Below are 71383 nucleotides of genomic sequence, written 5' to 3' on the forward strand. Positions count from 1 at the left end.
GTTCTCCAAATTCGCAGCTATAAATTAAAGTCGATCAAGATTTTATAGAATAGTAATAAGAGTCTTATATTCTTTATATCATGAAGCATAGCACACTGAGTTTCAATAAGTTCATGTGGGTGGTGCTAATTGTGATGACTTTGTTGGCTCCAATGGGGAGCCTTGCTATCTGTCATCACGATGAGAAAACACTCGAAACAGCCGCAGCAACAGATCCGGCCGCCACCGCAGAATTGAAGATGCTGCAGGAAAGTGGAGTGGTGAACAAGAACAATGGCTGCCAGGGTTCTGCATGCACTTATACCAGCAACCCTTGCTGCTCTGGCTGCCATTGCCTTCCCGTTGGTATTGTCGTCGGCATCTGCTATAGCGGCTGCTGCCAAGATTAATTAGCTATTAGTTCGATTATTGCATATGGATCGTAGTCTCATATATAGCAACCTTAAATAAAGTCGACCCGTGCAATAAGCAATTCTGCAAGCCATTATCTCCTTCTCTCTTCTCTAGACGGCCACCTTCTCTCTTCTCTAGACGGCCACCTTCTCTCTATTCTCTCTCCCAATAATTAAGCTTACAACCTAATATTAGTTAATGATGTTTTTTGCTTCTCAGAATTGTATATAAACACACAAGCATCTACATCATAATTCTTATGGATGAGATTTCAGACCGAAGGAGTGGAGTGTTTTAAGTGTTTCGATCTGGTTTACCAGTAGACGAAGATATCGAGAATATAAACCCGAAGATGCATTCAAAAGTCGATCATCATTGAGAGGGTGACCGGACTTGCACCCGTTTCATGTGTCACCGATGATGGGCAGTGAACTGCATCTGCGATGGGTGTTATTTGGCGGCGGGATGACATACTTTGTGCCTCAACAGTTCCCAAATCCCTGCTGTTTTGTTTCCCAAATATTGATAATTACCTGTATACAAACTTTGATTTACTCATAATCCTAATACAAAATTCAAACTCACAAATTGTTACCGAATAAAATTCGAACCCAGATTGCAGAAACATCATAGTCTGCAGACTGCAGAATTCCATATCTTTCAAACACTTGCACTAATCCATGGACGTTCTAGCATACTTCACTCTTGGCAACCGTTTCTTCTTCCCGTCTCTCCGCTTGCAGAGGGAAAAGGTTGGGCAAACATTTAAACCGAAAATTCGCAATTTTACTGAAGTCCAACTACCATTGTCGCTAATGCAACGGTTCCTCACTGCTACTCTCATGAGGAACAAGCATTGCTTACATTACAGCTAAAAACCTAACAGATAGAACCCTTTTCTATTTACAGAGGCATCTCAGCATGGTAAAACAACTAAAGGTTTTAATCCTTGTTGGTCTAGTCCGCTGACACAAAAAGAGCACCGTTGCATATGTTACTACGGTGAAACTTCCGCTATGTCCAATTGTAAAAAATATCTGCATAGAGATTGATTCTTTGGCAACTTCAACAAAATCACCAAGTCGAAAGTATACAAGTTACCTGAAAAGACAAAAATTAAAACTGTCAGAGAATGCAATCAGCTCCAGGGTTGCTAAGACAAGCATGCTCACACGCACGCGCGCACACACACATGCAATTCAGCCGACTTCTACTTTGTGATGCATCTCTAGGTAATTAAGACATTGACCTGCCAAAATCAACATTATTGATACTTGAATCCATCACACCAACAGTGAGGTTTTAAATTTACGGCTCAGCACAAAACAAACTGGTTTAAAAACAACTTTGCAGTGTAAAGGCATGGCTGAAACCTTGAATTTACAAACATGAAGGGGTTTACGTATCCTATATAAATAAATGAAAAACAAATACGAGAACATTCAGAATCAACAATCTAAGCAGACTATGAAAACTGAGTTGTGTACCTCTGTAAGCAACAACTTTTTCTATTCAGAGTTGGATTCTACTGGTAGATAAACTCGTTGTCTCAAAGTCCTCGGCTGACGAGGAAAGGAGAAGGGTCCATCTGAAAATCTCCGTGACTTTACTTTGTTAGACCTAACCTCATCAGTTCTATCCTTAATTAAAGGAGTAGCTGCAAAGGATTCATATACGAAACATCAGCCTCAAACAAACATCAAAACGGGCAATGTTTATTTGAAGCATTATTACAATCACACATAATATAAATATTACCCACATTTCACCATTAAGTAAAATCTTGTTCAAACAATTACAAAGTTTAATAGACAAAAATTTTACCTTCATCTGATTCACATTCATTACTCAGTTGTACTTCATTTGTGGTTGCATGTCCAGCGCAGGAATTGGGAACACTTTCATCCACCCTGCCAAGTCGAAGAGAGATCCAGTCGTCCCCACTAATGCCGTTTGATTCTGGAGGAGGATGTCCAGAATCGGACTGTTCCAACAAAGGCGAGGGCTGAGTTGGAAGAAAATTTTGCAGTGAGGGGTCCTCACTAGCAAGGGGCAAGGTGTTTTCAATCAAGTCCAATCCAGCATCGGCATGGAACATAGAAGAGTTCATAACTTGGGTGCTCGAATTTAGATCCTCTGGAACCAATGTGTTATCAATGAAAGAAGCAGAGACATTACCGAAGAATTGGAACCCAGAATCTGTTCCACTTACTGGCAATGGATTGTACGGGGTTCCAGAAGAAACAAAGTTGGCATCTTCTTCTTCGGAGTCACTAAGAATGATGAAGTCAGTATTCCTAGCTTCAGCAGAATCACCATTCATATTTGAAAACGTTGGATCAGAATTATATGGTACAGAATTGATTTCATTGTCCTCATTTACAGAGAAATCCATGTGCCCGCTGCAGTCACTGCTGCTCATTGTTATTACATTGTGACTGCAGCCCTCATATAATTTCTCTAATGGGCCATGCTGATGCCCACGAACTTCAGCAACCCCATTATACATAACTCTATGATCTTCGTTTAAACCAGATTCCAGCTTCAACTTCCTCGAGGGTTCTAAATGACTATCACCGCATGGAGATCCATCTGGCAAATGCCACTGCGCAAGATCACCAAACTTGCCTTTGGTCTTTGCACTCCAAGAACCATCTGGCTTTACGTTGATCTCTGTTATGTCTTCTCCACAATTTCGCATCTGTCCACCAGATAAACAATGAAAAATGTCTTTGATTCCACAAGATTCAGAGACACTACATAAAATAAGATTAATCCTTACAGAAATTACCATAGCTGTAATGCGATTGAAATAACGGTCAATGATGACATCCTCTACAGAGTAGTTCTTCAGGCATACAGGACATTGCCACTGCAACCATAACACATCATTTACATATTTGTAGATTTTGTAAAAAATAAAAATAAAAATTTATAAGTTTATTGTATCACTTGCCTTCCTAGAGCGTTGGTTTAGCTCCACAAAAGTTTCAAGATCAAAGCAACCCATGTGGGCACAAGGTTTGAATCTGCCAGCTACCTTCATTCGACTACCACTCATCTGACGGTTACATGTAAACATTATGTCATAGACAGCATTAATTATGAGCTCTACACTACAAACAAGGCTTATATACACCGACTTTACTGATATTTTCAAAAATCAACTTAATTGCTATAAATAAGCCATAACAAAATGACCAAAGATGACATATCAGACTGCAAATTGCAGCTCATTGTCTGTGATCCGCTGCTCGTGGCTAAGGACTGTGAGCTGTACATTTTTCTTTGGGATCGACCAGCCTGTTGACTGCCCAATCGGCCAAGGCCGGTTTTGTGGTCTTATAATTAATTGGCCAGCAGGAAGGCAAGCATAGTCAGTATGGATCCTTGTCAGTAGGGATCTAACGACAGATAGTCTTACAAAACCAGTTTGAAGAAAGGCTGGTACAATCTATGCTGAGAAACAATGGGTCTATGGGCATGATAAAGGGATGACCACCAGGACATCCCTAGGACTTAACGGTTTTGGTGGACCGCACTCCTAAGATAGACACAAGGAAACCCGACCTAATGCCTCTAATACAGACTACTCTCCTAACATTTCTGAAGTTTTAAATAAAGATATAAGCCTTAGTTTGCCTCTAAGCTGCATATTATAAAAAATAAAAATAAAAATACCAAAAAGCTCAATATTTATGGGCAGCCTCAAGATGCAAAGCTTCATCCTAGCATTCTAATAATGTAAACATTACAAAACTTGATCGAAAACTACCACTCAAGTATGACTAGAAACAAGTAAAATAACATTAACATGGGCATGCAGTTAAAGGGTGTGAAAATATCAAAAGAAAACAACCATCACTTACAGGGCAGCGGAGATTTACTGATATTGAGTCTGAAATTACTTCCAGGTCACTATCACAATCTTCAGCTGCAACAGCAGGCCCACCGCCAATGCAACGACGAACTCGTGCTAGTGCATCTTCAAAAAGCTCACCATCTTCTTCTTTAGGAATCAAGTTGCGAACCTTGATAAAAAGTTGAATAAAGGAGAAAAGCAGCTGGTGAGATGACATGCTATCCAGATATGTTTAGCTTCCCTTCAACATCTTGAGGTATTTCTCAGAATTTAATACAGTGAACTAGAATGATATTCTCAAAATTTTCATATTTATTTCATGGATCAACAATGTTTCCTTGATTCTACGATGGTCCAATAAAAGATACTGCATATTCATGCTTATGGGAAGTTCTCATGCACATACTGAATTTTCTGTTTGGTGTCCTTAGAATCTAGTGCCAAGGACAGCAGATTACAGATATATAATTGCATCCATCCACGAGTACCATCCACATAACTTATTGAGTGAGCTAACCAGCTCTACTCACCAGCGTATATTCCATAACTTAGTTCTTCTCTTTCAAAAACACTTTAAATAAAGAATCTGGATGTACCTGCTGAACTGTTCGTCGCTGTACAAGTCTGACACCAAAACAGAAAGCACGATTATCACATGCTGATAGTGAAATCTTATTGATTCCCTCCCAAATGCATAATTTGATCTGACATGAAAGTAAAAAGTAAATCAAATTAAACCGAAGCACATTTTCTTAAAGCGCATGTATCTAATTATATAAAAGAAAAGTTTAATACTAAAATGTTTATAATATGAAAACTATAAAATAACCACCAGAAATGGCCACAAATGAAGTGCACAACAATTCAAGATGCATAAACTAAATAATTCTAGTACTTTGCAGCAAAATGGAAAATGCAATGCATGGTGCTCCAAAAATACATGTATACTTAATGGAATGACGAATGAGTCTTAATCTCTATCAAGAATGAGCAATGCAAGGATTACAAGTGAAATGCCTCTAATTATGAGATTGACAATCATTATAAACATATAAGACTCAGAAGTGAAATACTCACTAACGCTCCATCATCACGACCATTGGCACCTAACAATTGATGTGCAGGTCTATTAACTGTCCTAACATTAATACCTGCAAATAGGGAACAAATTGAAATGTAAGTTGAAATTCAGGAAGCATTTACCTTTCACAAATATAAACTGGAAAAACAATAGTAGGACTGTAGTACAAAATCTTTAATTCATGGGTCATCCAAGGTGGCCTAATATCGTACAAACTCAGTAAACAGCAATAGTTTATTTTTTGGCCACGAGTAGATGATAACTAGCCTAGCTACTTATATGTATTTCACATATACAGTTTTAGACATTTTGTGGATGCAGAACGTCAAATTTGTTACATCAAGAACAAACAATAGAGGTCACAACCATTGCAAGGCAAGCTTCATGTGGATTTTTAAAGGGTAATTTCGTTTTATCAATCTCAAAAGTCGGCCAATCAAGCTGACATACCGAATAATACAGTTTCTTAGGCACATCTCTTAAGGAAAGAGGGACAGGAGAAAAGACAGGTAAGGGGAAGAGAGAGAGAGAGGACAGAGAAATGCAGATAGCGTGGTCACATTTCGTTTTAATTTTTATAGAAAAAACTGTCCCGGTAAAATTTAAGCATAATCAATTGGTGGAATGGAAAAGGATGACCAAATTGCATACCATTGACCTGTAAATCTGCATACTGTGGCCATTGCATCCTAAATGAAACACTATCATTAAGAAGTATACACCAAGCCTGTATTAAAAAAAAAACACTTATAAATAACTAATTCTCAAAGTAAATCTTCAATAAATGACCACAACTGGTCAACAAATATAACCATCACTCATTGCATAACCAAAATGAAACAAACCTGAACATCATATTCATTATCCTTTAGTATATCACTATTGGCTCTAGAAAGTAGAAATGTCTTCTCTACTCTCTGAGTAGGATTTGTACTGAAAACATTGATGAACATGTTAAGACAAAATACAACAGAATGGATTACGAGAGAGAGAGAGAGAGAGAGAGAGAGAGAGAGAGAGAGAGAGAGAGAGAGAGAGAGAGAGAGAGAGAGAGAGAGAAAGAGAGAGAGAGACTTACCCATCTATTGGAATATTTGAAGTAACTAGTTTCACCGGAGATAGTAGATCTACCAGAGTCACCCAAAAACTGCATGTTGGAACAGATGCAAAAATATCAAGGACTCATTGGAGGGGAAATAAAATTAAAGCAAAATAGGATGAGCTAACCCAAAAAAATCGATAAATAAAAAACACCTTTATCACATTGAACCTAAGTTCCAGCATGAGTCAATAAAATTGAATAAGTGGTAGAGTTCATATTCAGTAACCTTCCTAACATAGTAAATAAGGAACTTAAGACATTTTAACACAAGTAACCTGTTTCAACCATCAATCATGTCTTTGAAAACCAATCATAAAGATTACCTTTCAAGTGGCAAAACCAAATATCATTTTGCCAATTGTAACTATAGTTCATTTCAGATTGAAGACTCAATTAAGTTAAAATTGAAAAATGCATGATACTTACGGATCTGCTCGTTTGAGACGACACAATTCACAGTAGAAAAGAGGCCGAACTGGTACATTGCAATCCCCTGTTTTCTCTGGGATAATAACACAACCAATATGTTGCTGCACTTGACAACTTGGGTCCACACACTGCAGATAACATATACCGGAATTAGGTATGGTCCAATACTTCCGAGTTGTTCTAAAAACCAATGAATTGAATATGAAATGGATGCTGGAATGTTCCTGACATTCATGCAAACCTGAAGAAATATCCAGCTAATACCGCATAAACTAAAAAGGATTTATATGAAGTTATGAACTAAAGCAAATGCTACCGAACCTGTATCGTCGACCCAGTAGGCAATGCACTTCCACAGGGGCAGCGAATCTTCACATCTGGATCATTAAAAATTTTGACTTCCTTTTTAGGTTTTACACTGCAGGTGTCTGAACCACTCTGTTCCTTTGAAGCAGAATCAACTGACGGTGCATTCGGCAATTTTCTGGGACAAGACAAGTAATATAACAATCAAAAGGTCATTAGATAGAGAGGAGAATGATTATAAAGATTTCCAAACACACAGAAAAATGATACAAGGAAATACAAAAGAAGGGGCGTCAAATCACAGATTTTCTTTTTGTAATCAGTAGTCGCAACACACATTTCATAGAATAGAGGATAAGCCCAAAAAAATGCACAACTTAAAAAGAGGAAAAGTAAAACCTTAAACGGAAAAAACATATACAAAAACACTAAAGTAAAGTAGCACCTGTAAGCTTCATCAATCAGTTCTGCTATTCCTTTCTTCTCAATGAATTTTTTCTTTGATGGATGGAGTGCATTGGATGCTGCTAAGAACCCTGTAAAAGAAAATTAATCTAATTTGATCAATTATCAAGAACCAGGTCAGCGGATAAATATTTCAGAGTAAAATTTCTAGACACCCTGGATGTACTAGACGCCTAACCAAAACCCGCCATAAGTGAAATTAGGATGCAATACTGCTTGGGTTGTACTTGTAGTCATAGTCGACTATTGCATTTTTTAAAGAGGGGCAATGACTATTGTATTTTTTAGACAGATTCTGAACTAATTGTAGGTACGACAAAGTTGTATGAAGAACTTACTTTGTTGATCTGAAACTTCTGCTAAGATTCTATCAATCAGATCCTGCACAGAAAAGTCAATGATTCTCAACATGCTGTTAAGCATGGATGCAAACATAAAGAATTAAATTGGGCTGCCTAAACATCTAATAACAATGCATGATTAAGTGGTTCAAAGACGTCTGATTGGGAGCTACAAGTGAAAACTAAGAAAATGTAAAACCGTATGTCGATGCAAGACTGGCAAAATATGATAAATAAACAAAATGATTGAGACAGCAGTGTGTAAAGAACTCAAAGAAACTATTATCAGTCATTTGGATTTTGTAAGTGAAAGATCACTACAAAGATCGCATGCTTAAAAGTAAACATAAATGGGCATCTACTGAATGCATACGAAGCCTCGGTTATTAAAGTCCTTTGTAGACAATAACTCCCTTTGAAGTGCACTCACACAAGTGAGTAAATTCATGAGCAGATAAGGATATAATGAAGAAAGAAGCTAAGAGCCACCAATTTTCAGCGACAAGAAACATCTAAGAACTATAGGCAAATGCAGACCAATCTTATATCAAATAGCATACCTGTTTCCGCCCTTGCTTTGACGTACCCAGCTGAGTCAGAACATTCTTAAGGTCTGTGACTCGAAAGGATGCCAATTTTCTCTGGAGGTCAAACATATATCAGAGAGGGAGGGAAAACAACATACACTCGCACATAAATGCATGTGAACTTTTGACTACGGACCACATATCAATACAAGAAACTAATGACTGAATCAAGTAATTTGATTTGACTCTACAGAACGGAAAGCATGAGACTTTGATCCCTGCCCTCTCTCTCTCTCCCCACACCCCACACCCCACCCCTCCTCACTCCCTCTCCGTCCCTCCCTGAACCCTCTCTCAATTATACAGAACAGCAAACATGACACTTTGATCCTCTCTCTCTCTCCCCTCTCAAATGCCAATTCAGAATGCAATTATAATGCCACATTGCATCAACAAACCACAAAATTTGAATTAAACCACTATAAATCAAACCATTTTACCTTGCACTCAGCCACCACATCCATTTCTCTTTGCCCACCAAACACCAATCACTGAAACAATTTCAGCTCCCAATTCGCAAATTCCACCGAAATCGAGCCCAACCTGAACCCGAAAACAATAAAAAATCTCAAACCAAAAATCAAAATTCCAACAAAATCAAAACCCAATTTTAATTCGTTCAAATCGACCTAGCCGAGAGTGTCAATTTACCCCAACAGGTTTCACTCAGCAGCTCAGTCCTGCTGCCATCACTCTGCCCTCCTCCTTTCAGAAAAATAAAAATAAAAACTCAGACTCGATCGACCGTTACGCGGCCGATTCGAATGGTTTACAAAATCGGTTTTGGGACTCGGCGTCGAATCCGGGTTGGGATTGGGTGATTCGACGCAGACTCTCTGATTGGACGGTGGGGACTTGAAGGTACACGACGAAACAGAGTCACTTGATGTTGTTGGAAGTGGTTTATATACGCAGCGATCTCTCGTCTTCCCTTTGTCTCACATGAGCTCAGCAGCTATGGAGTTTGGGCCATACGACTGGCGGCTTCTCTTTGACCTGCTTTCACTTGGTCAGTCTGATGTGGATCATAGATTTTGTTACCCTCGTTTTTCTATGGACTAAGATTTTGTTATAAATTGTTTTCTTATTAGAAATTGTTGGTATTAGATTTTGGTTTCATTATATTAGATTTCGGGTGGACGACTGATAGTTGTTGATTGTTACGAAATTTAAATGAATTTTGCACAAATTGTAACTAATTTTTAGATATTTAAAAAGTCGTTGCAAAGAAGCGCGCATATTTTTATTAACTTATAGTCGTTGATTGGTACAAATATTTAATAAATTTATAAATAATCGATACAAAGAGGCAGACGTACTGCTCTAGACTCCTAGTTGTTGGTTGGTATGCAATTTTAATAAAATTTGGCATGAAAGGTAACAAATCTCAAAATATTTACAAAAAAGCATGTATAGTCGTTAAATGGTATGAATCTTCAACACCAGAAATGGTAATAAATCTCAAAATGTTCAACAAATAATAACATAAAGGTCTTTTACATTACAAGTACCCGTTGATTGGTCTGAATCTTTAATAAATCTTGCACAAATAGTAACAAATCTCAAAAGTTTTAAATAGTACGCACATAGTATTGTGGTCAACAAAACTAATCCACATATATCACTAGGAATTCTCAACTTTTCCCTAATTAGCAAAAAAGGAAAAATTCTCAACTTTTTCCTAATTATAGAACAAAATATGTCGGAATTTGTGGTTTCATCCAAGCAATATTATGGAAACAGAAATCGAACACAAACGCTTAAAAAGTGTATGGATAAATATTTTTTACTCGCTTAAACAAACAACAAATTCTTGAGAACGTGTAATTGAATTTTTTAATACAACACATAAAAAACATTATTTGAGTGAAAATAAATAAATAAATATATATATACACACACATGAAAAAATCAAGGTTACTCAACCACAATTCTGATTATATTAGAACTATCATAAGATGTACATACGCTGTCGTAAGAATTAACGGATAATGATCGGGAGACCATTTATTTAGATCATATTTTGCAAACCATATGACGTGGTTGTTATTAACGTGCTTATTTCCTATTGATGATACATCATATGGTTTACAAATTTAATCTAAAAAATTGATCTACCTTGCATTATCTAAAACTTAAATGTGAGATGAAGCACTACGAATAAAACTTGGTCAAATGCGAAAAAATTAAGTTGCCAGAACCAAAACACTATAAAACTAAACTAAAAAGGACCTTAAGCACAACCTAATGTTCTCTCGCATGGCATCACATGATCAAGGAGATGGTTTTTTACTCTTTTTCTTGGCAGTTTTGACGATCCCGTCAGAAATCTCTCTTTTTCGGTTATTAGTAGCGTTTCTGATGTTTTTTGTTAGTTTTGTTGCCGCTGTTGTGGTTGTTAGCAGCGTTGTTGGTGTTGCCACCCATGCTTGCTGGACTCTTGCTTTTAACTTCTACAGCATCCTTCACAGTAAACTTCAACCTCCACTAGGTAGAATGAGTCTGCAAGAATATAGTATAAGAACTTGGAAGTATGAACAAACGAGAAGTTATATGAAAATCGTTACCTGAGCTTCGATGTCAAGGTCCACCCTCATCGATGATCAATTACTTTGCGCAATAATCTCCAACGCCTTGCGAAGATCCTCAGGCGACAATCTGATGATCAATTACCTGAGCTTCTCTTCAGTTGACATTTTTCTGAAACGATGTTCTCAAAATAAGATATGGTTGCTGGCACCCTTTCCCTCCACACACGCACAATGAGATGACCGAAGGACGCAGATAGAAGGTTAGTTTAACGGACCTCATTACTTAAATCTCTAGCCATTTTGGCACGAGTAGCCGGCTTCTGCCTCCTCCTCTTCTAGCCTTTTTTCCTGGAAGTATGTTGCTCTGGAGTTATAAATTATCAAGAAATTAACCAAGATGCTAAGATATTGTCAGTACCAAACCAACAAAACCGAACCCCAAATCATTATGTTGGGATATACCTCCTCCGTAACTTTAGGCAGAAACTGGAGACACTTCTCCTCAGATTTTGCCATCAAAGTTTTGGCCATAACATGAACATTGCTTCTGTCATCATTATACGTAATCGCGTTTTTAAAAACCAACCTCACATCAGCAATGAGGAATGAGAAAACCAACAAAAGCCTGTTAGAAGTTGGTGGATACTATCTTTAATAACAAAGTCATAATGTAAACAACAACAAAGCCTTCTCCAACTAAGTGGGGCGGCTGTATGAATCCTAAAACGTCAATGCACTCGGTTTTGCTCCAAATCTTCCGTTAGCTCCAAGCACTCCAACAAAATCATAACATGCAAGGCAACTATCCTACTTACTGTTATTGTCTTACAGAGTTACAGGCGTGTCAGAGAAGTAAATTTATAAACAGCTAAATATGCATTGTCATTGGATGAACCTCCCCCCGCCCTTCGTTTTCTTCACGTTGCATTCGACCCACAACAAAAGAAGTCAAATACCACAAAATCAATGCATGCAGTGCATGATTTCCAAGCGGAGGAGTTTCAAAATCTAACCTTTATCCTACGGATCACTTATGATGGCCCAGACTCCTGGGCCAAAAACACGATCGGTAGAAATATACATAAAAATGCATGGTAATTCCTGAAAAATTCATTTGGTAAAAATATTCATAAAAATGCATAAACTCTTTCCGTGAGTTACCATGCCAAACATAACAACACTGTATTCAGGCCTCATGCTCGTCATGTCACCGGGAAATACATAGTTTCAGTTGGAAAACAAATTTTTTTTTTCAACTGAACCGAAATTGAATCAACAATAAAAGCATCATAGACATCTTCACATGATAACACAAATTAGTTCTTATCACAAATAAACCTCACGATCAACCACACGGGACGCCAATTAAGTCAAATTCGGGTGGACTGAGCCTTTGAAACTACAATTCCTTTTGAAAGGGGTGAGCTATAAGAACTTAGTCATCACTAATATATGTCCTTAACAACTTGTAAAATTGCGTAATGTGTCACGTGAGGAGAAATATTTCTTTCTATGGATTAGATCGAAAATCATTATTTTATTTAATAGAAAAATAAGTTATTTATATCTTGACTTAACGAGTGAACATGCCTCAGTTAGTTAGTGAAGAAACCAGTGTTTCTATATTTACATAATTAAAATGAGGAAATTCATGACGCTAAAGGAAAGAAGAAACATAAATAGGATCAACTACTCTCCTCAATTGATTTGATCCCTATCTTCAAGAATCGGATCACAGATTATAATGTGAAACTTACCCTAGTTTCGATTCCACATGTGCTAATGTACGCATTGGAATTTGGAAATTAGAAAGTAAAAAATCATAATAAAATTGAGACGAAGAATGATTTTATTCACATACGTTTTTTTACTTCTGACATATTTCTTAATTTTCGATCATTGAATATAATAAATTAAACAACGGATATATTAAGATAAAAATAGTAACCCCAGAGAACTTATGGGCTCAAAAACTGAAAGTAGCCAAGTTGGACATGGGTGTGAGTTATGACCCATCAGAGCCAATTAAATGGTGGAAATAGTACCCGCGCGTTATTCACACCGTAGCGACACCATCGACTTCAGAATTGCCGCCACACTGAAACGATTGGAGAGTTTGACTTTCTTTTCTTGAAAGCCAGCTGCACCAATTGATTATCGATGGACACCAGCAGTTCCGCCCATGGAGCCGCCGCCTCTTCATCTTCCTTTCGGCGTGCAAACCGCTGGATGTACGAGGTGTTCTTGAGCTTTAGAGGGGACGACACCCGCACTACCTTCACAGACCACCTCTCCATTGCGTTACGCAATGCCGGAATCAACACGTTTATAGACTACCAGCTCAGAAGGGGGGAAAATATACAGAGCGAACTTGACCGACAAATCGAAGGGTCGAGGATCGCCGTCGTCGTCTTCTCCAAGAGGTACGCGGAGTCCCAGTGGTGCTTGAGGGAGCTGGCCAAGATCATGAGGTGCCGAGAAGATCAAGAGGGGAAGATTGTTTATCCAATTTTCTACGACGTCGACCCTTCTCAAGTGAGGAAACAGAGTGGTGGTTTTGGGGAAGCATTTCGGAAGCATCAAAGGGATGGAAATCCAAACGAGGTCAACCAGTGGAGAAAGGATCTTAAGGCTTCTGCAGATTTGGGTGGCCGGAATCTTAAAATCACAGCGGACGGGTATAATTTCTTCGTTACCTCCTTCAAAAATTTCTCCTTTTTATGTTGTTTTTTATTATTTTATTTTTACATCTGACTGTGCATCCTTAATTCCTTTTTACAAAATTTAATTCGAAGTATGACAAAATTAAGAAATTAGAATTTGATTTTATACGCAATTAAGAAAAAAAATGGAGCATTGTTGCCAAAAATTTGTGGCTGAATTAGATTTATGGCTCGTTTGGAAGTTTTTTTAAAATGTCTGAAAGTGTTTTTCGAAAAAATATTTTTGGGTTCCAGGAAGTGCTTCCTAAAAGAGTTATATGCTTCTTCTAGGAAGTACTTCAAATGTTTTTTCAAGATTCACTTGTGTCTTTTCTAAGGATTGGTATATATGAAATAGAAAAAATGTGGAGCATTGGCTTTTTCACGCCTGACTTGGTGAGATTTTGATGCTCAAGTTCACTCACCTTATAATTCAAGGTTAGAAATTTGGTCAAGTTTAGCTTACTTAATCACATGGATCAATCTAATTTACTCATATCTTCTTTGCTCTAAAAATATTTGGTCACGATGAATGAGGAATTTAGTTCATATGAATCTTGCAGTTGCATGATGAATCTTATTTTTGTACAATTTTGAATTTCAACGTTCAGGCGTGAAGGATTGTTTATAGAGAAAATTGTATGGGACATCAGAGAACTACTGAAAACAACAGACTTAAAACAAGCCAAGTGCTCAGTTGGAATGGCTTTTCGTGTGCAAGAATTCAGTACTGAATACTTGGATTTTGGAGGCTCGCTTGATGTTCAAATTATTGGAATTTGGGGTATGGGCGGTATAGGCAAAACAACACTTGCGAGAGCCATTTGTAGCGAATATCATCGTTGTTTTAGTGGTCTATGTTACCTTGAAGAGGTGAGGAGTAAAAAAAAAAATATGGTTGTTCTGCAAGAACAACTTCTTCGAGATATTTTGAAACGGCCTGACATTAATGTAAGCAGTGTTGTTGAAGGAACCAAGGAGATAGAAAAAAGACTTGGAAGCATGAAGGTGCTTGTCGTGGTTGATGACATAGATGATGCAGACCAATTAGATGAATTGGCTATAAAACATGAATCGTTTGGTCCAGGGAGTAGAATTATTATAACAACAAGAGATGAACAAGTGTTAAATATACATAAGGTGGATAAAAGATATAAGGCACAAGAAATGACTGATGAAGAAGCTCTTGAGCTCCTTAGTTGGCATGCCTTTGGAAGTCATTGTCCCGATAATGAATATATTGAACTCGCAAGAGATGTTGTTGATTATTGTGGAGGGTTGCCACTGGCTCTTAAAGTTGTAGGTCGTTTGTTGGCTACGAAAAAGAGTAAAAGCATATGGGAAAGTACATTGGATAAGTTGAGAAACATTCCATATGGAACTATTCATGAAACGCTTAAAATAAGCTACGATGGTTTAAGTGACGATCATGTGAAGGGTGTGTTCCTTGACATATCTTTTTTCTTTATTGGATGGCATAGAGCTACTGTCATGGCAATATTGGATAGTTGCAGTAGCTTTTCTGTAGAATCAGAAATCAACACTCTCCAAGATCGATGTCTTCTAGATATTGATAGAGGATTTTTTAGGATGCATGATTTGATTCGAGACATGGGAAGGGAAATTGTGCGGGCAGAATATGCTATGGAACCTGGAAAGCGTAGTCGATTGTGGCATCATGAAGAGGTAACAAGCGTGTTAAGTAACGACTCTGTAAGTACATCACAATCAGAAATGTTATGTTGAATGCATATAAAGAGAAGTATTTGCAAATCCCACATCTAATGCATTTTATTTCCTACATAGTTATGTTATATGAACAATCCTTTTCTTACTTAACTTGCACTTACATATCAAAACAGGGAACGGAAGCAATTAGAGGACTAACTTTGGATTTGCCAGAATATTCTAACGAGCATAGCTTCCATACAGATGCATTTAAGAAGATGTGGCGTCTGAAATTTCTCCTACCCAAATATGTAAAGCTGACTGGAAGCTACAAACATTTTTCCAAGGAGTTAAGATTGTTGTCTTGGCATGGATTTCCTCTTGAAGCCATACCCGCAGATTTTGATCTACGAAACCTAGTTTATCTTAACCTGAGCTACAGCAAGATCGTACGAGTTTGGGAGGATTCCGACCTGGTACGATATAATTATCAATCCTTTCCACAACTTCATTTTGTAGAAATCAACATCAATCATGCATTCTCTCTTTTATTTATTTGGATTTTGTTTTTTGTTTTCTCTTTTTGTAACAGTTACCCAAGAAGTTGAAGTTTCTTATTCTTAATCATTCCCATAACCTGACTGAATTACCAGACTTTTCAAAACTCCCACATCTCCATCGATTGATCCTCAAAGGCTGCAAGGGTTTGTGTGCGGGTTACCATTCGTTAACACAACTGAAGATGCTTGCTTATTTAGATCTTAGTGACTGCAATATAACGGATGATGCGGTTCTTGAAAATCTTGGGGCTCTATCTTCTCTAACCATTCTGGTTCTAGATGGGAATGGTTTTAATGGGCTACCCATCCTCAGTGGCCTTTCTCAGCTTCAGTTGTTATTTTTAAATCGTTGCATAAACCTTCAGGCAGTCCCAGATTTGCCGACAAGTTTGCATACGCTTAGAGCGAATTACTGCACTGCACTGGAAATAATGCCTGACTTTTCAGAGATGTCGAAAATGACGGAATTGCAACTGAAAGACTGCCGCAAACTCAAAGATATTCCACACTTGGATAACTCGTTAGGGTACATGCAAAACATTCATATGGAAGGGTGCACCAACCTCACTCTTCCTTTTAAGGAGAGCATCCAAAAGGTAACCTACCTCTCTCTCTTTCTCTCTCTCTCTCTCTCTCTCTCTCTCTCATTGTTGCTTAAAGAAATCTTGCTGCACATGATATAGAAATGGAACGGGGGTGGATTTGGCGGACTTTTTCTCTCCGGAAATGAAATTCCTTACTGGTTAGCCGCTGTCACAACTGAAGATGAAATTGTCAAATATGAAGTGCCGCAAAGTATTGATGGTAAAATAGGAGCATTGGTGGTGTGCATTGTTTATTCTTCGGACGACTCCCAGTGTGTTGGGTCTCTATGCATTGATGTTGCTAATCATACCCAGCAAACTCAGTTTTCCATCTGTCCAATGGATGCCACCGTAATTGCTTCAGGTGAAGATTATCTTTGGCTGGGAAATCTTTCAAACAAAAAGCTGAAACTGATAGGCGGCGACACTGTTCTTGTGCATGCAGAATTTTTTGGAACAGAGGATGATCATCATTTCAAGGTAAAGAAAACAGGAGTTGATATTGTAGACTTTGAACCTCTTCTAGAAGTGTATAAGATTGACTATATGCGTGTAGCGTATGAGAATGATGATACAGGCAGGTCCGTCGATTGGAACCATGCCCACAAGAATGACGACACTGATCATGAGGCAGGGTTAAGCCATCACTCACCTGATGAGGACCAACCTTGCAAAAGATGGAGGTTTTGTTTGCCTTGTTTTGGTAATGCTAACATATGGCAGGGTATTTGGACATAAGTGACTTTTCAGTTTTGTTATTGTGCTGTTTTATTGGCAACGCACATTTTCTTGAATACACCCTGCTTATGGTCTGATATGAAATGACTATTTATGTTCGCTAACTGTAGAACAAAACCCTAATCAGTAAAGCCACAAACATGTTCATCCTGACCGATTTCACTTTGTTTAGTTAGGGTTTTCAATTTAGGTTAATCTGTATCGATTCATCGTTGATTATGAGTGCTTCTTACTCAAATTAGACAGAGTTTCTGGAGTGTTTGTTTTGATTCAATGCCTCACCGAATCGCTTGAACTTAAACTCTGCATATGGTAGCAATTCAGTCAAGCTTTTTGTATAGCTTGAATGAACTGAAGTATCTCTTCATCCATGCTGCAAATCATTTCTGCTGCGTTGTTCAGTGGACTTTAATTGTTATTTGATTAGTACAGTGTTGTTCAGCATACGGTGAATCTTGTAAAAACACTCCCTCTAACACCCAAATGGATGAAGAAAATATTGCTTAGAAATATGAGAAAATTGCTCACTATCCTCGTGCGTTTTGGTGATAGATTGTTAAAATTGGTAGCTTTTAACCATCGGAAACAAGAAAAATCTTTCCATTTTGTGCAACTGAATTTTTTTTTTGAAGAAACAAATTTTTATTGCAAAGAAACAATAAAAATATAAAAGTGGACAAGAAGTCCGCAAAGGCACAAACAAAACAAGATGAATAGCACCATCACCCAGACATTTAGAAAATATAAAAACAACACAAAACTAACTAATAGCCGCATTTCTGTTACGTCAAATTTCTGAAGAAAAAAAAGACAAATCTCTAAATTCTGTAGTAAGCGAAGCCCACAAAGATGACCATAACCGAACATTATCCCACATATCCTCCCTTCTACAGCTTTTGTTGTCCTTAAAAATCTGCTTGTTTCTTTCCATCCAAATGACCCAAAAAACAACTGAAACTATACATCCCCATAAGACCTGGATTTTCTTCCCCTTTCATGATAATTATGTTCCTCTACCATAAGAGAATAACAATGCCTGGGTAAAACCCAATTGATACCAAACTCCTTAAACAACTTCAACCAAAGGTTTAAAGCCATCGAACAGTGAAGACACAAATGGTCAATAGACTTTGAACATTTCTTGCATAAAATGCATCAATCGGGTTGTAGACATGAGCTAGGTCGTCGTTTTTGGAGCATGTCACAAGTGTTAATTTTTCCATGAGCCACTAACCAAGTAAAACCTTCACTTTATTAGGAACTTTAGATTTCCAAACCAGGCCATAAGCCCGAAATACCCTATTAGCACAACTTTTGAGAAGATAATCGCAATAAGATTTAACAGAGAAGCTTCCTGAAGAATCAAGTATCCAATTTCTTTTCGACTTTTTCACAACTTTTGAGGGGTGAATGCCAACCCGATCCAAATTTGTCAGGAAATATGACAATTCGTCTAATTCCACATCACGCAAGTTCCTTCAAAGCCCAAAGTCCCAATTCAAAGAATTTTCAGCAAAACTAGCCACACTAGAAATACTCTTGTTATGAAATCTAGATAAGTTGAACAACCTAGGAAATGAGACTTGTAAAGATCTTTCGCCCAGCCAAATGCCTTCCCAAAATCTAAGTTGATCTCCTTTACCAGGAACAAAACGGCAGCACTTTAGAAAAGAAATATACCCTTGGGAAATATCCTTCCAAGGACTTCTACTTGTTCCAAATTGAACTATCTTGGAATCCCAACCATTGTCATTAAGACCATACTTGCTTCTAATCACTTTATGCTAGATGGAATCACTTTATGCCAGATGGAATCACTTTCGACTGGAAAACACCATAACCATTTAGCTAACAAGCTTTGTTTCTTACCAATAGATTTCCAATACCTAAACCCCCTTCGTCTTTCGGTTTTGAAACTGTCTCCCAATTAATGCGGTGATTTTTCTTATCTTCACCAACACCAACCCATAAGAATTTCCGCATTAAGCTTTTTCCAAATTCCTAACTACTTCTTTAGGAATCTTGAACAAAGATGGAAAATAAATTGGTAAACTTCTTAACATCGATTGAATTAAAGTTAATCGTCCCCCTCTTGAAAGAAAAGCATACTTCCAGCTCAACAATCTCTTTTCAAATTTTTCCACAATCAGGTTTTAGAAAAAAGATTGTGACATCGGCAAATTGCAAGTGAGTAACTTTCACATCTTCATTACCAACACACAACAATCAGTCCACCCTCGATGGCTCTTCCCAGTAATCTACTGAGGATGTCTACTGCAATATTAAACAATAAGGGCAAAAGAGAATCGCCTTGTCTAAGTCCTCTTGATGCTCCAAACTTATCCCTTGGTCGGTCATTTATTATGATGGAAAAGTTGATAGATTTCAAGGAGCCCAATGTCCATTTTCTCCACCTATCACCAAATCCTTTTCTTTCCAACACATTAACTAAGAAATCCCAATCGATGTGATCATAAGCTTTTTCAAAATCAATTTTGAACACAAGACCTTCATTCTTTTTCACCCTTGTTTCCTCAACCACTTCGTTGGCCACTACAGTTGTATCAAGAATCTGCCTTCCTTTCACAAAAGCTCCTTAAGCCTGTGAGATTGTGCCACTAATTACCTCCTTTAGTCTAAAGGCCAACACTTTTAACAAAATCTTGTCTAAACTCGTTGTCAAGCTTATAGGCTTATAATCAGCAACACTAATTGAATTTGCTTTCTTTGGTACGAGACAAATGTATGTTTCATTTGTGACTACGTTGATGACTCCGCTACCATGAAATTCATTGAAACCCCTCACAATATCAAAATTTACCACCTCCCAATGTTGGCAAATGTTCTTTGACCAGGTCCTCAAGTCTTGCCCGTAAACCATCTATTTCTAGTTTCAAGGAGAGATCAAGACCCTCCCTCATCTCTGTAGCATCAAGCTCCAATAGTTTATCCTCCACTTGCTTCTTTTCTTGGCCAGCATTGCCAAAAACTTCCTTGCTCCACTCATTTACTTCAGGTTTCACCCAACAATAATATTGAGTTCATGTTCTTATTGGGGTTCTTTTGTGGTTTTGTTGTCCATGACCCGTGAAGATGAGGCAAAAGAGATTGAGAAGTTTATGTCATCCGCTGCGTACATTAACTCAATGGGCGAGCAATACAAACAAGGCTATCGGTTGGAGCTTCGTGAAGGGTTTGAGATATTTCGCTGCTACGAAATGAAACTGGATGTCAACCGAAAATAGGTGACCGTTGGCTATTACAAGGCACTTGCCGTTGGGGGCACTCGCTAGATTGCTTTACGGTTTTTTCGTGTTATGGATAATTTGAACTCTTTTTTGCATCATTCAAATTTTCTTACATTTCGACATTCCATGTGTGGTTTGTCATAAGAAGGACCTTAATGTTTCATTAGTTCAATAACATCTATGTAATTTGTTATTGCGAAATGAGCCATTTGCTTAATCTTGGGACAAGATAAGACTTTGGAAAATGCACAAAACATGATTAAATGATGCACATGTCATGCGCATTGCATGCTCAACACATACACATGGTATGCACATTGCATACTGAAATTACTAAAATTATGATAACATTTACATGGCAAAACGAACACTGATCCGCTAAGAACTAAAATTACGAAAACATGCATATGGTAAGACAAACATCAATCCGCTAAGTACTAAAATTACATAACATTTAAGTGAATAAACAACAAAGTGTATGAAACTTAAAACAAACTGAATTAAAAAATTAAAAAAAAAAATGTAGTCAAATAAATGTTGTTCGAATATGACTTCACAGAAATGCACCACAAGCTTCAGTCTGAAAAACCCGATGTTCTTCATAACAACATTGTCGATGGCTAAGCCGGTGGATAGGTAGTCGGCAAATTTAAGCAAGAAAACTTTGCAGTCTGCCCTACCACAAAACAACAAGTGCACGTTACAACGCACTCGATATTTGAGACAAATAAAATGAACGAAGTGGACAAGGTAGAGTAGCCCCATCTTGTACAAATCGTCTTGGTTTTGGCAACCATAAAATTCGTCTTCCAATTGTTTCAACAATATCTTCTTCTTTCCCCTGAAATTCGTCTCTTTTATACGACATTCCTCTTCCTTCTCTATCGGCAGGAATTTTCCAAACTTTAGTCCTATGATCAACCAAAACTCGAGGCTCCCGAAATTAAATCGCAACATCTTCCCCAAATATGAAGGATATGGAATCATCGATCATTGTATCCTTAATAACCCTAATGATATCATAGTGGTTCAATTGCCTAAACCATTCGATGCAATCCACATGAACAAGATGACCGAAACAAGAATCCTCAAATTTCTTTGGTTGGTCTTTTGAAAATCACCCTCCTATATTAGAGAGACCCTAACGTATATGATAAACACAAGATGGTGGCAGGAAATACCTTATCAGGCAGACACAAGTTCCATCAGAGGATAAGATTTGACTTTGGACTTGCAAGATTTTCAACACAGCCTTTAAATCCAACAATGACAACCATAAGGTTTTATACGCAAATCAAATTAATAACATAAACATGCACACAGGATATGCATGGTATATGCACATTATATGCTTAATCTACAGAGTATGTGCAGTCTTTCTTAACCTACATAGGATGTGTAGTCTTTCATATGGATCAAATTCAACAAAATCATGAACCAAATTCAAGCAAGTATACCCTACATCTACACCATACAACCAAAGTACAACTTAATCAATTAATTTCCAAAAATATCATATGCACATGCACAGAATATGTACGCAATATGCACAAATGAAAATTAAATATAGATCGAACAAACCATGAATAATTAACTTCAAAAATACATGCAATTACACAACCCTAAAGCCTAATTTGTTAATTTTCCCTAAGTTAACTGTACGAAACTGTCAATCACACCCAAAACCCTAAATTCCCGAATTGGGAAAACCAAAGTTCTAATAATGACAATTTGATTCAAAACGTACCACTTTTTTATTTTGCCGTTAAAATTGTATAAATTGAATGGCCGCAAAACTTGCAGAAAATCTGAGTTAAAACGGCGCCGGTCGGAAAATTGGAGAAGGATTTGGGTCGCAACGGTTGGAAAATTGAAAACTTGGCATTGGTCGAAAAAGTGGAGAAGGATTTGGAAACTTGGTGTCAGTCGGAAAATTGGAGAAGGATTTGGCTTGCGCCGTTGGGGGTTGGGGTTCGTCGAGCTGAGGGTCGTGAGAAAGGTTTTCGAACAACGAAGGAGAAAATGTTGATTGGGTCTTGGCAATAATCTATTTATATGGGAGGACAATTTGATCATTTTAAGTTTTAGGAAAATCTTATTTCCGTCGTATTGTTGTGTATGTTTTGTGCATATGCCAAAAATCCTATTTTGGTCACAAGATTAAAGAAATGTCCCATTTCCTTCAATTTCCCTCTTTTTTTTAATCCACCCCTTGTATGTTTGGCACTTATTCATCTCCTTTTTGTTATAATAATCCTACTCCCTACCCCAAACAAGTCATGTTCTATCGCCAATCCATCAAATTGGTATGCAACATCAATGTCATCAACCACGACAAATACCTTCAGCACCTTAGCACCTTAGCCCCTTCCACAACACTGCTTATATTAATGTCAGGTCGTTTCAAAATATCTCGAAGAAATTTTCTTTCAAAGCAAGCGTATTTTTCCTTTTACTCTTCATCTCTTCAAGGTAACATTGACAACTGAAACTATAGTGATATTCCCTACAGATGGCTCTTGCAAGAGTTGATTTACCTATACTGCCCACCCCAAATTCCAATTATTTGAACATTAGTTGAACCTCCAACATCTCGTAATTAGTTCTGAATTCTTGCACGCGAAAAGCTATTCCGCCTGAGCACTTGGACTTTTTAAGTCTTTGGTTTTCAATAGTCCCCTGATGTTGATATGATCTAAATCTTTAAGCCCTATTCAACCTACAAGTAGCATAAGAATGGCTATGCAAGACGAGGGAAGGAAGAGGGAAGGAGCAGAGCTCCAATATATTTTTGTATTTGATTTGTATTGTAAAACTGATCTGATACAACTCCACATACTTCTTGCTTCATATACTAGCTCCCACACACTTTTGCCAGCGGACATTTTCTAACAAACTCAATTCTAATTATGATTAAGGCAATTACAGATCATAACAGATGTCCCCAACAATTTTCTTAATAAACAATCTTCATCATGCAACTGCAACTGCAAGTAAGTTTTAAATTCAAAATTCAAAATTATACGAAAGTAAGATTCATCATGCAACTGCAAGTTTTATATGAACTAAATGCCTCATTCATCTTGATTAGATATTTTGATAGCAAAACGTTTTGAATAAATTATATTTGATCGAGGTGATTAGTTAAGCTTAGCTCAATCATGTTTCCGAAATGCATTATAACCGTATTAGTTAAGCTTAATTAATTGCTCCTGGCCTAGTATCTGGGTTTGACAAAATGTAAAGGATTCGTCCTTCACGCATTACCATCAAATCAAGCATGTGACGTGTTTCACTTTCACATGCTTATTTTAACGGAAATTCTCATACAATTAGGCGTAAATGATCAAGCTTCACATTTTTTTTTTTTAAATTCAGATGCCAATGCTCTGAGCTTTTTCCTAAAAACGTATAAAATCAGAGTCTAATTATAATCTCCTTATTTTTGGTCGATTATGAGTCTTAAAAGATAATACAAGATGTTGGAATTAAATTTAGAGGGAGAACTAAAAAAAGAAAGAAAAAAAAAGAAATATTGAAAAAGGAGAAATATGTTCAACTTTTAAGAATAAATAAAAAATATTTGACGTGCAAACACTTGTAACATACTATTCTTTTTCGAGTAATGATATTTATATTATGTTTTTATATTACATTTCTATACCATTTTAGGTGGCATCTGATGTAAACAGCTACATCATTTGAAAAATTTGCAAAATGCAGGAAAAAGAAGGAGAAAGAGTCCTCGCATACCACAATCATCATTTAACTAACTAATTTTTCTTAATTATTAGTTTATTAAATAATGAACTAAATTTAAAAATATAATTAATTGTAATGATGTGGCTATCTACATCAAATACCACCTAAAATAGTATGAAAATATGATACAAAAATATAATATGAATAACATTACTCTTCTTTTTCACTTGTGTGTTCAACTTCTGTTAAAAAACAACTCTCTACCATTTTAATATATATTTTGGATGTTTGAATTTGACAGAGGACTTCCAATGAAGGCCTAAAAAATAAACCCCAAAACGAGATGCACAATTTTTGACCGGGAAATAAAAAGGAATTTAGACCAACAACTACTTTTGACTTCTTTAAGCTTTGTTTACACGTAAATGGGTTCGTGTGTAAGGTCGTCGTACATGGTAGGTCATGGGTATTGTGTGAAAGAGCATTGGACATAAAAATAAAAAATTATGTTATTCACACATTTATTTTTATTTTTCATACACATTCGTTGATTTTTGGTAATTGATATCGTCAATTCATTCGATTTGATAATAGAAAATTAAGAAAGATATGTAAAAGGTAAAAATTGATGTGTTGGTGGCACTACCCAAAATAATGCTCGACTAACAAAATCATGAGGTGAGAGATGGAGGGTGATTTTGTGATTTTATCTTTTAACCGTAGGGACATGTAGTTGAGCGAATAGGAAGAACTTCTCCTATGCATGATCAAGCAAATTATTATCGATATCATTTCAACGGTCTTCAAATTTAGTCTTTGTAGTATTATTCTAAATACATATATTAACATCAGTTGTATTCATCCTCATATAATAATGGTATTAAAAGAAAACTTTGTTTGTACATCACAAAGCAAAAATATTTGATAGAGAAAAAATAAATACAAATAATTATAAATTAATATTTAAAAAATCCACAGTAATGTACGACTGAGAACTCAGTCCACACGCGGGAAATCGGAGAATTCTACGCGGGTTTTAGGCGATGTAATACAACCAAACGATGCCTTCACCAGCGCGCTCACGAGGTGGGACCTACACCTGAGCGGCCGAACCAGGGTCTTGTGGGCCTTATCACCATCGGCGGCGAAAGCAGCAACCAGCTCGCCTGAGTGGTCTCCCTCGGCGATTGGGAACATTGGCCCCGGTGCCAGCCGGCTCTGCCGCCTCTTGATGTCGCTGAGCTCCATTTTGGGCTGGGGCTTGACCAGCGACCCGATCAGGGCCGTCCTGTGCTTCTTGGACTTGCTGCTCTGGTACCGGCAGCTGCCGGCCGCCGGCGAATTCGGCCTGAAGACTGACGATTTTTCGAGATCGACCGGCGATCGGACGCTCTGCGATCGTTTGAAGGAGTTGGTCTTGAAGAGGAAGAGGCCGTTTCGCGGGTCCCTCTGCACCAATTTCGTGTTTTGGGGGAAATCGACGTCGTCGATGGTTTTGCCGCAGAAGACGACGGCGGAGGAGTCGAGCTCGAAGTCCGGGTGGTCGATGAAGAACTCGAAGAGGCTGTCGGGGGTATCTGGGTATTTTCGGGGGGAGGGAGAGTAGCTGTCGTAGTGGTCGTTGTAGAGGGAGAAGTCGCAGAAGGAGAGGGTGTCGTCTGCGTCGGACTGGTCCTGCGGGACTGCAGTGTTTTTGGTGTCGTCCATTTTTTGAGATAGCAAAAGCTGGGATTGGTGTGAGAAGGAGAGTGCGGGGAGTGGGTTTATATACGGCTGATGGTGTTTGAAATTTGAGGTGAGAGAGAGAGAGAGAGGAAGCGAGGTGGGGTGGTTCCTTAAGCAAGGTGATTAGCTTAATTAATTAGTGATTAATTGGGGAGGGAGAGTTGGTTTGGTTTGGTGACAAGGCTTTCTGGAAGGGGAGGAAAATCAAATGCAAATTAGTTGACTAGTGACGGGAGAGGAAGGAGTGTATATATATATATATATATATATCTTTCTGGAAGGGGAGGAAAATCAAATGCAAATTAGTTGACTAGTGACGGGAGAGGAAGGAGTATATATATATATATATATAATAGGAATTGGATCCTCTCTTGATCAGGAGATTAGGATCCTCTTGACCCATTAACACGGGTCGTTGGATTTTGATCCAACGATTACAATTATTATAACTTTTAAAAGAACCTCCTATTTGTTCTCGTTGGATCAAAATTTAACGGCCCGTATTAGTGGATCAGGAGGATCCTAACCTCCTGCTCATAGGAGAGGATCCAATTCCTATATAATATATGTGATGGGATGAGCTACTAGAAGAGTGCAAATGAGTCAGCAAGGTAAACATTGGGTTCTTTTTACAAATAATTAAATGGATTAATGTTATTAATGGTAAAATCTGTTTGACTTGATCCTGCCCTAACCCTACCCCTTCTTTCTCTTGTCATGGAAACGTGTAGTAACAATGGCTGGCGCCCTACTTGCCTTATTGTCGAATCGCCAATGACTCAACTGGCAATTTTTATTTTAAGATTATCATTCAACAATTAGGGCAACAAAATTTGTGAAACTAAATGTCGACATGTAGTTTTTTAATTATAAATTAATATTTATAAATTGTGTTTGTCTAGTTATTTGTTTGGAAGTAATTTTAAAATAATTGAAAGTTCTTTTAAAGAAAATATATTTGGGTTCCGAAATCACTTTCATGTGGTTCTTTTAGGGAGCACTTCAAGTGCTTTTTCAGGATTTACTTGTGTTTTTACTAAAGATTGGTTTCAAAAACATTTCCACTAATAACGTTTTTAGTTATTTTAAAAGTATTTCCAAACGAGTCCATTAGTTGTGTTTGGGCCTGAAATGAGAATTTGTGCCGAGAAGGGTCGACCCAAGGACCATGGACCTCAGCCAATATGCATCATTCAGGCCAATGGGTTTTTAACCCATAAATAGGATCAGTTCGACCGAGTTCTTATGAAGGAAGAACTCTGATGAGATCAAATATGGGTGGCTCAGTTGAGTTCTGTATGATTTGAAAATTGCCAGATATCAAATTGAGCATTGGATAAATAGGAATTATCTCAAGGATCAGAATGCATGCGCGATTGGATAAAAGATGAATGAGTCTCATAATGAGACTAGATTCAAAGTCCTAGTTAGATTCAAAGAGGTCGAGTCTAGATGGAGATAAAGTTTTGGCCACGAAAGGATAAGGGGAATATTCAAGCAGATGCCAAGCAAATACAAACTCATCAGGACTCTGACTCGACATGTTTTTTTTATCACATATGCCTTACCTATAAATAGAGAAGGCTCTGCAATAGTAAAGGCCCTTTCAACTCCAATAAATAACTCAAAATGCTCTACATGAAACTCTTCTCATACATGAGAAAACACACTAATTATCCTAACCCTCGTGCCATCTTCAGTTCGAATCGAACAAGTGAACAACATTGTGTTGGCAACCAGCAACACCTTAATTTGGATAAGTGAACATCACTAGAGCCGTAGAACCAAGTGATCTGAAGCACCTTCACTTTAGATCAATGAACGATACTACTTCTGGTTGGTTATCTATTCAAGTCTCGACCGGTGAAGAGTTTCTAACTTTTTCAATGAAAGATGTCACTTCATTAGTTTCTTAGCAATGTGAAGTGTTCTATGATTTGTTACTCTCAGGTGCATTCTGCAATTTGGCATATAGACGACCGAACCACGTTCAACATAAAAATGCTTATCTCCTTTGAGTACATGTATCCTTACAGCCTGATACAATTTGGCACACATATATTCTTACGAGTATAGTCAAAGTAGCCAAACCTGGCGCAAGAAATCCTGAATTTCGTAGTAACCTTGTCTTCAGGTTCTAAAACACAAGGTCGGGACGTGCTCTTTCCTCGGGCTATAATCGCTCGAGAACACAAGTCATTAGCACATTTGACACCATCACCACCACATTTATTATACTCGAGCAATCGAGCTCGGTTAAGAGTTGGCAAACCCGCATTCACAAAGACGTAGTTAGCTCATAATTACTCGGCATGCGCATCACGTAGGCTTTGTAATTTTAGGGTCAACAAGTTCATATCACTATATTACACCATCATTCTTACGCTGGTGAAAGAAGGATTGTATATCCAAATGACTTCAAAATGAAAAGTGTAATCTGTAACTAATAGAATTAAGTGATCAAGCTCGTTTAAACGGAGAAAAAGATGTATTACGCTTCTTCATCGCTTTCGATAATAAAATTTTTGCAATTAGTTTTGTACATGAGGAAGCTACAAAGCAAAAGATAAACAAATTTAAATTAATCAGTTGCTTGATTCCTAGTCCAAGACTTGGAACCCGCCAATCCAGGTCTTAAGTCCAAGTTGTCCAACGACGACCCAACTCAGACACGTGGCATACAACCAAGAGTCGCCTTAGCCAACGCGTTTAACAAGTGGAACCGACACCTCAGCGCCCTCATCAGCCGCCAATGCCCTTTACCGGACCCACTCCTTCCACCGACACTCGCTAGCTCCCCGCCGCTTATCACAGGGAACATCAGCGCCGGAGTGCGCCGACCCTGCCGCTTTCTGATCTCATTCATGTCCATCTCCGGTTGGTACTTCACCAGTCCTATCAGCACCTTGTGCTTCCGTGAATTGCTCGACGGCGAGTGCGACCGGCAGCTCACGAGCTCCGATTCCGACCGGTGAGAGTGAGGGTGGGAGGGAGATGAAAATTTGAATGATTCGGATCGGGAGAAAAATGGGTTTTCGATTTGAGGCTCCTCGTTCCGAAGGTCGATTGGTTTTCCGCAGAAAACGACGTCCACGGGGATGTATCCGCGGATCGGGTCTACCGGGAATTCAAAAAAGGCATCTGGGTCGGAAGAATAAGAAGCGGAGGCCATAGGGTTCTCCTCCGACTCCCCAATTTCGTCGTGTAGCGGGAGATCGCAGAAGGACAGTGCGTCTTCTTCGACTTCTTGCCGGTTGAAATCTGAGAAATTTTCCATGTCTGTGAATCTGTGATCTGGGTAGTGATAAAGTTGATCTGTTTGTGTTGCTGGATGTGTTTGGTGATTGGGGATAGGATCTGTGTGTGTATATATATGGAGGGAGGGAGTGAGGGCTTCTAGAAATAGGATATGGGAGGTTGGTGGCGACGTGGCTTCGGTGGTTTTGGTTTTGGTGCTTCTGGAAGAAGAACAACTTGGTGGCTTGAAAAGTGATCCAAAAATAAGGGGCAAAAAAGGACTTAGTGGAAATCCGGGAGAGCAGTCAAAAGAGGAAAATGGTTAAAACCCGCGAAAGAGAGAAAAGACGTTTGGGGGAGGTGGTTTTTCTAGAAGGACTCGAGAAACTGGTGGCTGCGTGAAAAAACCGAAAGCAGGAAGAAATCAAAAGAATAAAAAATAGAGAACGGGGGCATTCCGAGAATTGAACTCGGGACCTCTCGCACCCTAAGCGAGAATCATACCACTAGACCAAATGCCCACTGTTGTCTGGAAGGTTCATGTGTTTTATATTTCTACATAAAAGGAACATTACTATTACATGATTCTCTCCTTGACAAATAGTCTTTTTTGTGTAATTGTAAATGTGAAGTCTTCGTATCGTATTGATGAAACTAAGGTCGTTTCCAACCGAAAGGGCTAAACATAGTCCCATCCAAAATTATAGTCCTGCAAAAAATTATTTTATAATGACCAGTGTCAGGTCATACTCATATCTCATCTCCAACCGAATGGGCTAAACATAGTCCCTCTCAATAATGTATTAGTGTTAAGTTTATACTTTAAATTTATTGGTAATTTAGTTAAACTATTGTTGGATTTTTTTTCAAATATAGATGTTAAATTTAAATCAATTATTGCAATTGATGAGCTGAGTCATAAAAAGGGGCTAAGAGGGGGCTACATTTGGGCAAACTAGTGGGCTCCACGTAATTATAGCCTAGCCATCGGTTGTAGATGAATTTTTTGACAAATCAGGCCATTTTTTTGCTTTTGGACCTTTGGCCCTCTCTATTAGAGATGACCTAACTATTTGAAATTCAACTGATCCTCTGTTTTCATCTTTTTCTTTTTGTGAAATAACTGAGATGAATGAATTTGTTGAAAACTGCCTTGACAGGGCGGTGCTGTCACATCCCAGACTCAACTCCGCCGTAGCACGATATTGTCCGTTTTGAGCCCCGGCCACGCCCTCACGGTTTTGTTTCTAGGAACTCACACGAGAACTTTCCAGTGGGTCACCCATCCTGGGAATGCTCTCACCTGAACTTGCTTAACATTGGAGTTTCAATGGAACCTGAAGCCGGTGAGTTCCCAAAAGGTCTCGTGCTATATGGAGGTGGGCATGTACATATAAGGCACATCACTTCCTCTCCGTTAGTCGATGTGGGATGTTATAATCCACCCCACTTAAGGGGAACTCGGCGTCCTCGCCGGCACATCCACACCGAATGGCAAAATGGCTTTGATACCATTCTGTCACATCCCATACTCAACTTCGCCGTAGCACAATATTGTCCGCTTTGGGCCTCGGCCACCCCTTCATGGTTTTGTTTCTGGGAACTCATATGAGAACTTCCTAGTGGGTCACCCATCTTGGGAATGCTCTCACCCGAACTCGCTTAACTTTGGAGTTCCAATGGAACCTAAAGCCAGTGAGTTCCCAAAAGGCCTCGTGCTATATGGAGGTGGGCATGTACATATAAGGCACATCACCCTATCTCCGTTTGTCGATGTGGAATGTTACAGGTGCTCTGACCAATTGAACTACAATCCCAAGTAAATACCATAATAAAATAAAGTATACATTTTTCTATGATTTCATTCTAACCCTTTCAATTTCGATTAGAATTGTGCCATAAACCGAAATCTTTTATCCCCCTCTTTTTATTTTAAGATTTTTTTTTTATTAATAGGTATCTTTATCGATCAGTAACAATAATGCCCTTAGCCTAGCATTCTTCAAATGGCTAGATCCAATCTTCTGGTCCATGCGGAAAGGAAAAAGAATTTCACGTTATTTCTTTCGGAAAGGGAAGATTTATAGCTTTCTCCAGACCTTCGAAAAAGCATGAAAAAGAGGCTCGAATTGTACGATCTCTTTGTCACCACAGAATGAAATGGGCAATCTCGTAGTTCTTGGTCTGTGAAGATACGTTCAATTTGCATGATTTATTTGGGACTTACTCCAACCGAACTTCAACAATCCAAATCGTCTATTTTTCAAATTGTACTTCATATACTATCCTTGAAAAATGTTATCCAAAATCAGAAATGTGTCTAAAGAAATTGACTAACATTATGTTCTAAGAAATATTAAAATTTCATTATGACAATCAAATAGTAAATGGTTACACATTGAAATATTTTTTTTCAAAATATTGGAAAACTATACTCTAAGGGCCATTTTCGAAAGAAAAAAAAAAGAGAGAAAATATTTCCCCATTTTTTTTCTTTGAGGAAATGTTAAACCGCGAAATTAGTTGTTCTTGGTGAATCAGAAGTAGAGTGAAGAGAAGTGGGAGCAAAAATGACGAGGGCGGCTCTCTTTCAGTTGCTGCGATCACACTCCAGACAACTCACACCCTCAAACCTCCGCTCAGGTTCCTCTCACTCTCTCTCTACTCTCTCAACTTTCTCGACCTATTTGGGGTTTAGGGTTTAAGATCTCTCCCTCGATTTCATTTTGTTTTTCTTCCAATTCAATCGAAATTATTCAAGTATACTAGGAACCCAAAGTTCATGCTCTACCCAATTCACCACTTCACAAGAATCGCACCCCATATTTATTTCTGATTTCATAGACCATTTTCTGGATCTTCTTCTGCCAAATTTATATAAAAATTTGGTAAAAAATTACACACTTTTGGTTTTGGCTTAGCTTCTCGTTTTGGCAAATTCCATGTGTAAATTATCGATGTGAAACGTGTTTGTTGGCACCCAATTGAGGTTTCTGCTATTATTCTTCTTGACAACCCTGGTTTGCAAAATCAAAGTACTTTTCGTGTTGTAGTCATGTTTTCAAGAAATTGGACCATTTTGTCGGTCTTAAAAGCCGAAAGATCAGGCCTTATTAGCTTAATTACTATGCTGGAGTGTATTACTGCTAGGTTCTAACACGGTTTTGGATATGGTGACTGTAGATGCTGCTCCACCGGCAATCTTCAGTTTCCATTTCAACTTCTTCTACTATTGTATCAACTGGTGGCTTTAGTTTTTGGTTTGTCCTTGATAATTGTCTATATGAAGACTTCCGTGATGATTATATGATCGGTTGTAGTTATTAATCTGCTTTTTCTCGTTCAAGTGAAGCTCATGTGAATGTAGGCGCATCTGCTCTCTCTCAAAACATGGAGAGAGGGCACCATAGAAAACAAAAATGGGTCAACATCTTATTAAGATCTGATTGTTGTAAACTTGTATTACCGCGTGATGCCAAAAGACTCCCATAGATTCTCGTAGCTAGGTTCTTTGAGTTAGTGATGTAGGAGTGTCGAAGCCCTATGTTCTATTAATTAATGCTTAGCCGTTTGCATAGCGAAGTTGTATTTGATATGCTAAAAAGGTGTAACATCTGTGATCCTTGGAAGCTAGATGAAGTTCAACCCATGAGATTCTGATGTCATTGTTTTAGTAATTTGCATTGTCTTTAATGCGTGCTCACCTGAAAATCCCACTCACCCTCTCCCGCACTTTTAATTCTTTTGTATGTTCATCACATTTTCTGTTCTTTTGCTATCCAAATTTCCGTCTTCCATCTTTTGTTTTTCCCTTCCTTATATCTGTCACTATTATTGATGGTACAATGTTTTTCTTCAGGTTATCAGCCATGCAGGTCTGCAGCATGGGCTGCTGGTCTGAACACTAAACTGAGTTTCCAGTCTGGCTTCGAGATCAATGCTTCACAGAAAAGATGGGCATCTCATGCCACAACAAGAGAAGATGATAGCAAAATCAGCATTGGACCACGTAGGGGTGGCCAAGTTGGGGAAGATGAAAAGGACTCCGGGGTCGTTTACTATGGCCCAATCTCATCTACTATCAAGAAAGTGAAACTTCTCTCGCTGTCGACCTGCTGCCTTTCTGTATCTCTAGGCCCTGTGATAACCTTTATGACATCTCCTGATATGAATGTGATCTTGAAGGGTGCGGTGGCATCTTCAGTGATATTCTTGAGTGCTTCTACCACAGCCGCCCTTCACTGGTTCGTGACCCCATACATCCACAAGCTTAGGTGGAAGCCTGGTTCAGACAGTTTTGAGGTGGAAATGATGTCATGGCTTGCAACATTCATCCCGAGGACTATTAAGTTTTCTGATATCCGGCCAGCAGAAACTAATCGGCCTTTTGTGACTTTTAAGGCCAATGGAAACTTTTACTTTGTCGACGCTGATCATTGTCATAACAAGGCTTTGTTAGCAAGACTGACCCCGCAGAAAGCAACTCATGAGTCGGCTTTTAAGAATTTATGATCATGTGATGCTGAGTCTTGGAAGTTTTGCTCTTTGTGGCTGAATTATGTTATGGATTTCATGTATTGCAATGAGCCTTTGTGGCACGTACCCCTTTTTTTATTTATGAGACTGGTTTCGAGTTTTTGTGTCAAAACACCATTTGGTCGCAGTACCCTATTTCTTTCCCTTCAATAAAAGAGGTAAGAAACTACATTTCCAATTTACTTGTATTCAACTGAGATTTTTTACCAGTGTAAAGGCTTTACATATTTGTACAATGCTTTGTCGTACATATTCTAATGTTATCATGTCATTTCTTTAAAACTTAGACCCTTTTTGACATTTAAAGCCAATAGAAACTTTTACTTCGTCAAAACTTGCCACATAAACCAACACAAACAGAGCATTGAGCACGTGTGACTGTTGGGTTTTATTGTTGGGTTTTATACGTGGGACATCCCCTCTGATACCATGAAAAAAAAAATGAGGTTTCACAATAAAACTAATTGTTAATATGGAGAGTTGCCCAATTACTTGTAAGCACATGCAAAAATTTTATCTTCCCAGATGTGAGATTGATACTCTCAACACTTATCACACTTATGCAAAATACTTATGCAAACAATGTATTTTCACCGTAAATATTTTATACTCCGAATCATTCAAATTTTTAACATTCATTGGATGATCTCAAAATGGAAATTGAGAGATTATTTGCTGGAGTTGTTTTTACCTCTTGAAATTATGTTAACTTGGCTCTTCAAGGACGTAGGTAGATCTCAAATGAAGTCACTGACATCCTCCTATGGCTAGTTTAAAGATGTGATTGAAGATGAAAGTATGTTTATTTCATCTTTAGATAAATTAGACAATTTTATAATCGAAGTTCGTAATCTAAGTTCGTAAGAGTATTTTACATGGTTGTAAAAATAATATGTAGTGACATACAAGCTTGATGGATCGGGACACTATCTTGTGCCTCCATCAGTCTCATCCACTAGAGCAGGTAGGTTAAGATCAAGCTTCAATAAGCCATTGTCACTTCTTCCCCATTTGATGTGCAACATGAACTCCACAAAAGCTCTAAACGATCACTTTTTAAAATTTATTTGATAGTTTTCTCCAACATCTCATCTAAGTAGAATTGACTCTACCATTATACATATGTAATTTATGTGTACAAAAAATGCTGACAATTTCTTAAGCATTTTATGTTTCATTATCGAAATCAGACATCTTTCTATCAAATTGAAGCTAAAAGAAATGAGAATGTGTGCCCAAAACAAACTAGTCCACTTACATATTTGTACAATGGTTTGTCATACATATTCTCATGTTATCATGTCATTTCTTTAAAATGATTTGGAACCTTCTTTTTGGTTAAGTATGAGTTGGGGTTTTAACAAAATCATGGGTCATACATGGAACATGAGTATGGGACACCAATTTCAAGTTGTGCTAAGCCCCACAATAAACTAACAAAAATTTGGTATTGGTATTAAACTCGTCGTTCATGATATGAGAACCTAAAATCTCTTACTCACAAGTAATGAAGAATATCACAAGACCGTAACTTGAACATGTTGGCTTAGTCCAACCCTCAAACTAAGCATATTGTTTTAAGAAGAATAAGTGGCTGAGCTTTTTGTTTGAGAGAATGTTCAATACTTAAAACATTAATCTTAAAAAATAGTAAATTTGCATCGGATTTGGGATGAAAATTGGTTGGAATTCTATTACAGCTTGTTCAAAATAATTTTTTTAATTAAAAATTTTAACCAGTCTAATTTGCAATATATGAGAGTAAAAGTTATAATCACCAAGCTGATTAATTTATATCAAGATCAAATACTTAATTATCAATCATAAAAAATAGTAAAGCCACTGTCAGGTTTGGGACAAAAACTGTTTGGAATTAGAGGTTTTATATAACTTAGGCTTAATTACCTCGTCAAGGTACTATTAGTTCCTAATTAAGGTTTATTAAGTATTAAACTTCAGTTTAATATAATTTAGGCTTAATTACCCTCTAATCTTATACCAGGTGATCGTCATGTTAACTAGTAACTTTTCCTTCTCTTTAAAAAAAGGGATAGCTGATGGCAAGCCATGGTTATCCACCATTCCGGATTCGGAGAGCCTATGGGGAATTTTATCCTACTCATGACCGCAGTTACCTATAATCCACTCTTCTATGCTAATAAATCATTAATCACCATTTTATCCCAACAAAACAAGTCCAGAATTTTTCGTTTTAATACAAAAAATGTCTACATATTGGTCTGCAGAAGCAACAAATGGCAGAGAAATGACACCTTGTTGAACACCACAGTCCACCTCAGTGTGTTTAGCTTTAGAGTGCAAGACATGATTGGTAGCTAAAGCCATGGCTGAGATGTTGTCACAATGTAACAATGGAGGAAAAGAAGTGACAATATGTAGCTTTTTCAGAAGTTGTTGAAGCCAAACAATTTCCACAGTGGTGGTTGCCATAGCCCTGTATCCAGGATCGGACTAACTGTGTGTTTTTTCTTAGAGCTCCATGAAATTGGATAAGAGCCTAAGAATACAACAAAACCTATAGTAGAGCGCCTATCATTGGGATCACTAGCCTAATCAGTATATGTGTATGCTTTTATGTCCAATGAGCCAGGTCTAAAACAAATGCCCCAACCTAAAGTACCTCTGAGATATCGTAAAATCCTCTTGATAGCAACATAATGAGATTCCAAATGAAAATGCATAAATTAGCACACTTGATTCACAGAATAAGCAATGTCAAGTCTTGTCAAAGTTAAGTATTGTAGGACTTCTACAATGCTCATATAATTTGTAGGATCCGAGTAACAAGGGTTACCGTGATTCAAGAGTATCTGATTGGGATGACATGGAGTGATACAAGGTTTACATTGCATCATATATGTCTTAAGTAACAAATCGTGGACATACTTTGACTGATGTGCAAACAAACCCTGAGATGATAATCAATTTGCAAGCCAAGAAAGTAGTGTAAAATCCCAAAATCTTTCATGTCAAATTTTGTGGTTAACTGAGATATAATAGACTGAACACAAGTAGCACTATCTCCAATAAGGATGATATCATCCACATACAAAAGAAACACAACTATGTTTTTGCCGTCATGCTTGACAAACAATGATGGATCATCATGAGAAGATTTAAAACCCAATGAAAGTAAGAAAGTAATGAACCTTTCATTCCAAGCTCTGGGAGCTTGTTTGAGACCATAAAGTGACAAGTCTAATTTGCAAACATACTCTGGGTGAATCTTGTCAACAAAACCTTAAGGATGGGGCATGTGTACCTCTTCCTCAAGAAACCCATGTAAAAACTCATTCTTGCCATCAAATTGCTTTAGTTTCCTACCCTGAGTTGTTGCTAAAGGCAGTATGAGTCTCACAGTGATTGGTTTCACCTCTAGACTGAATGTTTCATAATAATCCAATCTAGCCTCTTGAGAGAATCATTTGGCCACCAATCTAGCCTTATATCTAGCAATGGACCCATCTAGATGTTTTTTGACTTTGTATTTCCACTAGCAACCCACTAAATTTTTGTGTAGAGGTAATGGGACTAGATGCCAAATTAGTTGATGAACCAATGCATCCATTTCTTCATGCATAACTATTTTCCACTGTGGAGACTTAAAAACTACAATATAAGACTATGGTTCTTTAATGGAATTAGAATGAACTGTAGCATGAAATACATGCTTCTTCTTAGAAATCCTAGAATTAGATCTTGTTTGCATTAGATGTAAGTTATGAGAATGTAGTGGCGCAGGTTGTCACTCAGTAGCTTGAGAAATAATACTATCTGGATGCAAGTCTGAACTCATGTAAGAATATGAGGCTGAACCCATAGAAGAGTCTGAACTCATGGAAGAATCTAAGTATGAACTAGAGATGGCAGTGGAGACAATATCACCTTGGTTGAGAGTAGGGGACTGAGTAACATGACTGGTAATAGGTGTGGATGCAAGTACAAAGACACTTGGCAATGGAATTAGAACTGTAAAAGGGTGGCCAAATGTATTGTATGAGTCACAAAAGATGATGCAACTGGAGACAAAGATGAACTAGACTTTGTGTGTTGTAACTTAGTTGAACCAGGGAATTAACTTTCATCAAATAATACATGCCTTGGCAAAATTAATTTGTTATCTTTGAAAGAGTAACAAATATAACCCTTGTATTGAGATGCATATCCCAAAAAATGTAAATAGTGATCTTGGGTTCAAGTTTGGTTGTTCTATAGGGTTTCAGAAATGGGAAACAAGCACAACCAAAAATTCTTAAGTGATCAAGTTTTGGAGAAGATTGATACAAAGTTTCAAGATGAGATCTCATGTGTAATGTGGAGGTTGGCATCCTATTTATGAGATACGTGGCAATTGCACATGCATGATACCAAAACTTAGGTGGTAAGGAAGATTGCTATAATAGAGTAAGTGCAGTTTATACAATATGTCTGTTTTTCCTCTCTGCTAGCCCATTCTGGTCAGGGATATAAGAGGAAGATTTTTGGTGTATGATGCCTTTCCTCCTAAGAAAAGATTGAAAAATTGTGCCAATATTTTTTTATGTATGATGCCTTTCCTCCTAAGAAAATATCAAAAAATTGTGCCAATATACTCCCCACCCCCATCACTTTGTAAAACCTTAACTTGAGCAGCAAAAGAGTTAGTACAAAGGATTGAAATTGAATAAAGTGACCAAACACAACAGCTTTATTAATATCTAGTACATTCGTCTATGAAGGACAATAATATCTATACCCCTCAATTGAGAAACAAGGTGATGGCCCCCATACATCTGTATGTATGATTTCAAATGAAATTACATATTTTGAAGCATGTAAAGGAAAAGGAAGTTTGGGGAATTTGCCTTCCAAGCCAGGAGTACAAGATTGAGGTTGTGAATTACAATGAAAATGAATGGAAGACTTACTAAGTGTTGTCTTAACTACAATGCCACAATGTACAAGACACCTTTTGACCAATAAATGCCGCTGGTAAGGCTGCTTGTTGTTTAAACACAGGTAGGGGATAAACTGCATGATTACTTGGTCCTTTGAACAGTGTTCTCTCGGTGACCTTGTCATGTACATAGAGAGAGAACTCATCAACAATATATCTACAATTATTGTCTTTACATAATTAATGCATAGACAACAAGTGTTGGGACAATCTTGGTACATGCAATACAGAATTGAGTTTAAAATTGTGAGACTTTGTAGGAAGGTTAGAGTTGCCAATATGAGCAATGATCAAACATTTACCACTAGCACCAGTAACCGTATTTGCATTAGGATAAGGAGCTGACATCTGGAGATTGGAGATATCATAGGTCATGTGATGAGTGGCTTCTGAGTCAAGAAGCCAATACTTTTGTTGAGGTGCAGATGGACTTGTATTAGTTCGAGCAATCATAGCAACAGAAAAATGGAATGAATGAAGTACACCACTTGAATTTTGATAAGACGTGCCAAATGGCTGACTATTTGAACTGCTATATTGTTGTGGAACTTAAAACTATTGAGGATAGGACTGGGAGAATTGTTGTTGGCAAGGCTATGATGGCTGATAACCTTGAGATGAAGAGTTATTTCTGTCAAAACAATTTGCAGCAGTATGTCCCACTCTATGGCATATTTGATAGCCATGTTGAAAACAATTGATAGCAGGATGTCCCTTTTTGTCACAGATTTGACACATTTGTAAAGGTCGATGACTATGGAGAAGACATGAATTGTTGTCCTGATGCTGGATAATTCTGTGACTGTTGTGAGAACTAATTTCCACCATAAGAAGATTGTTGTGGATATTGTCCCTAATTACCAAAAGAAGAAAAAACTTCTTGCCTTTACCCTTTTGTTTGAAATTATTACCTCTGAAATTATTTCATATACTTGAACCATTCTGAGAAACAAAGGCCAATGGTCCAAGAAAGGGAAGTTGTTGAAACTGGGGAAAAGGTAGGTGTTAAAGAAAAAATTGTTGCTATGGAAAAGGGTTTTGGAAATTGCATAGGTGAGAACTGAGAAACTTGCTAAAATAGCATTAAAGATAAGGTAACTGAGGACTAGAATATTGTCCAAAGTAACCATATGAGTCATTACCCAAAGAAGTTGTATTTGTACCAGAGGTACCACCTGTGTCATATGTGGAAGTAGAGCTATAAGCCATCATAGCAGACGTTAGAGGAACTTGTTTAGTGACTTCATTTAATATGTTTTCTTCAACTTTCAATTGAGATCTTAGTTCCTTTAAAGACACCAACAATAGCAATATCTTCATCATAAATAACAATTCCAATAGTAGCTAACTGATCCCTAACATCTTTAATCCTCTGAAGATATGCATCAATAGATTCAAGTCTTTTTCTAATATTGTGAAGGTCAATCTTCATCTGAACTATACTAGTTCTAGTCATTTTAAAAATCTCTCTCGAAGACTAGTCCACACCTCTTTAGAACTCTTGCAACCAATAACACAGGACAATGCAGCAGTTGACAAGGTGGCAGTAATGAGTGTCATTAATGCTTTATCATGTATCTTCCAAACAATATAAGCATCAGAATCCACTTCAGGTTTATCAAGACATGGAATGGACCCATCAAGAAACCCAAAAATGCCATTTCCATCAAGCAGTAACTCCATTTGGAAATTCCAAGTCACATATTTAGAGTCATCAAGTTTGACAGTAACAATATTGCCCACGCTAGGAATTAGAGATGAAATTGGAGACTGATTTAGGGCCAATTAAGCAGAAGTAACCATTTTTTAAACAAAAAAGTCACAATTCGTGCAACGCAAGTATAAGAAATTCACAAACAAAATCAACCCACAAAGTATAGCATAATCAAGCAATTCGCAACACAAAGTATGCTACAATCTTGCAATTAACAGCAATTTTCAAGAAATAAATTCCTAAAAACTAGGGTTTCAAACAAGACTTTATCAAAGAATCAAGATCACAGACACCAATCTGTGAGATATGGAGATGAACAGTATCATCTTCCTGACGCAAAAAGATGAATAACTACAGCCAAAAACCAACTGTGAAATGAAGAATCCCAAAAAAAATTAGAGTTCAAGACGAACACCAACGAAGTTCAATCGCTAACAACAGCAATAATCTTCAACACCGACAATGACGACAACAATCAATATAGAGACGAGTGAGCGGAAGCAAAGGATCATCAACCAATGGTGTTACCCGTGATTGGCTCTAATACCATGTCAACACTAGCTATAGAGATGAAAAGCTTCAGAAACTAGAGAGAGAGCTCGAAGAGAGAGAGTAAATTAACTTTGTAACAATCTAGTGACACATGTCACAATCCTAACCACTCATATATGCTAACACTAAGCAACTAACAACCTCACTCATCTTATGCGACTTGTCTAAGTCTGTATAGTTCATTTATGACAATATTCACCATTCCTCCTTATTTATCACAACCACCTCTGGTTTCTAAAGTCATAGCCACACTATGGCTGGTGATAGAGATTCAAACCCAATATGTTTGTTTTGACTGATCGTAACTCCGATTCAAGAGATATTGATGTTGTTTTCATCCAACCAATGGGATCAATAAAAGCCAGTAGACATAACCATAACTTGCAATGTAAATTTAGTTTCCTCCAACATCTTAGTTAGGACTTGATTCCCAAGAGAAGAAGAAAAAACTTATTCCAAATATATAATTAATGTGTACATAAAAATGATGAAATGCTAAAATTTTCTTGAGAATTGATGGCTTATTATCATGCGAAAGCATGCATGTTCCCATCAAATTGAATCTAAAAAAAAATACTGGGAACTTTTTGCTAAAGTTCTCCTAAAAGAAATGAGGATACGTGCTCAAAACATGAAAATTAGTAGTATTGGAAGTTTGTCATGCATATTCTATGGATTGTTATTTATGTCATTTCTTTAAAATGAATTGGAACTTTTCTATTTTTTTGTATATGAAAATGATAACCTTGCGGGTCATACATATTTTAACATGTACTTATGATTGTGTTGCTCAAATATTTTAATTAACACCATTGATTACAGTATTCTATTTCTTTCCGTTCATTAAAAGAAAACATAATCTACATTTCTAATTACTTCTATTCAGAAGCTTAGCTGAGAGATTTGTTGCATATACATAAAGGCTTAGCATAGGAAAAGGATTTATGTGACATATGAATACCATCACAGTGACATTCCTTGTTAATAAAATAAAGATATGTAAAGTTTTGTTCACATAGTCTTTTGTTATTGGTACGAAACGGCACATAATATTATACATGTGTCATATAAGTTATTCTCTGCATAGGATGCCGAGGCTTATTACTATCACATATTGATCTCACATAAAAACACTAAGACACTAGTGTAAATGGTGGACCATTGGAAAAAAAAAAGGCATACAAAGTTTTAAAATATAATGTTGTAAAACAAACTATACTTTGCTCTTTACATATAGAGAGTCATTTATCCTTTAACTTGAAAACCATAATTACATTGAAAAGTCTCCCATGTTACCATTGGCATAGTTAGAATTTTCAAATAATGGGATCATAATATCAACCAAAAAAGCTTTAACCTTTCAATTCTTGTCGACATATGCCGATGCCGACAGATGTTGACATTAATTTGTAGAGGCTTGTCAAAGGTGGATGCAGGATATGTGAAGTAATGTTAAAGATTGCCAAGACTTTTTAACTAAAGTATTTCATACAAAGAAGAGAGAAAAGGAAGACAAATGTGATAGAATAAAATAGAAATAGGCAGAAGAGGTTGTAATTTAGTTTTCCTTAACCGTTTATAGGGGGTCAAATACAATATATAAACAAATATACATTGGGTTTTTTAAGTTGTTGGGGTCAAAGACAACCAATGACCTCATATTGGCTTCACCACTGCATGTTATCATATTTATAATTTATCTTTTTTTTTTTGGTGATACTAAGTTTGGTATATCAATTAATATCAGTATATCAATCGTATGTGGAAAATTCATTTGAACCTGAAATTTGATAATGTTGTAGGCATAATTTACTGAACGATATGGAGGCCATAGAAAGAGAAGGGGTGTGGCACATAGAGAGAAGAGATAGATGTGTAATTGTGAGGTGTGTTCTATTCCACCCCATTGTGCCTTTATTTATAGTAGTAGGGAAAGTTAATTCCTTACCTTTTTAGGATTGCAACTCTAATAGGATAATATCTAGTCTAAGAGATATGGTAGAATCCCATAAGGATATCCTAGATATGTTAGGATTTACACAATCAAATTCCTAATCTAATAGGACTGCAACACTCCCCCTTGAGTGTGTAAATACTCAAACAAATGGTGCATCAGATCTTCAACGGTGAAGTAAGTTCAGTTGATGAAGTCGTCGGCATAACGAGTGAATGCGAGTCTCAAATCAACGGAAGAATGCATAAAAGGTAAAACTCACAAAACTTCGCTATGGTAAAACCCATAGACTAAGGATAAAAGTGAGAAGTTGTATTAAGTCAAAATTATACGTCTTTTGGATGCAAGTAGAAGAGCTTACAAGGGTATAACTAGCCCAGGATGGGTGTCTCGTTAAAACCTAGTTAGGTAGCAAAAACCCAATGAGAAAAATGCTTCTAATCGTAGGGAAAAATAGTACATTAAGATCAAGTTAGTATACTTCTAGATACTCCCTCTAAATTTGACAGAACTTCCAAATGAGAACTACAAGCATTGCATATGAATAGTTAGGCATACCAATTCCTCGGACAAGTTTCTGGAAGATTGACTTCGGCAGTGACGTCATGTATAGGTCGGTAAGGTTGTCTGGGATCGGTTTGCATGACTTCAATCTCCTGATGCTTTGCTAATGTGATGTAGAAGCAATATGTCTTGGCGTTGACTTCGTTGATGTATCATGTCGTGGTCAGGTTAATACATGCGGCATAATTTTTATGGATCGTCGTCGGGACTCAACAAGGTTATGTAACATATATATATATATATATATATATAATGAAAATATAACGTTGGAACCCCATATATGTAACTGAGTGCCACGACTCCAATCACAAACCAACAAAAAAAAAAAAGAGGATAACAAATTATGTTGTGTCATATAATTTGTAAATGAACAAGACTACAAGATTGCAAGAGTTTTATATACTCGAGAGCGAGATTCACAATTTTGAATTATAACATTGTGAAGGCCTAAAAGAATACATTTATAATCACCATAAGTTTGTTGTGAAATAGTTTCGTGTCATGTTGTCAAAATACAAATAACGTACATTGTTGATTACGTGTTAGTAATGTTGAATGTGCGGTCATAAATCACATGTTGATGACACTATTAATTGTCCTTCAATCTTTTTGTCAGTTTGGCCATTCGTCATACGCCCTTGATCACCACCTACGGTCCATGTATTGGAATCAACAATAGGGACAAGGGGGATTTGGATCTTCTCCTGAGCTAATGGAGAGGATTCTCCTCATCAATCATCCTGGATCATTGAATTTTTATTCAACGGCTACAATCATTATAACTTTAAAGGGACCCTCCTATTTGTAGCCGTTGGATAAAAATCCAACAGCCCAGGATGATTGATGAGGAGGATCCTCTCCATTAGCTCATGAGAGGATCCAAGTCCGGGACCGGGGTGGCCTTGGGACGCTCCAAGATCTGGAAAAGTGCTAGTGAAGATCTTCTAGCGACCCTTGAATGTATGGTACAAAAGCTTTTTGTGCTCACTAATTGTTCAATGAAATATCTTGTTCGGCATATCTATACAACTTCCGATAGGATGCGAAGACACCACACAACAAGATGCATTGTCATCATTCTGCAAAACAACAATTAACTACATACATAGACACTAGATATCATGATGAGTTTGTAGCTGTAGTGTTAAAATTACACACTAGATATCTAGAGGTTTAAAGTTCAATTTTCTCTCCCTTAATCTCCCAACAAGATCCTCTCAGAATTCTTTTGGTGAAGATCTTGGGAATCTATAAATCGTGTTCGTTCATCGTATATCGTACGGTCAGTTTTTTGTCAGATACTGTTTGTATTTAATTTTAAATAAAATTAGTTAAAAAAAATTTCTAACTGCACAACATAAGATGAACGAATATGATTTACGGATTCTCGAAATCCTCACAAAGATGATCCGAATTCCTTAATCTCACTTTGCATAAAAACTAGCTAGTAGCCTGAACATCATTGTTCTTTTTCGCCCTAAACATGTCTTTCCAATCATCCTCTAGAAGGCATTAAAAAACAAAATAAACCAAAACCACCTACTTTCCCGTCAAAAAGGAAAAGTAGTCGGAAAACTTATCAAACAACGGCCAATTGATCGATGGCTTCAACCTTTGTTTTCTATTGACACAATCCTGATCGTGTATATTAAAAAGAAAAGATTATAACTTTTGTAAATAGACAACATAAAATATAAAAAAACCACAACAACTTTGTCACAATTTCTCAACTTCTCGAATCTGACCTTTTACTTAGAAGTGGCACATCTTTAATACATGACATAAATATTAGGGTTTAAGGGACTACACAGATACTGTTGGCAGGTTGTCTGTGCATGGACTTGGAAACTACGACATATTGCTTTCTTCTGGAAGTAATATAATATTGATGATATAAAACGTTAGCATCAATACAAGTAAGAATGCTGGGTATGCAGACATATCTGTGGTGGACCAGTGAAACTACCAAGAGGAAGGGATTAGGTTAGGCTTGCTCACCAAGATATATTTATGGCTTCTATATATGCACATTGGTTCTTCTCAGTATGAATCAATGTGAATGGGACCTTTATATAAAAGAACATATGTCCGAATAATATATATATATATATATATGTTTAATATATAGAACGAGATGCTGGCCTCGAGAAGGGGAGTCGAACACAAAATTCGAGTACTTGAATAAATGTGTTTAACTTACCGAACGTACAAATTCCTTGCAGGTAAATATTATATATTTGTAACATATATGAGAACAACTTTCATGGAATGAATTCACTGTTATATGGATTTACAATCTAATAATACATTATCATGTATAGAGACACTTGCACATAATAGTACATTATTGGATAAGGGAAGTTACGTGGCGGTGAACTCGTTCTATGTAAATCATGAGATCCACACATAGATTCCCGAAAAATATGCAAAATTATGCGTGTTTATCAATTTTTACCTTTATCGATTAATTATGGGTAGTGCTATCAACATTTAATATTTTTTCTTGGAAATATTAGTATCCAGTCTCTAGTTTCTAATATTCATTGACTAAGACCTTATCAGTTTTTAGATTTTGATCAAAGTTTGTAACATTAATATATTAATGAATTACATGTCAGGTACATAATTTTTATAAAAAAAAATTAGTAATTGATTTAGAGTTTTAATACTCACACCCTTATTAAACTCCTAATTAATTTTCTATTCAAACATTTCTAAAAATATAAAAAATAAAATTAGATTAAGTTTGTACCTCAATTTTTTATTCTTATATGTAACCATTCTTAAATATACCAATTTGTTATATGAAAGCTGTAACCTTTTTTTAATATAAAATGTACCCATTTTTTATATAAAATTCATTCCATCTTTTCTCTAATCTATTTTTTATACTTATATGGGTACATTCTATTTCGTTGATTTGAGAATATATCCATATCAAGTTTAATAGAATAAATTCAATAATGTTATTAAGCTTAATATCTTCTTCTTCTTTTTTTTTTGAAAAATGTACCCATGTTTTGGTACAACAATTTTTTGGTTAGTTTTGATGAACGTACCCATCTACATATATATATATATATATATATATATATAGACACAATATATTGGTGAGTATAATTCATCTTTAATATTTTTAATCTCATAAATTATGGGTTTTATTTAAAATCTCATTAATATAAATAACTACAAATTTCATTTTTAATTTAAAAATATAATAGCACACATAGAAATACATTATTACACTAATGTCAAGGACTTCGATCAAAAATTAAAAACCACGAAGGTTTCAGTCAAAGAACATTGATAGTTCGGGACCACATCCAAACGAAGGTTTCGATCGAATAATACATTATCATGTAGAGAAACTCTTGCACGTGATAGTACATTATTGGATAAGGGAAGTCACGTGGCAATGAACTCGTTCTATGTAAATCTTGAGATTCACACATAGATTCCCAAAAAAATATGCAAAATTATGCGCGTTTGTCAATTTTTACCTTTATCGATTAATTGTGGGTAGTGCTATCAACATCTAATATTTTTTTCTTTCTTTGACTCATTTGTACAAGTTGTAACATCAGTTTCCTTACTATATGAACCCTAATAGTAGATTGCGTTTCAAAAGCAACGTTTGAAGCGACTGAAGTGCCAGTAAGAATACCTTAAAGACCACGCAACGATTGCATTAGTTAACCAGTAAACAAGTTAACCAACAAATAAAGGTTGAACTAATTATACTTGCTTAACTACTTCACTGGGATACGATATGCTGCTTAATTATGTTAACCTGATTTCTAAACTTGACTAGTCTTTTTCCTTTCTGACAAGTAGTTTTCTAGAAATAGCCACGAATCCGACCCAAATTTTGATGATATAAAACCAAACAATATGTACGACTTATTTGGACTTTAAGAGTTCGAATTTAATAAGCTAGTTTTTGCCTTTTTTGATGAACGCGTATTTGAATTTGCAATATTCATTCGCATGCATTGTCATATCTTCTGGAACTATTACGTAAAAACCAATCAATTGAGTTTTATTTCTACCAACGAGAATAAGTATGTTACCCTGTCACATGATGTTATTAAACTTTTTTATAATACATGTTGACGACATAGTTGATAATTCATGAACGTTGAGTATAATTGAGGGTAGTGTTATGCACGCTTCTTTTTACCTCTTGCATACTCTTCTTAATTTTTATTCATTGATATCGATAAATACATGTGTTATAATATAAATTGTTAATAAACACCACATAACGTACACAAGAATGAATTCAAAATGTTTTCTTTCCTTCCAAAGTTTTAAAATGGCTATGATATTGGACATCGTTTTGACCTTAAGAAACAAATTTTGTTGGAGAAGTCGAAAACAGTGTTTTGCTAGCTAGATTTTCATTTTCTTCCATAAAATGTGGCATTGATTATGTACGTGGCTTCTTGACTACATTTATTGATCACTTTCGGTGCTTTGAAATATACCACAATTCTAGAATTCCAATTTAATCCACCTCCAGTTAAGTTTTTCTTATCTTTGGATGAGAGAAATTGTAATTTTTTGGTATTAAAAATGATTTATTTGTTTGTATTTGATTCAACATAAATTTTTTTATGAAAATTTCCAAGGCCATAAAATGAGTGCTATACTACCATCAAAGTGGGGCCCATAGGTACAAGTCGCACATGAGAAAAACGCCTCATTTTCTAGCTCGATAACATATAGTAATAAAAAACTAATTAAAATAATATCATATTATTCTCCATTAATTAATGTTATCATTCATGTTTGACAAAAAAAATGTTATCATTCATGAATACAATATTTTTATTTTTATTATTATTATTATTATTATAAACATAAATGTATTGATTATTTATGTTATAACATGAAAATTAATAACATCTTTAGTGGGACAATCTAACAAAATTATATTTTAGTTGAAACACATAATAGACAATAGTGTTATTTTTTTATTTGTCTTCTAAATTTGTATGCAGCTGTCAATTTCTCCTCTGAACTTTAATTTGAACTAATTACCCTTTTGAACTTTTTTAATTAGCCAATTTCCCTTGAATTTTAATTTTAAACAATTACCCCCTTAACTTTTATAAATAACCAATTTCCTTTCTGGGCGTTATATTTTAAAAACTTTCATTCAATTTTCATCTATCCGATTTTTCATCCTTTTTGCCTTCACATAGTTCTCATGTATTGTTTTCACTAGATGGAAAATTAGATGAAAACTTATAAAATCCAACAACATAGGGAAATTGGTTATTATAAAAGTTCAAAAAGATAATCGGTTAAAATTAAAGTGCAAAGAAAAAATTAATTAATTTTAAAAAATTTTAAAAATAATCGACTAAAATTGAAATTCAAGAAAAAAGAATTTACACAAAATACACGATCACACATTTAAATTAGATATCAAAACTCAAGAGTAAACGAATAGGTAATCATGAATTTTTCATTATCAAGTAACTAAGAGAATGGACCTTTAACTGATAATAACAAAACAAACCACATCATCATCTTGGTATAGCCGTCTAGGTTAGCTACGTAGCCTCCTCCTCCTCGAGAAATTTTTAATTGTGACGGAAATACGAGTGATACACCACATGTTTTTATATAAGTAGTGAAAATTTTTATTTTTTAAGTTATAAATTTTTTGGCATACATATCTCACTATTTATGTAATGACACATGATGTACTATTCTGTGTGACGGTTACATTGAAAAGTCTCTTCACCTCCTCTACGTTGACACAAATAGAATCAACCACGTGGTGACAAGAAAAGCATCCTCTCACGTATATAGAAGCAAACACAAACATCTAAACAAAGCACCGAAAGAAAAAGGTAATCACAAGAAATTAAATCTGAAGATAAAATATAAAAATTGATTATTATATTATTTAAACGTCAAAAAACATCATTTTTATTAATAATGCATCATTTAATTTATAAATTTTATCTTTAAAATTAATTTCGTTAGCATTACCCATAAAAAAATATTATCCCTTCGAACCCAAGAAGACTACAATACAATCCTCCAACTCTCACCCATTTTTTAATTTATTTCCCACACAACTTATTCCAAATAATACCTAACAGCCTGCTCTTTCTAGAAGAGCTAAGTAAATTCAAGACGTAGTATCACGCCGTCTTGAAACTCTCATTTATTAATCCTTCTATTTTCCTATTTTATTTTGTGACTTTCCATCTAGAAGCCATCCCTATCAAAAGTTGAAAAATACCCCGCAAAAGGCTCAAAGAATCTCAATTTTATTTATGAATATGCTTACTTACGAGCCTCTTATATATATCTGGGTACTTCTTGCTCTCTCTCTCCACAAACCCAGCTCAACAGAATACTTCCATTTCAATTTTTAACCCACCAAAAAATGGTTGCCCTAGAAACCCAGCAAAACCCAGCACCTCTGGAAGAAAAAGTAGAACAATTTCAAGACCAAGATCCCTACGAGGCAGAAGAAACTCTATCTCTCTGTGATCTTCCCACACACAGTGACTCGGCTCATTGGGAGGACTTCTCCAAAGATTACCAAAGCTCATCGTTCGACCGCTATGAAGACGATGACAACTTCTTCGAGTTCGTCAGCGAGGAGTTCACCTCCTCGAGGTACCCAGCAGAGAAGGACATAATCTTTTGCGGAAAACTTATACCCTACAACAAAGGAGCACCAAACTTTGCAGCGGAGAAATGTCATCAGAAGACTCAGAAGATCAAGAGCCAAGAAACCGTAAACAAAACGAAAAGCTTTAGCTTTTCGAAGAAAAAAGGGTTTTTTTGGTCGTGGAGATCTTGCTCTTTCCGCAAGATAACCAAACCCTCAAACACGGCCAAGACTTCGAAGCCGAAAAATCCCACATCGGTAAGTTACAGAAAGTGTGAGGTGAATAAAGTGTCTATACTTTCCAGCACGCCGTCGAGGTCCAAGTGGTATCTTTTGATGTTTCAAATGGCGAGGTTTCCGACGGAGATGGAGCTGAGGGACATAAAAAACCGGCAGAGCCGACGGATGCCGTCGACCATGTTTAGGTCATTTGATGAAGGCAGTGATGAGAAGGGTAATAAGGGAAGGAGTGATAGTAAAAGCAGGGCAAAGGGGTTGTGGAGGCTGTTGAGGGCGGTGGGGTGTAGCAGTCCACATGCAGACGCCGTCGTAAAGGCAGGGCTTCTTTAGCTGGTGAGCTACAAGTTCCAGTTTCCACACGTGTAAATTAGAAGCTTGATTGGTGCTCAGCTCACGCGTGTGGGAGTTTTTCAGGAAGCCATGCTTGACCTTGCAAACTTAATTTGTGTAGGTTATGTAGGGACATCGTGTTTTGGATGTTCATTGTAATACACATGGGGATAGATAAGATAGTGACTTAAATATTCAATCACATTTTTGCAATATTAGAATCCTACATTTTTGTATATTTTTTTTTATTTTTTTGGAATGGAGGCATGAATATCACTAATTGGAACCCCATAACTAAGAGAATGACTATCATTACATTCACTTTAGTTATGTTGTCTAATAATGGCAACTGACTATGAGACGGGATCATGTCAGCTGATTAGGGCAGCGTCATCCTCCTCTTACACATTCACCAGTGTTTACATATTAAAGTGGTTTAGAATATGATATTGACAAAAATTGGTGGTTGAGTACATAATCTGGTTGAAAACTTGATCCAAGGGTCATAAATAATTCGGAGAGAATCCCGGTGATCCTTCAATCACATCCGTTCATCGTATATCATGTGGCCAGTTTTTTTGTCAGATACTGTTTATATTTAATTTTAAATAAAAAATTTTATAATGATTTCTAAACGTACGATGTATGATAAACGGATGTGATTGAAGAATCTCTAGGATCCTCACAAAGAGGATCTAGAGAGGATCCTCATTCCTCTTCATTGTTCAGAATATGGTATTGACAAAAATTGGTGATTGAGTACATAATCTGGTTGAAATACTTGATCCAAGGGTCATAAATAATTTGGTGCAATATCATGGCTTCGTTCATCTTCTCAAGCAGAAAAAAATATAGGGCTGAAGTACTTGTGATTTGGACAATTCTACAGAGGACCTCGTCGAAACTTATGCAATCTCCAATCGAAAAGAGCTAAATATAGCCTCGCTCATAACTATATCCTTACAAAAAATTATTTTTAAATAAACAATATCAGACCATATTCATACACCAATTCTAACCGAATGGGCTAAATATAGCCCGAAAATAATTGATTAGTTTTAATTTATATTCTAAATTTATTAGTTAATTTAATTAAACTATCATTGAATGCTTTCAAATCTAGCCATTAAATTTGAATAAATTATTGCAACTGAGGAGTTGGGTCCTAGAAAATGGGCTAAGAGGAGGCCTACATTTGGCCCTTTGGCCAAGTAATAATTTGGTAGGCTCTATATAATTATAACTCAACCATCTGTTGCAGATGAGTTTTTTGACAAATCAAGTTATTTTTTAGTAGGGGTGGGCACTTGGAACCGAAACCGAAACACGAACTAAATCGGACTGCACCAAACGTTTTGGTTTTGCGATTTTGAAACCGAACCGCAGTGTAAGAAACGACTTGGTTTCGGTTTTGACTTTTGAAAACCGAACCGCACCGTAAATATTAATAAACATTTTAGTTGGTTGTTTGTTAGAGTCTATACAAACCACACTAAAAATCATCATTCAACCACACTAGAATATCATCATTCTGTCACTTTCTTTCTTTAGTCTTCGACAGAATATCATTGTCCTACATCAGATATGGGATACTATGCAAACGTAAATTGCAAGGGAAATAATGCATAGCTTTGTCATAGATTAGAGGGTGCAAGTCTGTTTGTTGGGTGATTAATATACATCTGCCTTGGCATTGGATCATTGATGTTATCTACTGCACAGAGTATGTATGTAAAGTTGCAAATCGTTCATTCATTTCTTCTTCCCAAGCCTTCAATTGTTGCGTGGCAATTGGCACCTAGCTAGCTAAAAGGCTGCTCTATGAGGACTTGTATTGGTTTTTAATGAGGGATTAGTTTCATTTCAAATATGGATTATGACATTTTTATAACAGTTCGGTTTGCTGCAGATATTGTTCCAATTTTAGATGAAAATAAATTATCAAAATATTGTCACTCAATGCCCTGATAGTTGACATGCTTCATTAATTAACATATTGTGTGGAAACCAGAAAATGAGACCACTTTATGCGTAGATAGGTGTCATTTTAAAATGTATATTTTCTTTTTAAAAACCAAACTAAAACCGTTTGAAACCACACCGAACTGAACCCAACAGTTTGGTTTCATTTGGATTTTGGCTTCAAACCCGCATAGCAAAAAGTGTGGTTTCACTCCAAACCACGCTAAAAACAAGAGGTTGAACCCCAACGACCGGCTACGAGGATATTCGAAAGTCTTACCACTGAACCAACCACTCGTTAGTACCAAAAATCAAAATCTCGATCAATCTTATGCCCCCATACACAGAAAAAGGAGATAACAATGTATGTTGATAAACTTTTCTCTTGTTCCATAGCTTGATTGAAGGATCTGGCTCCAAGTTAATAATATAAAACAGACTTGACGCCCCCTAATAAAAAAATTAAAATATAATTGCAGATAACGCGTTATGTGCGCCTAAATACACGTAAATACATGATTTATTATAATAATTTCATCATAATTACGGAAACACCCCAGATTAGTAGTGGTATTCATGTCAACGGGTATCAATATTAATTAACGTTAAGTAGCTTGCATTACTAACTTGGCCTTTGCCAAAGGCAAATGGGCGCCGAATGCCGGCCCTCTTACCCTTTGTACTTTGCCTCTTCTAGAACGATAGGCTACAAGGCAACACAAATATTAATAAGAAAATATGAACCCTAAAAATATAGCAGACTAGAGTCAACCAGTAAACTTGGCCAGCAAGAAAACGAAAAAAAGAAAGTCAACCATGATCATGCCTCTAAGATTCCCTATATAATGCTATTTTCTTGATTATTTTTCAAAGTCAACGGGGAAAGGGGATACGAACTTAAGACATCTTCCAGCATTCAGAAGAAAAACACCGTTTTCAAATCAATAGGAAAAATATATATAAGAAATGCTTTGTCATCAGTAATGGGAGTTCACCTCTGCATGTATGTTAAACAAAACTTTCCTTACAATATTACAAGCAACAGACTGTCTTTGTTTATATAGAGAACACTGACTTAAGATGTCTGTTCTGCCAAAAGGATCAAAACGGGCTCGGCGAGTCTGATGAAGGTTCAGAAATTGGTCTTTTCAGAAACGATTTACGATTCAGACTTTTCTTTTCTCCTCATCTTTCCTTGTCTGCCACCGTTAATAGACGCATTGGCTTTTCTTTTCTCCGAATGTTTACCATTGGCACCTTGAGTTACCTTGTCATTTTGAGGCCGCTTTGTTTTCTTTTGTGTTTTCTTGTTGATTTTCTCTACTTCAGAGAACTGGATCAAGTACCATCAAAAGAGTAGAAATTTAATGAGATTGCCAAAAAAAGGGTTGATTCCAACTACCTGTACACCGGAAATGTCATTGTGCAATAGCTAAACTACCTCCATAGTTAACATTCAAGGTGCCATACCCAGTCAATCGTTAAAAGGTATAAGAACACAAAAAATAAGGTTATGTATGCTGCACCTTTTCAAATAGAGCCAAATTTCTAGAAGCAGCCTTGTCGATGATGCTTTTATAATATTGTGCAAACGGAGTAGTGCCACTGTGCTTTTCTAGCTGCATGTTGACCATTTAACATATAAAAAAACAAGTAATATTCATCGAAGTCCAAAAAATAACAGTCGTAATGGCTGCAGACCTGGAGAAATGATTCTACAGATTGTTGATCTTTTGGTGAAAAAGGCACCTCGTCTCTCTTCTTCCGCACAAATTCAATGTTTTGCTCCACCTGCAGTGCAAGCAACAGAACCTTTTTGTCACATGACCAATATTCCTAAACGCATTAACTTGATTGCCAGCCATGGAGGCCAAGGAAGCAGTTTATTAGCAATATTGGGGAGTTTGCAAAAGCCAACAAAGGAACCATTAATGTGTCACTGTCTTAGACATTCTTTGCCATATGATTTTTTACGATAGATGCCACAGACGTAAAATAATATAAGTACAGCCTGCATTTAAAGACAGCCCTCCCGAAATGTGGGACTCCACAGGTTTCCCGTGTTTATTGAGGTACAACCATCAAGCAAATTTCTACTCAAGAGGATAAAAGAGATCAATGTCTCTGAGTGTCCCTGAATCCGGAAAATAAATTCATTTTCAAGGAGATATGCAAGTAAAAGACTAAATCTTCTATGAGACTACCTGATCAATAAAGCGCTTCACTATACGCTTGAAACTCTCTATGGTAGTTATCTCGTGGAACTTCCTCAAGCGGACAAGGGGAATAGTCGCCAGATCAGGAAAAGAAATATGATAGCTCCACTGAGCAAAATGTGCTGAAAGCAGTTCGATAACAGATACAACACACTGTTCTTGAAAGTTCCTCGATTTTAACCAATTCTTTGGAAACTGCACAAAAAATATGGAATAACAATAATAAATCAAATCAGAGCAGATTGCATAACCCAATTCCAAACACACTTCTCTATCGGTAAAGTTACGAATTCCCAACCTTTACAGAACACATAATATTGGTGTCTTTTCCAGGTTTACCAACATCCTTGCCAATTTTATATTCCAAAATATCCACCACTAAAGAGGCAATAGGAATAAAAATTCCTGAGGAAGACGCGAGCTGATTTAACCATTGAATGCATTTGACTCTTAAAGGCAAATATCTAGGTCCAGAAAACAAGACAGCCACTCCGTTTATAATCTGAATTATCATAAAGAGCAACGGCTGAAGATCATGATCAGGTATGTTGGCTGAGATAAACGTAACCCATAGATCAATGCAACTAGTGTATTGCCAACCGCATATCTTCTTGACAGCTTCCTGGCCATAGAAAATCAGGCAGAACTTCAGTAAATATCATTGGTGAATCCGAAATACCATAAATTCTTATAAACTACACTCCCACACGCACATAAACATATAACTTGAAAGAGGAAAAAGCTCAAGTTTCAGAATTTAATTAAACAAGCACCAATAGGATTGAGTTTGTGGCAACACCTTCTTCTTTGTCAGCAGACCCTGCTTCAGTATTTTAGAAAGTTGCTTGATGGACACGATTGCTTTACTAGATGCTTTCTGCAGATCCACAGAGCATAGCTCAACAAAGGAGTTCCTTAGAAACTGTACGTGTTGAAATATAACAGGCTCCATAAATTGGCAATGACCAATAAATGATTTATATGTGTTAATAAAGCAGGTGTCAAAACAATCAGAGCGAAACACAGATGCCACATCGCGTATGATGAGAAAGGATAGAGACGATATAGTCCCTTTCCCTGTTGCCCACAGATGAACAGCAAGCTGCAGTTTCAATTCGAAGTGTTAAGCATGAGTTGCATGACCTATATAACAAGCACGACGATGTATAAAGCATCTCTATACAGGATGATTTGGTGCTTTATATGTGTGTGTGTGTGTGTGTGTGTGTGTGTGTGTGTGTGTGTGTGTGTGTATTAAGTTTGAACTATTTTTTTCATTCATTTAGATATACCTTGATAAGTCTGCGGAGCAACGAAGGGAAAGCAACAAAAATTATCATAGAAGCTCTGATCCGTGCTAAGGAGAAGGCCAATATCTCAGAATCATTAACCTCATTCAGTAGTAAAAGGGTACTCCTCAAATACGATTTTATCAGTGGCTTAAGAGTATTCCATTTTGAATTCTTGCTCAAGTCCAAACTCTTCTCTTTCTTGGGATTGGAGGTTGATATCCCCAGTAGCCCCCTAAATACATTATCAGCCTCATTAAGCATGACCATCAATATCTTGCAAAAGGCTTCACTGTTCTGAATTCCACAACAAGAATCAGCATTAAAGACACTGGTTGTTTCAGCTCCATAGTGGCATGCAGCACGGTACCCATTTAATAGACTAGTAAGCGCAGGCACACTTTGATGCTCTTTGACTAGTTGACACAATGAATCAATGGCAGAGCTGGTCAACAACTTGCTTCCGTGAGTGTTAACACCATCAACATTCTCTGGCTGCATATCATCCTCGCTCATCTCATCCTCATCAGCATACTGTAACATGCACATGCATAATCGGGAGAAAGAAGGGACATCAAACAGCCGACCCAGATTACAAACGGAAATTAGGTTTGCAATATAAAACTGCAGACAAATGTACTGCTCCAAACAAAACTCAAAAACTGAAGCTAAATGCCACAATAGATATTACTTGCCCTTTTGTTTCTGAACTGTTCAGACTGCTTATTATAGTTTTCAAGAAAGTTAGAAAAATCTGGGTCCTGAAAATTTTCCAAGCAAACATGATCATTAAAAAGAAAAAGAAACAACTGGATGGGAGGTGGAGGAAGATAGTCGGTAGGATGAGCAGAAAGGGGTGGTAACTGGTAAAAGAAACAATCTTCTTAAGAACATGTACATTCAAGTAATAACCATGACCATTACCTTTTCCTTCAATTTGTCTAATTTTTTCATTTTCTTCACAAGTTCAAGTTGAATTTCCCTGTTCTGCACAGATAAATCACTACCACTACTGTTAAAATTTCCTGCATATAAAGGTCATAAAAATGTAAAGGGGAGAGGAGAAGAGAAGCAAAATTAATATCGGAATGATACAAAATAAACAGATGGAATTATGACCTCACCTTCTTGAGAATTCTCAGTTTCACTATGAGCTAGATGCAGATCACTTGAGTCCTAATCAAACATTGAAAGAAAATAAAAATTCAATCCAAAAATTCCCAGCAAAGTGACTGAAGTTAAGAAGAGTTCCTGGAAAAAAAATGTAATTTCAATACCTCAGAAAGATACCCATCACTGTCTGAATCATCTCCAAACACATCATTCTCATCTTCGCTGAATATCGCATCAAGAGGAGTGTCTTCTATGTAGATTCCTTCAGTATTTCTGAAAACAATTTTTTGAAATTAGTGTGTCCGTAATGATGGTATGACACTATAATGCAGTTAAAGTAAACTACAAAATGAAAGTACATAGTGAAACTTAAAAACGCATTGGCTCCATTTGTGTCAATGGAAAACAGTTCAACACGAAAGTTTTCCGGATGCAAAATATCCTGAAGCTTATTTGACATGTAAAACGTTTCATGGGAGACATTTCCTTAGTTTTTCTTCTTCTTCAGGAAATGCTATCTTAAGGGAAGAAAACTTCTCTGACACTTAGGTTAGAATGTTAGATTGAAGCCTTCATCAAAACATAAACCAATATCTGACATATATTATTCTTCTGGAAAACTTGGTCTCCAAAGCTCTATCCTCCATCAACGGAAACTACTAAATGGCGGAAATTTAAAACTAAAAAAAGAGTAAAAGATACAAGTACTATATAAATGGCATTCGAAAATTATATGTTCAAGATCACGAAATGCGAAAAAATGTCCTTCTTTGTACCTTGCGTTAGACAACTCCACTGCGTCCCTTTTCTGTTCTTTACCACTATCTTCTTTCCCACCTTCTGCAACAATTGAATTAACATTTTTCCCCAACAGAAATCAGAGAAGCAATAAACAATCTCCAAATAAAGCGAAAACACAAAATATAACTAAAACCCACAAAATTCAACAAAGCCAAAACTCCATGCATTCAAAAACCAAAGCTTTCACATTTACACACACCATATCCCACGTAAAAATACAGAAATTCTAAACAAAATGTAGCAACAACCCAAGTAAGACCACACCAAAAGATGCAAGTTCTAATGTTTATTTATTTTCTACTCAACCCAAGTTTCAAACTTTCAATCCGAAAGCCCACATGGGTTTGCAGAGAGAGAGAGAGCATACTCTTGGAAGTTCTCCTTTTGTTGAACTTGGAATTCAACTTGCGGTTTTTTCTGAGAACGGACTGAAGATTCTTCTTCGAGAACTTCCTCGCCTTCTTCCCCAGCTTGCCCATGGCTGCTCACTTCTCTTCTGCAACGACGAAGGAAGCTGCTTTGTATTATTTGCTTAGGCGCCTCAAGCCTCAAACAGTCACAGGGTACGAGCTTCCCTTCGTTTAACCTGATTTCGGCTTCCCCCCTCAACCGCAAACGACAGAGCTGTGTTGGGCTGAAAGTCTGAGACCGGCCCGTTAAAAAGGTTTACACTTTGGACTCAGGCCTGCTTTAAACTCGCACAAGAAAATATGGGCCTAGCTTAAGATTGTTGCCCTTTGGGTGGCTTGACATATTATTTCATTTATTCTAAACTGTTATCGGCATTCCAAAAATCTCATTTTATACTTCTCACTGTATCTTTATTTCTAAATAAAAAAAGTTTAGAGTTAAAAACGAGAATTTTTTAGTGTCAATAATAATTCCCTATTCTGAAATGTATTTTTAATCCACACCAGCATATTTGACGGTTTTTGGACATAAATAGTGGAAACATGGAAATGTGAAGCGGATTTTGAGTTTCAAAGAGTAGAGTGTTGACTTTTGAGTTTTAGAAGATAAAGTGGGATCGAAATCTAGTTTTAGGGAGCATAGCTAAAAATAAACCTTAGAAATACTCTGATTTTAGTTTTCCTTTGTTTAAAAAACTTGAGTGTTGATTTTTTTTATTCTTGATTTTTCCTGTAGTAACACATGTGAAATAAAAAATAAGGTAAAGTGCAAAAAACAACCTCAACTATTGGTGTCACGACACTTTCATACATCATCTTTTAAAAAGGGAATAAGATGAAGATGGGGAGAGAGAGAGAGTGGGGAAGGGACTAACGAGGGATTTTTTTTTTAATTTTGTTTTAGTTTTTAATAATATTTTATGAATTTTTTAATAGAAAGTGGGTTCCGAATCAAGCCACGTCAACATTTAACTAAAAAGTAAACGGTCAAGTAACGGAAAGTATAACATTGAACCAAATTCTAAATATGAGGTATGATATTGTCAATTTTAAAAAATGAAGTATGAAAATGTGATGACACCAATAATTAAGGTAATTTTTTGTACTTTATCCTAAAAAATAATATGAGTTCTGTGTAAATTAATCGAATCTCTAAAAATTTCAGGAATTAAATCAACTACATGGCATATAGTGTCATCATAATTGTAAGGGCATGTAGTGGTTAGTAAAAGACAATTTCGATCTGTCTAAGATACCACCCTCATAAATGGACTCCACAAAGCACTCCAAAAGTAATGATGAAAATTGTGGAGTGAAGTCTGATCTTCTCAATTAATTAATATAATTAATTAACCAACCCATTAAGACGAGAGATTTTTCAATGTAACCGGTATATGAGGTAGTACATCACGTGTCATTATACAAATGATGGGATATGTGTGTTAAAAAGTTAATAACTTAAAAAATAAAATTTTCTACCACTTAGATAAAAACACATAGTGTACCACCCGTATTCCCATCACAATGAAAAATTTCTCCATCAATGCATCTCCCTTTTCTTCACTTATGGGGAGTTGATTTCTGGCAGCCGTTTGGGGATGTTGGCTAGCGGTGGTTGGGAGGCACTGTTCCGACGGCGTCGGTGGTAGCAGGTAGTTAGGTTTTTTGATTTCGTGTATTTTCTGTTTTTGGGCTTCAAATTATGTTTTGGGTCTTGTCTTATTTTGCTTAGAGTCCATATATTTCGCTTTATGCTTATCATGTAATTGAATTTTTGTGTATATTCGATCTGTTGGTGTACTTCGTTGACTTTTGCCTTGAAATGCTATTTCCAGTTTACCCAAAAAGAATAAAAAAAATAAGAAATTTTACGATGACAAGGAGCTGAATTGGATTATGGAATTAACCACTTTCCAACATATGAGTGAACAATAGATGTTTTTTTGTTTCAAATATTTAACTTGTTGTATATGCGTAGAAAATGCTACTTAAGTTAAGAATCAAACGTCTTGAGTTTGACTATTGTATATTATAAGAATCAAATTCACCAATTCAATAATTTACCAGTCATCGTTAGAATTTGATACTATATAATTGAACACAAACTCAATTTTCCGACCTTTATACAATATGCACACCACGTCATTGCACTAAGAAATTAAAAAACTTGTGAGTTGATCAAGAATTTGACTAGGATATTTGACAAATGTGGCAGTTAGTTATCTACTTGAAAGCTCCAACATAGTTATCTACTTGAAAGCTCCAACTAAATCAATCAATTAAATTAAACTATCACAAAGTCATAAGTGATTAGCATGACTTCATGTCTAGCACTCGAACGGAGTGAAGATCACTCAACGTGCACTCCAAATTCAGACTTCCATAATTGACAAAGATAAAGATTAAACTCATTACTCAAACATGTTTTTCAACATTTATTCCCAACTTTTTAATACAAATTGATATTAAGAGAGACGGAGCGAAACTAGCTACAAAATCTTGATGCGGCTAAAACAAAACACAAAATATTTATGCATGTCTAAATGCTTTTAGTTGCTTAAATACAAAATCTCAATACATAAATAAACGCTTTTAATCACACAAAAACAAAAACTCGAAACCTAGAATGGATCAAGAATCAATTCTTATAAGATAATGCTGTTTACACACTTATTTTTACCTCTCACATACTTTTGGTAATTTTTGCCCATTAATATTCATCAATTATTTTGATCCAACGGTCAAAAATTAAAAGAAATATGTGTGAAGTTAAAATATATGCATAAATAACACTACCCTTTTTATATGCAAGTTGGATACTGATCATGTGACCCACAAGGAGAAGAATATGTGAAGGCATTATATACAATTTCTACAGGCTGGCATTCCTTTTTCCTATGCTGGAAAAGAATTTGCATGGTATGAGTACGCCGTCACGCATCATTCAGTGTTATGAAACACTGTAACGTGCCATTTAGCGTCACTGAATCAAATACATGTAAACAAAAATTTACACACATCTTTATTATATTGACACAAAACATTAGAGCATTCCCAATGAAAGCTTTATCCTCCATGAGGCTACTACATTTCTAGCCTTAGCGAGAAATTTCATCCCCAATAAGCCAAAAAATAGGGCTAGCAACTTCACTTCTTGGGTATCATAAAATTGGGCTACATCTAGCCCCAAAAAATAGTAGGACCCACAAAAAAGTAGCAACCCATGTGAGCAAAATTTTATCACTCTCTCTTCACTTGCTAATACACTTATACTCTTCTTTTATTATTTTTTAATTCTTTTTCTTACTTATTTTTCTTGCAATTTGGCTAATTAATGATTGTTTTAAATTTCATAAGAAGTAAGTTTCAAATTGATTTAATGTTCATGGGTATTGATGGGTGAAATTTTCAAATAATTTTTTTTCAAAATTGTATGATACTAATTTACCAATTGGTGCTGGGTAAATTGTTGTGTTATACGTGAAAATCAAATTATTTCGGAAGGCGAAGTGAGGGTTTGTTTATTTCAATGTATGAGATTAAGATAAGGAAATCTAATACAACGAACGATTCATAAGCGATTCATAAGTGATGAAATATCCACTTTTTCTTTTGTGGTATCCACTTGTGTAAATGTTTTAAATTGATGATCGAATCAGTTCATTGTATTCATATAAGGTTAAACAGTGCAGCTGTAAAAAATCATCAAAATAGGAGTTAATATAACAGTTAAATCGTAATTTTTCGTTTATAGCCGTCGAAAAGGTTTGTCCCGTTGTTTAATCTCTACACGTTTGTTTTTTACAATTTTTGGCATATGCGATCTCAAAGCATATACAAACAAGTTAGACGGTTGGATCGTTGAAACTAGTTTTGTACAATGCGTATCCCATCAAAACATTAGATTCACTAACACTTGGAATTTATTTAAACTTTCATTAAGTATAACATAATATTTTGTGGTATTCACTTGTGTAAATATTTTAAATGGACGATCGAATCAGTTTATTGTATTCATATAGGGTCAATGAGTGGAGCTGTAAAAAATCAGCAAAATCGGAGCAAAATATAACCGTTAAATCATGATTTTTCGTTTATAGCCGTCGAAAAGGTTTGTCCCGTTGTCTGATCTCTACATGTTTGTTTTTTACAATTTTTGGCGTATGGGATCTCAAAGCATATACAAACAAATTTGACGGTTGGATCGTTGAAACTAGTTTTGTACAATGCGTATCCCATGAAAACATTAGATTCACTAACACTTGGAGTTTATTTATACTTTCATTAAGTATAACATAATATTTTGTAGTATCCACTTTTGTAAATATTTTAAATTGAAGATCGAATCAATTTGTTGTATTCATATAGGGTCAATGAGTGTAGTTGTAAAAAATCATCAAAATCGGAGTTAATATAACCGTTAAATCGTGATTTTTCGTTTATAGCCGTCGAAATGGTTTGTCCCGTTGTTTGATCTCTACACGTTTGTTTATTACAATTTTTGGCATATACGATCTCAAAGCATATACAAACAAGTTTGATGGTTGGATTGTTGAAACTAGTTTTGTACAATGCGTATCCCATGAAAACATTAGATTCACTAACACTTGGAGTTTATTTATACTTTGATTAAGTATAACATAATATTTTGTGGTATCCACTTTTGTAAATATTTTAAATTGAAGATCGAATCAGTTTGTTGTATTTATACAGAATCAATGAGTGTTGTTGTAAAACATCATGAAAATCAGAGTTAATATAACCGTTAAATCGTGATATTTTGTTTATAGCCGTCGAAAAGGTTTGTCCTGTTACTTAATCTCTGCATGTTTTTATTTTTTTATTTTTTGGTGTATGGGATCTCCAGGTATATACAAACAAGTTTGACGGTTGGATTTTTGAAATTAGTTTGGTACAATGCAATTCCTATCAAATTCAATGGTATATGTATTTACTAAGTAGATTTTAATTAAGTTATTTTGTACTCATAAGCAAAACGGATAAAAAAAGGCAAAAAAAAAAAAAACAGAGGACTTTGCGCGACGTAGGTTCAACTGCGTCGCGCAAAACAAGCTTGCGCGACGTAATTGTACCTACGTCGCGCAAAGTCCTCTGTTTTTTTTTTTTTTGCCTTTTCCTTTTCTTTTGGGGTTCTTGCATTGCCTTTTTCTTTTGTGGTATCCACTTGTGTAAATGTTTTAAATTGATGATCGAATCAGTTCATTGTATTCATATAGGGTTAAACAGTGCAGCTGTAAAAAATCATCAAAATCGGAGTTAATATAACAGTTAAATCGTAATTTTTCGTTTATAGCCGTCGAAAAGGTTTGTCCCGTTGTTTAATCTCTACACGTTTGTTTTTTACAATTTTTGGCATATGCGATCTCAAAGCATATACAAACAAGTTAGACGGTTGGATCGTTGAAACTAGTTTTGTACAATGCGTATCCCATCAAAACATTAGATTCACTAACACTTGGAATTTATTTAAACTTTCATTAAGTATAACATAATATTTTGTGGTATCCACTTGTGTAAATATTTTAAATGGACGATCGAATCAGTTTATTGTATTCATATAGGGTCAATGAGTGGAGCTGTAAAAAATCAGCAAAATCGGAGCAAAATATAACCGTTAAATCATGATTTTTCGTTTATAGCCGTCGAAAAGGTTTGTCCCGTTGTTTGATCTCTACATGTTTGTTTTTTACAATTTTTGGCGTATGGGATCTCAAAGCATATACAAACAAATTTGACGGTTGGATCGTTGAAACTAGTTTTGTACAATGCGTATCCCATGAAAACATTAGATTCACTAACACTTGGAGTTTATTTATACTTTCATTAAGTATAACATAATATTTTGTAGTATCCACTTTTGTAAATATTTTAAATTGAAGATCGAATCAATTTGTTGTATTCATATAGGGTCAATGAGTGTAGTTGTAAAAAATCATCAAAATCGGAGTTAATATAACCGTTAAATCGTGATTTTTCGTTTATAGCCGTCGAAATGGTTTGTCCCGTTGTTTGATCTCTACACGTTTGTTTATTACAATTTTTGGCATATACGATCTCAAAGCATATACAAACAAGTTTGATGGTTGGATTGTTGAAACTAGTTTTGTACAATGCGTATCCCATGAAAACATTAGATTCACTAACACTTGGAGTTTATTTATACTTTGATTAAGTATAACATAATATTTTGTGGTATCCACTTTTGTAAATATTTTAAATTGAAGATCGAATCAGTTTGTTGTATTTATACAGAATCAATGAGTGTTGTTGTAAAACATCATGAAAATCAGAGTTAATATAACCGTTAAATCGTGATTTTTTGTTTATAGCCGTCGAAAAGGTTTGTCCTGTTACTTAATCTCTGCATGTTTTTTTTTTTTTTTTTTTGGCGAATGGGATCTCCAGGTATATACAAACAAGTTTGACGGTTGGATTTTTGAAATTAGTTTGGTACAATGCAATTCCTATCAAATTCAATGGTATATGTATTTACTAAGTAGATTTTAATTAAGTTATTTTGTACTCATAAGCAAAACGGATAAAAAAAGGCAAAAAAAAAAAAAAACAGAGGACTTTGCGCGATGTTTCCTGTTCCTCACCTGCCTTCCCCTCTTCCTCACCTGCTACACGTTTTTTTTTTGCGATTTTTGGCGTATGTGATCCCAATGCATATACAAACAAGTTTGACGGTTGGATCGTTGAAACTAGTTTTGTACAATGCGTATCCCATCAAAACAATAGATTCACTAACACTTGGAGTTTATTTATATTTTCATTAAGTATAACATAATATTTTGTGGTATCCACTTTTGTAAATATTTTAAATTGAAAATCGAACCAGTTTGTTGTATTCATGTAGGGTCAATGAGTGTAGTTGTCAAAAATCATCAAAATCGGAGTTAATATAACCGTTAAATCGTGATTTTTCGTTTATAGCCGTCGAAAAGGTTTGTCTCATTACTTAATCTCTGCATGTTTGTTTTTTGTGATATTTGGCGTATGGGATCTCCAAGTATATACAAACAAGTTTGACGGTTGGATCATTGAAACTAATTTCGGATAATGTGTTTCCTATCAAATTCAATGGTATATGTATTTATTAAGTAGATTTTAATTTATTTATTTTGTACTTATAAGCAAAACGGGTAAAAAAAAAAAAACAAAAAGGGACTTTGCGCGACCTAGGTTTAAGTGCGTCGCGCAAACCTGTTTTGCGTGACGTAGGTATGCGTCGCGCAAGATTTGCCGCCAAACTATGGATGTTTTACCGCTTTTTTCCAACTTTGCGCGACGCAGGTTCACTACGTCGCGCAAAGTGAACACGAAAATATCCCTTTTTGTCTTTCTTTCCAGTGTTCTAAACCAAGTCAAAAGCTCCATACCTGCCTTCCCCTCTTCCTCACCTGCAGACCTCCATTCCTCACCTGCAGACCTCCTCCATTCCTCACCTGCAGACCTCCGTAGCCACCTGATCACACTCAGGTGATTTAAAAACATCTATGTTATTCATCCATTTTTTTTATATATATGATTGTATTGAAATTTTTGTTAATATTACAAAATATATTGAAAATTTTGATCTTTTTTGTTCTTATCATGCATATATGATTGAGGGTAAATACTCAGTTTGATCTCTTATTGATGATGGCAGTGTAGCACAAAGGGACTCCTTCTCTAACGTGAGGGTAAATACTCAGTTTAGTGATCCCCATGTTGTTGCACCTGCACTAGAAAACTCTAACGTATTATCTGAAGGCCAAATTAATGACTCTATCCTGAGAATTGAGAGGAAACGCAAGGTATACTTGTTTAGTTAACTTTAGTATAGTATATTTTGTCAACCAAGGACTTAACTAGTTGCATCTTGTAGGTGAAGAAGCGAGAATCGCTAAAGAAGTTGAAGCTCATGAGTTGCGGATCCGCAAGGAGCTGGAGAAACAAGAAATTTTGAGGAGAAAGGTTCTATTTTTAAGTCCTAAACAATTTTTTCTGAAGCATATATAGCAATTAATATGCTGATATTTTGATTGTTCTGTTTATAAAACAAGGAAATGGAAAAACGTGAGAGATGAAAAGAAAAGAGAGGTTGATGCGTGAGAGGCAACGCAAGAAAGAGAGATTAAAACGTGAGCAAAAACGTGAAATTGAACGAAGGGAAAACTTTTCATTTTATAGCCTAATACAAGCATACATGTCTTGTGCGAATCTACCAACAATGGAAATTAAAATGACGTTTACTTCAAATCATCATAAATTAAATTCATTTGAAAAAGTTTGGTAAATTAAGGTGATTGCAAATAATGGGCTCTTTTGAGTTTGCGCAACTGAATTAAACAAAAAACAATAGCATGACATACTTAAGGCCCTAGAACACATAATGCACAGAAACAAATAAAACTAAGCAACCACTAAACAGCTAAAAGCTTATTCACAAAAGGCACAAATAATGGATATAAACATTATACGACTTACTTAAGCACTCTAAATCACACATATGACAGATATTAGTGTCCCACAAGAAAATGTACCTGTCGAATACCATTACATGAACAAACAATCTGAATTAAACGAAATGATCACTGGACTACTGATAAATCAAAACTGACATTATAAAATAGCTGTCTACTTCGATATATGAAACAAGAATGGTGGACAAACAGGACACTCTTTCGAAATTTATGAACAATCCCTTCATCTTTACAGTTTATAGCATATCATATCATGCCCTCTATGAAGATTTACGGAATCTATTAATGGTGCAAAGGAGCTTTTAATCCTCATGGATAGGAAATTTTTTAAATTACCATAAAAAAATAAAAGCAAAAGCAATATTTTAAGGAAGATTGTAAAGATCTAAAATTTCGGTCAAGAATTTGGTTTTCCTTTTAACCTATTTTATATAGCTATATTATTTCCCCTGATCACATATGAACACCAATTTTTGAGCAACTAACTTCAGATTCCTTATACTTGTTATTGTGTACTTTTGCCTGTGTGCTATGCCCTTTTTAGGTCATGTTAGAGTTTTTTGGGATTGAATTTGTAATTGATCTTTATTAATTTTATCTAGTTTATTTAGCTTTAGTAATTATTGGGATTTAATTTATTTGTATGCACAAATTTTTGTACGTCACGTACAAAATTGTTTTGTGTTGTACGAAATTAATACTACTTAACTTCGTACACTTTTGTCAAGAAAAACTTAGTTTCCCATTTGAGCATTAGTTGGATTTCGTGTATGGATGCAAAAGCATGACTGCGGTCCAATTAATTCTTGAATTGTCCCATTTTATGGACAGTTTGGGAATGCATAGTTATGTGTTGTAGTGTGCGGTTCACGGATTAGGTTTCGATAGTGGAAATTTTGGTAACATTTCCTGTTGTTCTTCGAGTACACGGTGGATATTATGTATCTACGGCGTGCACTTGAAGGACTGTAAGGAGATGCTGCCGAAATTAGCCCACGTCGAAATTTAATCCATTGCAATCGTAACTTACGGCACATAACTATGCATTCCTAAATGGGATAGGGCCCTTACCGGAGAAATAAGGTGACAATACAGTAGTTGAAGTTGTTGTAACTCATGTACTTTTATTGGGATTGCAGACAAAATGGACAGACAGTGGATACATAATCATAATAGATGTGATGTTGAGTACTTGGATGGAATAGAAGAGTTCACTAAATTCGCAATTAGACACAGCCAAGGTTCAACTCATATCTGATGTCCGTGTAGGAGGTGTAACAACTTAATGTGGGAGACATTCGAAAATGTTCGATTTCATTTAGTAAGAAATGGGATGCTGGAGACCTATACTACTTGGTATCATCATGGAGAACGATTAAACCAAGCTTCGTCTTCATATGTGACACGAGTGGAGACTGTTGAATCTAATGTGGATCCTAGTGAACAAGTTATGAATATTGTAAATGATGTTTATCCATACGCCTCGAGCAACACCAATCAGGAAGGGGGAGATGAAGATCGTCCAACCATGGACAGTGAGGCATTTAAAAACTATGAAAAACTATTGAAAAATGCCAAGCAAGAATTATATCCGGGTTGCGAGAACTTTTCGGTGCTCACGGCAATTGTGGAGTTGATGCATGGCAAGATGAAGTTTCGTTTGTCAAACAAGTGTTTTGATTACTTTTTGGGAGTTATCAAGAGGATGCTTCCAAAGGACAATTGTTTACCTGAAGATCATAAAAGTGCCCAAAAAGTGTTGAAGGGTCTTGGAATGGGGTATGAAAAAATTCACGCATGTGTAAATAATTGTATATTGTTCTATAAGGAGAACATACAGTTGGATGAATGCCCTGTATGCAATGAGCCGAGGTTTAAAATGACATCACAGAATAGAAAGACCAAGATTCCACAAAAAGTAATGCGTTATCTTCCATTAAAGCCTAGGTTGCAGCGATTGTACATGTCGATGCATACTGCAACCGATATGAGATGGCATAAAGAAAGACGGGTAAATGACGATGTGATAAGGCATCCTGCAGATGGAGAGGCATGGAAAGAATTCGATCGGATGTACCCTGATTTTGCAGCTGACCCGCGAAACATAAGATTGGGACTTGCTACCGACGGATTTAATCCGTTCGGGGTTCTAAACCAAATCCACAGCATTTGGCCGGTCGTTATGTTTCCTTATAATCTGCCACCTTGGAAGTGCATGAAAAAAGAATACATGATGTTGACTCTATTAATTACCGAAAATCCAAGAAATTCCATTGATGTTTATTTGCGACCATTGGTTGATGAGCTAAAAGATTTAAGGGAAAACGGTGTTCGTACCTACGATAAGTCTACTGGGCAGATGTTCACCATGCGAGCAGCAGTGATGTGGACAGTAAACGATTTTCCCGCGTATGCAATGGTTTCAGGGTGGATGACTAAGGGTTATTTGGCATGTCCAATATGCAAGGAGAATGTAACATCGTCTTGGCATGCGAGAAAAGTTTGTTATCTTGGTCATCGTAGATGGCTCTCTTGGGACAACGAGTGGCGTCAGAATGATAAAGCCTTCCACGGCACAAAAGAGACTCAGCCAAGACCAAGAGAATGGTCCGGAGATGAGATTTTGGATCAGTTAAACCATTTGGAATTTGGTCATTTTGGCAAAGGGGTCAGTAAGCCTAGACCAACTACAAATCTAAACTGGACGCACAAGAGTATGTTATTTGAGCTCCCGTATTGGTCAAAGTTAAAATTGAGACACAACCTCAATGTTATGCATATTGAGAAAAATGTGTTTGATACTTTGGTCGGGACAATTCTAGACATTGAAGGAAAAACGAAGGACACGGTCCAAGCTCGCCTTGATTTGGAACGAATGGGCATTAGGTCATCCTTGTGGGTGAAGAAAGTTGGTGGTACATTGAAGAAAGGCCATCCTTTTTTCACAGTTAAGCCGAATGGGAAGAAAGAGTTTTTCAACTTTATTTCTTCTGTAAAGTTTCCAGATGGGTATGCTTCCAATATCTCGCGTTGCGTGAACGTAAGTGGGTGTAAATTTTCAAACATGAAGAGTCATGACTGTCATGTGATACTCCAACGCCTTCTACCGGTTGGTATTCGACACTTATTGCCTCTTGATGTGGTGAAACCAATAGTGTTGTTGTCGAGATTTTTTTCACAGTTAACTGCAAGGTGTTTGCGGAAGTCGGATATTAAACAATTGCAAGACGACATTGTGAACGTCTTATGCAAGTTCGAACAGATATTTCCTCCAGCTTTCTTTACAAGTATGATTCACGTGATGATTCACTTGCCAGATGAGGCATTGCTTGCCGGACCAGTCAATTGTCGATGGATGTATCCAATAGAAAGGTACTTATTTAAGCATATATATATATATATATATATATAACAGATTCATGATCAATGAACACTTTGAATAATTTGTATCTACCCTTTTATTTGTGCAGATATCTTGGTGAGTTGAAAAAGTGTGTTCGAAATAGGGCAAAGCCCGAAGGATCACTTGTGGAAGCATGGGTCGCATATGAGTCACTTACTTTTTGTGCAATGTATCTTCAAGATGTTGAGACAGCTTTCAATCGTCCTCAACGCAATAATGACGGTGGTGTCAGAAAAGAGAAACTGTCTGTTTTTGCCCAAATTGCGCGACCATTTGGCAATTCTGTAAAAGGCGAATCGTTTACTAAAAATGACATGGAGGTAGCGCATTGGTTCATACTCAACAATTGTGACGAGGTTTTGCCATACCTTGAACAACATGAACAGTTGATGAAGCGAGAACATCCTTCGCATTTATATGCTAAGAAGCACCGTGAATTATTTCCTTCGTGGTTTCACGAACATGTAAGTTGTATATGTTTTGAATTGAGCATATTTTCTAAATTGTTCATGCCCGTCTTTAAATTTGGTTACACTAATAGGTTAACTTTTTGTATATGTTATATTAGATGAACAAATTGAAGGAATTGAATTCACCCTCTTACGATGAAGAATTATATAACTTGGCGAGAGGACCGCTTCACGTTGAATTGTTCTCAGGTTGTCATGTCAATGGGATCAAGTTCTTAGGGGCAACACGTGATGACAATTTGTCTACTCAAAATAGTGGTGTCCACGTCCCGGGTGCTGGCGATAGTGAAGACATTGATTTTTATGGCAAACTAACTAGTGTAGTACAATTGCTTTACAAAGACAGGTGTCAAGTGATACTGTTTAAGTGTGTTTGGTTTGATACAAACCCACATAACCGAACGAGTGTTAAGCGAGACCATGGTTTACTATCAGTAAACACTACCAGATGTTGGTACGATGAAGACCCATACATTTTGGCA

At 36.3% G+C, this 71383-nt stretch overlaps 7 protein-coding genes, 1 long non-coding RNA gene, 1 other non-coding gene and 1 pseudogene across 11 annotated transcripts in view; 4 read left to right on the forward strand and 6 right to left on the reverse strand.

The window, feature by feature from the left end:
* Positions 1 to 882: 882 nt before the first annotated feature.
* Positions 883 to 9572, reverse strand: LOC137735431 (E3 SUMO-protein ligase SIZ1-like). 3 transcript variants are annotated; one of them, XM_068474853.1, is made up of 18 exons: positions 9218 to 9571; positions 9007 to 9109; positions 8540 to 8620; positions 7977 to 8019; positions 7619 to 7709; positions 7189 to 7351; positions 6865 to 6995; positions 6415 to 6483; positions 6182 to 6269; positions 5988 to 6063; positions 5333 to 5406; positions 4852 to 4959; positions 4263 to 4424; positions 3350 to 3454; positions 3185 to 3265; positions 2218 to 3094; positions 1881 to 2050; positions 883 to 1494 (listed from the first exon to the last, which is right to left on the reverse strand). In XM_068474853.1, the coding sequence occupies exons 2-17, from the start codon at positions 9028 to 9030 to the stop codon at positions 1902 to 1904; spliced, it is 2322 nt and encodes a 773-aa protein (XP_068330954.1). In that variant the 5' UTR covers positions 9031 to 9109; positions 9218 to 9571; the 3' UTR covers positions 883 to 1494; positions 1881 to 1901. The 3 variants fall into 3 exon arrangements, with proteins under 3 accessions (XP_068330954.1, XP_068330955.1, XP_068330956.1); XM_068474854.1 differs by having other exon boundaries at positions 9196 to 9571; XM_068474855.1 differs by lacking the exon at positions 883 to 1494 and adding an exon at positions 1522 to 1642 and having other exon boundaries at positions 9218 to 9572.
* Positions 9573 to 10839: 1267 nt separating this feature from the next.
* On the reverse strand, positions 10840 to 12303 carry LOC137734404 (transcription factor GTE1-like; annotated as a pseudogene).
* Positions 12304 to 13169: 866 nt separating this feature from the next.
* LOC137735184 (disease resistance protein RPV1-like) lies at positions 13170 to 17616 on the forward strand. Its single transcript, XM_068474578.1, has 5 exons — positions 13170 to 13775; positions 14411 to 15512; positions 15662 to 15943; positions 16060 to 16623; positions 16711 to 17616. The coding sequence occupies exons 1-5, from the start codon at positions 13258 to 13260 to the stop codon at positions 17347 to 17349; spliced, it is 3105 nt and encodes a 1034-aa protein (XP_068330679.1). The 5' UTR covers positions 13170 to 13257; the 3' UTR covers positions 17350 to 17616.
* A 3342-nt stretch (positions 17617 to 20958) lies between these two features.
* On the reverse strand, positions 20959 to 22629 carry LOC137735768 (uncharacterized). The gene is made up of 3 exons (XR_011068684.1): positions 22345 to 22629; positions 21779 to 21849; positions 20959 to 21268 (listed from the first exon to the last, which is right to left on the reverse strand). It is a non-coding gene; the product is annotated as an uncharacterized lncRNA (long non-coding RNA).
* A 5886-nt stretch (positions 22630 to 28515) lies between these two features.
* Positions 28516 to 29301, reverse strand: LOC137734405 (uncharacterized). The gene is made up of 2 exons (XM_068473679.1): positions 28754 to 29301; positions 28516 to 28576 (listed from the first exon to the last, which is right to left on the reverse strand). The coding sequence occupies exons 1-2, from the start codon at positions 29299 to 29301 to the stop codon at positions 28516 to 28518; spliced, it is 609 nt and encodes a 202-aa protein (XP_068329780.1).
* Positions 29302 to 29710: 409 nt separating this feature from the next.
* TRNAP-AGG (transfer RNA proline (anticodon AGG)) lies at positions 29711 to 29782 on the reverse strand. The gene has a single exon. It is a non-coding gene; the product is annotated as a tRNA-Pro (tRNA).
* Positions 29783 to 31749: 1967 nt separating this feature from the next.
* LOC137735115 (uncharacterized) lies at positions 31750 to 34025 on the forward strand. Its single transcript, XM_068474492.1, has 2 exons — positions 31750 to 31904; positions 33121 to 34025. Exons 1-2 carry the CDS (start codon positions 31832 to 31834, stop codon positions 33771 to 33773), a joined length of 726 nt encoding a protein of 241 aa, XP_068330593.1. The 5' UTR covers positions 31750 to 31831; the 3' UTR covers positions 33774 to 34025.
* Positions 34026 to 49947: 15922 nt separating this feature from the next.
* LOC137734406 (uncharacterized) lies at positions 49948 to 50748 on the forward strand. Its single transcript, XM_068473680.1, has one exon. It carries the CDS (start codon positions 49948 to 49950, stop codon positions 50746 to 50748), a length of 801 nt encoding a protein of 266 aa, XP_068329781.1.
* Positions 50749 to 53826: 3078 nt separating this feature from the next.
* Positions 53827 to 58669, reverse strand: LOC137733129 (protein REBELOTE-like). The gene is made up of 13 exons (XM_068472289.1): positions 58497 to 58669; positions 58105 to 58168; positions 57493 to 57601; positions 57340 to 57391; positions 57140 to 57240; positions 56911 to 56976; positions 56219 to 56749; positions 55726 to 56028; positions 55225 to 55548; positions 54915 to 55121; positions 54412 to 54501; positions 54237 to 54329; positions 53827 to 54043 (listed from the first exon to the last, which is right to left on the reverse strand). Exons 1-13 carry the CDS (start codon positions 58606 to 58608, stop codon positions 53870 to 53872), a joined length of 2226 nt encoding a protein of 741 aa, XP_068328390.1. The 5' UTR covers positions 58609 to 58669; the 3' UTR covers positions 53827 to 53869.
* A 9692-nt stretch (positions 58670 to 68361) lies between these two features.
* Positions 68362 to 71383, forward strand: part of LOC137734407 (uncharacterized) — a 3963-nt gene continuing 941 nt past the window's right edge. The window contains exons 1-3 of the mRNA XM_068473681.1: positions 68362 to 70400; positions 70499 to 70895; positions 71000 to 71383. The exon at positions 71000 to 71383 is cut by the window's right edge and continues 352 nt beyond it. Of these exons, the coding sequence (XP_068329782.1) occupies positions 68362 to 70400; positions 70499 to 70895; positions 71000 to 71383 (2820 nt within the window). The remainder of the gene's footprint in view (positions 70401 to 70498; positions 70896 to 70999) is intronic.

This window comes from Pyrus communis, chromosome 5 (assembly GCF_963583255.1).
Source record: "Pyrus communis chromosome 5, drPyrComm1.1, whole genome shotgun sequence".
In the NCBI taxonomy this organism is placed as follows: Eukaryota; Viridiplantae; Streptophyta; class Magnoliopsida; order Rosales; family Rosaceae; genus Pyrus; species Pyrus communis.

Excerpts from the sequence above, each read along its gene's own strand:
- LOC137734406 (XM_068473680.1), top strand. The coding sequence starts at position 49,948 with ATGGTTGCCCTAGAAACCCAGCAAAACCCAGCACCTCTGGAAGAAAAA.
- LOC137733129 (XM_068472289.1), bottom strand. The coding sequence starts at position 58,608 with ATGGGCAAGCTGGGGAAGAAGGCGAGGAAGTTCTCGAAGAAGAATCTT. Across the intron at positions 57,602-58,104 it reads GTGGAGTTGTCTAACGCAAG|AAATACTGAAGGAATCTACA; the intron begins GTACAAAGAAGG and ends AATTGTTTTCAG. Across the intron at positions 56,977-57,139 it reads TAGACAAATTGAAGGAAAAG|GACCCAGATTTTTCTAACTT; the intron begins GTAATGGTCATG and ends GAAAATTTTCAG.
- LOC137735115 (XM_068474492.1), top strand. The coding sequence starts at position 31,832 with ATGACGAGGGCGGCTCTCTTTCAGTTGCTGCGATCACACTCCAGACAA. Across the intron at positions 31,905-33,120 it reads ACCCTCAAACCTCCGCTCAG|GTTATCAGCCATGCAGGTCT; the intron begins GTTCCTCTCACT and ends GTTTTTCTTCAG.
- LOC137735431 (XM_068474853.1), bottom strand. The coding sequence starts at position 9,030 with ATGGATGTGGTGGCTGAGTGCAAG. Across the intron at positions 6,484-6,864 it reads CGTCTCAAACGAGCAGATCC|TTTTTGGGTGACTCTGGTAG; the intron begins GTAAGTATCATG and ends TCCAACATGCAG. Across the intron at positions 3,455-4,262 it reads CAGTAAATCTCCGCTGCCCT|ATGAGTGGTAGTCGAATGAA; the intron begins GTAAGTGATGGT and ends TGTAACCGTCAG.
- LOC137734405 (XM_068473679.1), bottom strand. The coding sequence starts at position 29,301 with ATGGAAAATTTCTCAGATTTCAACCGGCAAGAAGTCGAAGAAGACGCA. Across the intron at positions 28,577-28,753 it reads CGGCTGATGAGGGCGCTGAG|CTTCCTCATGTACAAAACTA; the intron begins GTGTCGGTTCCA and ends TTTGCTTTGTAG.
- LOC137735184 (XM_068474578.1), top strand. The coding sequence starts at position 13,258 with ATGGACACCAGCAGTTCCGCCCATGGAGCCGCCGCCTCTTCATCTTCC. Across the intron at positions 13,776-14,410 it reads CTTAAAATCACAGCGGACGG|GCGTGAAGGATTGTTTATAG; the intron begins GTATAATTTCTT and ends TTCAACGTTCAG. Across the intron at positions 15,513-15,661 it reads GCGTGTTAAGTAACGACTCT|GGAACGGAAGCAATTAGAGG; the intron begins GTAAGTACATCA and ends ATATCAAAACAG.